We start from the raw sequence: 71,755 nt of genomic DNA on the forward strand, positions 1-71,755 counted from the left end.
ATAAGGATTGAGGAGGGGGCCAAATTTCAGGACAAAGGTATGCAACCTTTATTCACCAAAATCATAGCAGAGAACTTCCCCAACTTCAAAAGGGAAAATACTCACATTATTGAAGGTTTCAGGACTCCAAACAGGCAAGATCCTAGAAGGAACTCATGTAGAAATATCATAGTAAAGACACTAGACCTGAATACCAAGTAATTGATCTTAAATGCTGCAAAAACAAAGAAGGAGCTATATTATAATGGGAAGAAAATTCGAATTACAGCAGATCTCTCCATGCAAACCCTAAATACAAGAAAAGCTTGTAAAAACATCATTGATGTCCTGAAGACCAACAACTGCCAACCCAGACTGATATATCCTGCAAAACTAGCATTTACATTTGAGGAAGAAACAAGAATATTTCACTCCAAAGAGAAGCTTTATGAATACATGCACACTAAACCAGCGTTACAAAGAATACTTATTAATTGAGAACAAATTATAGAACATCAAGAACCCCCATCAAGAAGCAAACATCTATAATTCACTAAACAGAAAAGGGGAAAAAAAGATAGAAAGAAACCTAGAAGTAAAAATAAATAACGACAATGGACACTGACCACTTTTCCATAATCTCCCTAAATGTGAACGGGCTGAACAATCCAATCAAAAGACACAGAGCAGCAGACTGAATTAAGAAACACCACCCATCCATATGTTGCCTCCAAGAGACCCACCTCACTGCCAAAGACAGAAACAAATTCCAAGAGAAAGGATGGAAACGAATTTTCCACTCCAATGCACCATGTAAAAAAGCAGGAGGAGCCATCTTAATCTCCGACAAAATTAACTTCTCAGTAAAATCAGTACATAAAGATAGATACAATCCATGCCCATAATATTACAGTTATAAACATCTACTCCCCCAACACAGGAGCACCCAAATTCGTCAAACAAACTCTTTTAGAATTACAGAACAAGATAAACTCAAACACAATCATTGTGGGAGACCTCAATACACCACTCTCAACAAATGACAGGTCAACTCAACAAAAGTTAAGCAAAGACACCATCGACTTAAATGACACCATAGCCCACCTGGGCTTAACAGATATACAGAGTCTTCCACCCAACGGCAAACTTTTTACATTTTTCTCAGCAGCACATGGAACACACTCCAAAATAGATCATATAATAGTTCATACAGAAAACTTAAGCAGCTACAAAAGGTCTGATATAATCCCATGCATCCTATCAGACCACAGTGGAGTCAGACTAATTCTGAACAATGCAGTCAAAGTCAAAAAACATTCAATCACATGGAAACTGAACAACACACTTCTGAATAACTCCTGGATAACAGATCAGATCAGAGATGAAATTAAAAACTTCGTTGAATGTAATGACAATCAAGAAACATCACAAAGGACCTTATGGGACACAGCAAAGGCAGTTCTAAGGGGTTAATTTATCGCCCTAGGAGCGCATATTAAAAAGACAGAAGAAGAGCACGTAAATAACCGAAAAAAAACCTGAAACACCTAGAGGAGCAAGAAAAAGTTAATTCTAAAACAACTAGAAGGACAGAAATAACAAAAATAAAATCAGAAATATCAGAGATTGAAATAAGATCTACTATACACAAAATTGATAAATCAAAAAGTTGGTTCTTTGAAAGAGTCACCAAAATAGATAGACCCTTGGCAAGATTAATCAAAAACAGGAAAGGGGAGACTCAAATAAACAAGATTAGAGACCCCACGGGAACAATCACAACTGATTCCCAAGAAATCCAGTCCATAATGAATAGGTACTACCCGGGCCTATATTCAAAGAAACAAGAAAATCTAGTAGAAATGGATAATTTCTTAAATAAATATAGGTTACCCACACTGAACAACGATGAGGTAAACAAATTGAACAGACCAATTTCTTACAATGAAATTGTGGAAGCAATCAGGGAAATGCCAACCAAAAAGAGCCCAGGTCCAGATGGATTCACTGAGGAATTCTACAAGACGTTTAAAGATGAAATAACACCTATACTCTTGAAACTCTTCTGAGAAATAGAAACAGAAGGAGCAATACCAAACTCATTTCATGAAGCTAATATTACTCTCATCCCCAAACCAGGGAAAGACCCAACAAAAAAAGAAAACTACAGACCTATCTCTCTAATGAACACAGACGCAAAACTCCTCAATAAAATATTAGCCAACAGAATCCAGAAACAAATTTTAAAAATCATACACTATGATCAAGTAGGCTTCATCCCACAGCTGCAAGGCTGGTTTAACATTCGCAAATCAATCAATGTAATACATCATATCAATAGAGTTAAGGATAAGAATCATATGATACTTTTTCTGGATGCGGAGAAGGCATTTGACAAAATGCAACATCCATTCATGTTGAAAGCACTAGAAAAAATAGGAATAAGAGGTACATTCCTCAAAATAGTGAAAGCCATATATGAAAAACCTACAGCCAGTATTATACTAAATGGTGAAAGATTGGAACCATTCACCTTTAAATCAGGAACTAGACAGGGATGCCCACTCTCTCCACTTCTCTTCAATATAGTGCTGGAACCCTTAGCCAGAGCAATAAGGCAAGAAAAGGACATCAAAGGGATCCACATAGGGAAAGAAGAAATTAAACTATCCCTATTCGCAGATGACATGATCCTCTACTTGAGTGACCCAACAAACTCCACTCCCAAACTTCTAGAATTAATAAACTATTTAGCAAGGTGACAGAATACAAAATTAACCTTCAGAACTCAGTAGCCTTCTTGTACACCAACAATACATAAACAGAAGGCCAAATCAAGAAAAAGATCCCATTCGCAATAGCCCCCAAAAGAAAAAAAATACTTAGGAATATATTTAACCAAGATGTAAAGGAATTAGTCAATGAAAACTACAAAAGCCTAACAAAAGAAATTAAAGAGGACACTAGGAAATGGAAAGACATCCCATGCTCATGGCTAGGGAGAATCAACATAGTGAAAATGGCTATACTGCCAAAATTGATATACAAATTCTATGCAATCCCCATCAGAATCCCAAAGACATTCTTTACGGAAATTGAAGATGTAATCCAAAGATTCATATGGAACAAGAAAAGACCTAGGATAGCCAAAACAATTCTAGGCAAAAAGAGCAATGCTGGTGGTATTACAATACCAGACTTCAAACTCTACTATAGAGCCATAAAAACAAAAACTGCTTGGTACTGGCAAAAAAAAACACACCAGAAGTTCAGTGGAACAGAATAGAAGACCCAGAAATAGAACCACATACCTATAGGCAACTTGTATTTGACAAAGGAGCCAAAGATATACAGTGGAACAAACACAATCTATTCAATCATTGGTGCTGGCAAAACTGGGCAGCCCCATGCAGAAAACTAAAAATTGACCCTAGCCTTTCACCATGCACAAGCATTAACTCAAAGTGGATCAAAGACCTCAACGTCAGACCAGAAACCGTGAAACTGCTGCATGATAAAGTAGGAGAGACACTGGATCTCACAGGCACAGGAAAAAGATTCCTGAACAGAATCCCAGGGTCACAACCAATTGGAGAGAGACTCAATAAATGGGACTACCTAAAAATAAAAAGTTTCTGTACAGATAAAAACATAGTTACAAAAGTAGGGAGACAGCCAACCAACTGGGAAAAGATATTCACCAACAATACATCTGACAAATGCTTAATATCTAGTATCTACAGGGAACTCAAGAAACGAATCCCCCCAAAACCCAATAAACCATTCACTAAATGGGCAAGGGAACTAAAGAGAGACCTATCAGAAGAAGAGATTAAAATGGCAGAAGAGCATATGAGAAAATGTTCATCACCTATGGTCATAAAGGAAATGCAAATAAAAACAACCCTAAGATACCACCTTACCCCATCAAGAATGGCCAAGATTTTGAACTCAGACAATGACAGTTGCTGGTGGGGTTGTGGAGAAAAAGGAACCCTACTGCACTGCTGGTGGGAATGCAGACTAGTTCAGCCACTCTGGAAAGCATGTGGAGGTTTCTTAAAGAACTGAAAATAGACCTTCCCTACGATCCCACCATACCACTTCTGGGCATCTACCCTGAACAACATGACCCAGGATATTATAAAGACACCTGCTCAGCTATGTTCATCTCTGCACTATTCTTAATAGTCAGGCGATGGAAACAATCCAGATGCCCTGCTGCAGAGGAATGGATTCAGAAAATGTGGTGTATATACACAATGGAATTCTACATAGCCAACAGACAAGATAAAATAATGGCATTCGCAGGGAAGTGGGTGAATCTAGAGTGAATCATGTTGAGTGAGACAAGTCAAGACCTAAGGAACAAAAGGCGCATGGTATCCTTAATATGCGGCTATTAAATCCAAAGAGTACAAGAGGGAGGACTCAATAACTGCATACCCAAAGCTATGGACATGGTAATGGAAACACAAACATAACTATATAGACATAAAAACCTATGACTCTGTAGACATAATGTTTTATTTCATAAACTGATATGCTTCTATGACATACAAACCCTTAGCCTAATTTTGATTAAGTTCTAAATACTAAGTCCCAGAGATTGTAATTAGAGATTCCCTCATTGAACATTTGTTTGTTAAACTTGTCATTTAAAATATAATGTAAACATAAGCCATATAATGAATGATTGTTGTTCTTAAGGTACTATGTTATCTCTCATCTCTTTTGCTGTCCTTTGGTTATCTCATATTGTTACACTATCTCACTTTGTTACCTGATATTTCGGATATATTTGTATTTGTTTATCTGAAATTGATAGGGAAGGGGGGAAAACAAGATGAGGGGTGGCGATGGGGGGGAGGGAAATGGGGACCAAGACATGTGAAAGGGTATCAATGTATGGGAATTAATGTACCATCTATCTGGCAAATATCATGTAACCCTTCTATTAATTACAATAAAAAATACATGGAAAAAATTTAAAAATTATACACTATGATCAAGTAGGCTTCATCCCACAGATGCAAGGCTGGTTTAACATTCGCAAATCAATCAATGTAATACGTTTCTACTAGGTTTTCTTGTTTCTTTGAATATAGCCCCTGGTACTACTTATTCATTATGGACTGAATTTCATGGATATCAGTTGTGATTGTTCCCGTGGGGTCTCTAATCTTGTTTATTTGAGTCTCCCCTCTCCTTTTTTTGATTAATCTTGCCAGGAGTCTGTCTATTTTGTTGACTCTTTCAGATAACCAACTTTTTTATTTATTAATTTTGTGTATGGTAGATCTTATTTCAATCTCTGATATTTCTGATTTTATTTTTGTTATTTCTGTCCTTCTAGTTGTTTTAGAATTAACTTTTTCTTGCTCCCCTAATTTCTTTTTTAGGTTATTTACATGCTCTTCTTCTGTCTGTTTAATATTTGCTCCTAGTGTGATAAATTTGCCCCTTAGAACTGCCTTTGCTGTGTCCCATAAGGTCCTTTGTGATGTTTCTTGATTGTCATTACATTCAAGGAAGTTTTTAATTTCATTTCTGATCTGATCTGTTACCCAGGAATTATTCAGAAGTGTGTTTTTCAGCTTCCAAGTGTTTGAATGTTTTTTGACTTTTACTGCATTGTTCAGAATTAGTCTGACTCCACTGTGGTCAGATAGAATGCATGGGATTATATCAGTCCTCTTGTATCTGTTTAAGTTTTCTGTATGAACTATTATATGATCTGTTTTGGAGTGTGTTCCATGTGCTACTGTATAAAGTTTCACTGTTGGATGGAAGACTGTGTATATCTGTTAAGCCCATGGCTATGGTGTCATTTAAGTCGATGCTGTCTTTGCTTAATTTTTGTTGAGTTGACTTGTCATTTGTTGAGAGTGGTGTATTGAGGTCTCCCACTATAACTGTGTTTGAGTCTATTTTGTTCTGTAATTCTAAGAGAGTTTGCTTGACATATTTGGGCGCTTCCATGTAGGGGGAATAAATGTTTATAACTGTAATATTGTGGGTATGGATTGTACCCTTTACTAATACATAGTGGCTGTCTTTATTTTTACTCATTTTACTGAGAAGTTAATTTTGTTGGGGATTAAGATTGCTAGTCCTGCTTTTTCGTACGGTGCATTGGAGTGGAAAATTCGTTTCCATCCTTTCTCTTGGAATTTGTTTCTGTCTTTGGCAGTGAGGTGGGTCTCTTGGAGGCAACATATGGATGAATCTTGTTTCTTAATCCAGTCTGCTGTTCTGTGTCTTTTGATTGGATTGTTCAGCCCATTCATATTTAGGGAGATTATGGAGAAGTGGTCAGTGTCCATTGTCATTATTTATTTTACTTCTAAGTTTCTTTCTCTCTCTTATTTCCCCTTTTGTGTTTAATGATTTATAGGTAATTGCTTCTTGATTGGGGTTCTTGCTATTCTGCAACTTGTTCTTGATTAGTTAATATTGTTTGTAACACTGGTTTAGTGTGCACGTATTCATATAGCTTCTCTTTGGAGTGAAATATTCTTGTTTCTTCCTCAAATGTAAATGCTACTTTTGCTGGGTTGGCAGTTGTTGGTCTTCAGGACATCAATGATGTTTTATAAGCTTTTCTTGTGTTTACGGTTTGCATGGATAGGTCGGCTGTTATTCTAATTTTTTCCATTGTAGTATAGCTCTTTCTTTGTTTTTGCAGCATTTAAGATCAGCTCCTTGGTATTCGGGTCTAGTGTTTTTACTATGATGTGTCTAGATGAGTTCCTTCTAGGATCTTGCCTGTTTGGAGTCCTGAAACCTTCAATAATGTGAGTATTTTCCCTTTTGAGGTTGGGGAAGTCTCTGCTATGATTTTGGTGAATAAGGGTTGCACTCCTTTGTTCTGGTACTCTGCCCCCTCAGCAATCCCTATTATACGAAGATTAGATTTCTTGGCTGTGTCTGCCAGGTCCTAGAGTTCTCTTTGGTGAATTCTGACTGCTTTCTCCAGACTGATGATTCTCTGTTCTACCTCTTGTGTTCTATTTTCCATTCCTGATGTCCTGTTCTCCATCTCAGTCTATCTGTTGCTTAATGCACCCATTTTTTTGCTTGAATTGTGGACACTGAGCTGCTCATGTCTGCTGAGAGGGTATTAATCTTTACTTCCAATTCTCTTTTGAATTTGAGGAGCTCCTTGGTAATTTCCTGTAATTGTTTTTGTAACTCTGCTTTAATCTCTTAAGTTACGACCACAACCATCTCCTTGAATAGAGTCATATTTCGTGTCTCTTCAGGTGTCATTTCTTGGGATGGTGACATCACTCTTGTCCCTTCATGCTTGTTTCCTTTTGGGCTTTGTGTGGGACTTTTATTATTTATGTATGTCACAATTCATTATTGAACTTTCTGAGGCATCAAGGACTGTTGTAGTTTCGCTCTGTGGTCAGTAGGTGGTAGTCTTGCTCTGGGACTGGTGGTTCTGGGAATCTGTGTATATGTGTTCTCAACCAAATTAGTTCCGCCTCTGACTAGGTCAGAGTTCAGCTTTTACAGTTGTTTGGCCTTTTCCAAGAGGCTGTGTGCACAGCTAGCTCTCAGCCCAACCCAGTGGCCCCACAGTGGGCCAGCCATAGGATGGAGTTGCGCATTTCACTCTCAGCTAGCCTAGCAGATGGCTAGTTTTCCCGCCCTTTTCCCAGGGACGGGGCCCAGCCGAGGGCCTGGGGTTTGGGAATTTCTGGGAGCTCTCAGCTAAACCAGTCAAACTAGATTCTGCCCTGTTCCCAGGGGCTGGGCCCTGAGGGTGGAGCCACACCTTTCTGGCTCTCAGGGGTGGAGCTCAGCCCCTGCTGTGTTTCAGCCGCTTTGGCTGAGAGTCTTTCTGTGACTCCATGGGGGCCCTTGGTGCTGTGTTTCTGGAGACTCTCAGCAGGCGGTCGCCCCACTTAGGTTTGGGTCAGTCAGATGCTGGCTCGCAGACTCCCACGTACCCCCACCTGCTGTTGGGAGTCAGAGTCTCAGTGCCCCTCAGTCTCCAGATTCAGTGGCCTGGGAGAGGGGCTGTTGGGGAAGGGACAGGATTCTGAGTTCCTTGCCCCCCTGCACTTGCCAGTCTTTCTTGGGCAGGGTGGAGGGGTCTGGGTTAAGTTCTATAGCTCACCATCCGCTCTGCTTTCCCAATGGGTTTGGGGAACCCGCTGGGCTACTTACTTGTCGAGGTTTGGCTGTGAGGTGCTCCACAGTGTTGGAGGGTCTTTTGCCTCCCCTCTGGTCTCTGCTGCCATCTGTGCTGTCCACGCCCTGTCTGTGTGGGTTCCTGTGTCTGGATGTGCTGCTTGCTGGTGTTCCTGGAGTTCGGGGCTTCCCAGCCTGGCACCCTCTGCCAAGGCTTTCATGGCTTGGAGCCGGGGTCCTCGCGTTTCAGATTCTTTGAGAACGTTGGATATGATCTTTATCTGGATTTCTTTTCTGGTTTGTGTACTTCTCCACTGCTTCTTGAATTTGTTGTTGTGGATTTCTTAAGGTAGTTGGCTCCTGGAATTCCCTGATTCTCTTTTTGTGGGAGAGAGCTAGGCTGGGTCCCTATTGTCTCAGCACTATCTTCTGCTTCCCTGATTATTGACTTTTTTTTTTTTTGCCAGTCCTGGGCTTAAGCTCAGGGCCTGAGCACTGTCCTTGGACTTTCTCTAGGCTAGAGCTCTACCACTTGAGCCTTTTTGGCTCAACATTTTTGGCTTTTTTCTATGTATGTGGTACTGAGGAATCAAACCCAGGTCTTTGTGCATGCTAGGCAAGCACGCTACCACTAGGCCAAACTCCCAGCCCCTGATTATTGACTTTTTTAGTCAGTCTTTCCTCATATAATCTAGAATGATGACTGGCATATTGATTTTGTTTTGTTTCTTCTCCTCTAAGCAAATTTCTTGTGATCTGGAAATCGATTTCTCATGGACCTTTGTGACTTTGCTCCAGTCCAAACCCTAGTCCTAAAACAATGGCTCAGAGAGATACTGACAAGATCATTCTATTAGGAGTAGGGACAAAGCTACCAGCATACACTAATTTCTGCTACATCTCACAGAGACCTCTCCCACTAGTTTTAGACTCACAAGTTTAATTAAAACAAAGTCTCAGAAATTTAATTTTGAAATTTCTTTCTAATGTTTAAGTTTTTATTTCTTTTTACATACTCCCTTGAGGTAGTAGGAATACAAATATATTTTTCAACAAAACAACAAAAAATCACCACGCTCAAGAAATATAGCACCAATATCATACTATGTAGTGAATATCCCATGTTCAAATTGTCTTATTTGTCATAATAATGTCCTTTAGAAAAATTACTGAAGTTTTGAAGGAATGACAAGATGGTGGATTAGAAATCTCCCCTATTTTGCTTCTGTGAAAACAGAGTCAAAAACATCTCCAGGAGATTTATCCTGACATGTGCTTACTACCAAGCAGGACTGAGATCTCTAAGTCCAGATCCTGTAAGTGACATGATTTCTACCACCTCCTTCTCCCAAAGGAATATGAATTGATGCGCATGAGCTGAACGCACTGAAACCACCAAACAGAAGGCCTTTGTCCTTCAGTTCTCATTGACTCTCTGTCACAATCAAGAGACACACCAATGCTTGGACACTTGTTTCTGCAGAATACACAAACAAGTGATCTTGTGGAACAAATGAGATACTGCCCAGCACACAGGCTGGAAAAGACCCTGTAAGCAGCGGGGACTCCTAGTACACAAAAAAAGGGAAGCTTCTCCAGGGAAAGAAGCTGCAAATCAGCCAAACTACCATTCCACAAGAGGCTCCAACCTTCTTTACCTGTATCTGAGAGGGGCTAAGGATCAGGGATAATGCCATGAGTTCATAGTATGAAGAAATTAGTGTCCTTCAAAAATTTTAAAGTATCTGTGAACAGCCCCTAGAAATAGGAAGACTGTTGAACAAAGCTGACAAATATAAGATCAATGTACAAAATACCACAGAATTGCTATACATTAGAAATAACCAAGTAGTATATGTACTTGAATTTTTTCTTTCTTTTTTAAATTTTTCTTGTCAGGGTAATGTATAGAAGGGTTGCAGTTACAGTCATCAGGTAATGGGTACCTTACTTCTCAAACCTTGATAACCCTTCTCATGTTTTTGCTCCCATTACCCTTGCCCATCCCCTTCCAATCTTCTTTTCCTCCTTCCCTTCCCTATTTCAAATAAACAAATAAACGTACATACATTATACCAGGTAACAAAGTCAGATACAGTAACCACATGAGATTAACCATAAGGGGAAAGAAAAAAGAGAAAAGAAATAACATAGTACATTAAGAACGACAGTCACAAAGATCAACCTCTTGTTCCATATCCTAGAGTTCACTTCATTTAGTCTCATCCTATATGACCTTATGTGCATAGCTTTTGAGCTGTTGTAATCCTCTGCTAGGAGAGTCCTAGATGTGTACTAATTACTACAATTGAGGGAAACCATGGAGCCTATGTTCCTTTGGGTCTAGCTTACTTCACTTAATATGATTTTTTCTAAGTCTTTCCATTTCCTTACAAATGGGGTAATGTCATTCTTTCTGATGGCGGCATAGAATTCCATCTTGTTGATCCATTTGTCTACTGAGGGGCATCTGGGTTGGTTCCATATCTTTGCAATGGTAAATAATGCTGCAATGAACATCGTTGTGCTAGTAAGTTTAGTATGTCCTTGTTTCTGGACATTGGGTAAATGCCAAGTAGTGGGATTACTGGGACATAGAAGGAGCTCTATATTTAGTCTTTTGAGGAATTATCATACTGCTTTCCCAAGTGGTTGAATGAGTTTACATTCCCACCAACAGTGTAGTAGTGATCCCTCCTGGCCACATCCCCACCAGCATCTGTTGTTATTAGATTTCTTGATAATGGCCATTCTAACTGGAGTGAGGTGGAATCTCAAAGTTGTTTTGATTTGTATTTCTTTTATGGCCAGAGATGTTGAGCATTTCTTCATATGTCTACAGGCCATTTTAAGTCTTTTTTTTAAAAGATTTTATTAACACTGATTTTTTTTTGCCAGTCCTGGGCTTGAGCTCAGGGCCTGAGCACTGTCCTTGGACTTTCTCAAGGTTAGAGCTCTACCACTTGAGCCTCAGCACCATTTCCGGCTTTTTTCTATGTATATGGTACCAAGGAATTGAACCTGGGCCTCTGTGCATGCTAGGCAAGCACTCTACCACTAGGCCAAACTCCAGGCCCTGTCCTTGGACTTTTTCAAGGCTAGAACTCTACCACTTGAGCCACCTCACCACTTCTGGCTTTTTCTATGTATGTGGTGGTACTGAGGAATCAAATCATGGTCTTCATGCATGCTAGGCAAGCACTCTACCACTAGGCCAAACTCCCAGCCCTTAACACTGATTTTTATATCATATTTCAAATGTCATGTTTAACAAGTATTCAAGAAGAGAATCTCTATATGCAATCACTGGCACATAAATTTTAAAACATCATAGGCGAGCCGGGAATTTGGTCTAGTGGTAGAGTGCTTGCCTAGCATGAACGAAGTCCTGGGTTTGATTTCTTGGTACCACATACATAGAAAAAAGGCAGTAGTGGTGCTGAGACTCAAGTGGTAGAGCTCTAGCCTTGAGAAAGTCCAAGGACAGTGCTCAGGCCCTGAGCTCAAGCCCAAGACTGGCAAATAAAAAAATAACACAAAAAAACCTGAAAATAGACCTTCCCTACAATCCCGCCATACCACTCCTAGACATCTACCCTGAGCATCATAACCCAGGATATGATAAGGACACCTGCTCGGCCATGTACTTGAATTTTTTAACACAATAAAAATGAAAAAGGAAGATATTTGGTGATATATCTTTAAATTTTTGTATGGGGCCTTTATTAAAATAAATTTCAGCAAAGGTAACAGATAAGACTTAGTGGATAAAACTGTCATAGCTGGATGGAAATAAGAGGCTTTTGTATTACACTGTAGTTATTTCTTTTTTCCTACTGGTTCATTTCCTTTTGTCACTGTTTTTTATTTCTATACTCTTTGTCATATATGTAAGTTTATCTGTTTTGGGGAATCACAGAAACAGTGAGACAAATGGCGAAACAATTCAGCAATGATAATCACTAGACACTGTGTTGGAAATGAACTTTACAACTTTAAGAGAAGGGATCAGGAAGGGGAAAAATGAGATAAAATGAGAGAGGAACACTGTTTAAAGAGAAATATACTCATTGCCTGACTTATGTAACTATAACCCCTTTAGGTCATCTTTACAATAAAATTTAAATTAAAAAAAACTGTTGTAGCCAGGTAGTGGTGGCTCACACCTATAATCCAGGCTATTTAGGAGTAGAAATCTGCGGATTGTTGTTGAGAGCTAGCCCAGGCAGAGAAATCTAGGAAACTCTTATCTCCAATAAATCAGCAAAACGCTGGAAGTGGAAGTAAAGTCAAGTTGTTAGCTCCAGCTATGAATGAAAAGCCAAACAAGAACAAGGAGCCCTGAGTTCAAATCTAAGTACTGGGGAAAAAAATTGTAGCCTTGCATAGTGGTTGGTATCTGTACTCCTTAACACTCAAGAGGCAGAGATTGAAAGGATCTCAGTACCAGAGCAGCCAGGGCCAAAAGATCATGAGATCTCAAATCAACCAACAAATGTCTTGGTACAGTAGCATCCACCTATCATACATATTATACAAAAAGATCAAATAGGGGGCCAGGAGTTTGGCCTAGTGGTAGAGTGCTTGCCTACCATGCACGAAGACCTGGGTTCGATTCCTCGGTACTACATACTTAGAAAAAGCCGGAAGTGGTGCTAAGGCTCAAGTGGTAGAGCTCTAGCCTTGAGAAAAGTCCAAGGACAGTGCTCAGTCCTTGAGCTTAAGCCCAGGACTGGCAAAAAAAAAAAGATTAAATAGGAAAATTGCAGCCTAGGCCTAAGAAAAAAGACTGAGACCCTGTCTGAGAAATAAAGGAAAGGAAAACAGAGAAGAGAGCATGGCTCAGATGGCATTACACCTACTTGGTAAGTAAACTCCAGTACTGCAAAAAAAAAAAGAACTTATTGAACACATGAATAATCTCCTCCTTTCCCCCCCCCCATGGCTGCAGAGTTTGTGAATTCATGGATTGATTAGCATTTACACTACACACTATTCTATTCATACAATTATGTCTCAGCAGTGGAGTATTCCCTGATAATTCATCTTAAATATATTCTCAGTTTTTTGGTCTGTAACTTGCACACTCAGACCATATAGAAACTATTAAAAAGTAGTGATCATTCCAGAAATTGCTTTTTAATGTTCTTTTCTATGAAAGAGAACAAAGGTGAAGATGACAGCTTGGTAGCTTATGAACAAGTAAAAAGGTAAAAGGTTAACATTAAAGGAATAACAATTTTTGGCATTTATAATTCTAGTCCATACAATTCATGCACTCAAATCTCTTAACTGTAAAAATCTCTGTGTTCCATGTACTTTCTTAAAATCCAGCTGGTTACTTCCTGTGTTTACCATTTGCTCTGTCATTGGCTTACCCACATTCTGCTATTTCTACAGTACCGCGAAGGCTGGATAGTCACCTAACTATAACTGTATATGATCTGGGGAACCATCTGTTCTTACAACATGTGCATGCGTGCACACACACACACACACACACACAGAGAGAGAAATTACAGGTATTAACTATTGAGCAGTTTGAAGTAGATTGTCATCAGGTTCCATTAAGCATGCTTAGGTCCAATAAACAGTATCAGATGTTCCCATGGTCCTTGGATGTCAATACCTTAAATTCCACCTTTTCTTAAGAATTTCAAAGAAAATCATAAGATAGTATACATATCTATACATCATGATAATGTCTTTCATAAGGCATTAATTACTGAGGCTCCATCCATTTCACACATCGTTCTGATCCTCACTCTATCATCTGAAACTCTGGAGGCGTTTTCTCAACATTCTTCGCATGGCCGCCTTCACCTCCTTGTTCTTCAGGCTGTAGATGAGGGGATTCAGCATGGGAGTGATCACGCTGTACTGCAAGGAGAAGATTAACTCTTGAGTGGATCCTGAATTTGGCATGAGATAGCGGAGTAATCCTGAGCCATAGAAGAAGCTCACTGCTGTGAGGTGGGATGAGCAGGTAGAGAAGGCCTTGCTTCTACCTGAGGTGGATCTGATGCCCAGGATGGTGAGCAAAATGCGAATATAAGAAAAAACTATTAGGAGAAAATTTCCAATGAAGTGCAGAAGGCTGGAGCAGAGGAGGGTAGTAAAACTCGCAGACACATCGGAGCAAGACAAAGGATAGAGAGAAGGCAGCTCGCAGATGAAGTGGTGGATATTTTGATCCTCACAGAAGTCTAAATTAAAAGCTACAAGGATGTTGATGAGGGCATCCAAAAAAGCCAAGCCCCACGAGCCCCACACCAGCCCAATACACAGTTTCCTGTTCATCACCTGGCCATAGAGTAGAGGGGAACTGATGGCAATATAGCGGTCATAAGCCATCACAGCAAGTAGGCAGGATTCAGTGCCACCAGTGGCAAACACAAAGAAGACCTGAGCCAAGCAGCCCCCCACTGAGATGGTCTTCTTCTCAGATAAGAGGTTTTCCAAGAGCTTAGGAACGGTAACAGAAGAGTGACAGAGATCCAGAAAGGACAACTGTCCCAGGAAGAAATACATAGGGGTACAGAGGTGGGAATCAGTCCTGACCACCAGCAGCATCATCAGGTTCCCCAGCATGGTCAGGAGATAAATGGCCAGGAATAGCACGAAGAGCAGAGCCTCGATGAAAAGGTCATCTGACAGCCCGAGGAGGACAAACTCAGAGACAGCACTGTGGTTCCTCATCGCTTTCGGTGGTTTCTTCGGAACATAAGAAACATGTTGGATGAGATCTCTTCTTATGCCTACCAAATACCTAAGTGTCCTCTCATTGCCCAAGTCTTATGTCTACCCAAAGGTTCACATGTAGAAATGATAAACTCCTATAAGTCTCTAGGTTTTCTAAACCCTGTGATAATATTTTTTTTTCTTTTTGTCGGTGATGGGGCTTGAACTCTGGGGCCTGGACACTGTCCCTGAGCTCTTCAGCTTAGGGATACTGCCTTACCCTTTGAACCACAGCCTTACTTCCCCTTTTCTAGTGATTAAATGGAGATAAAAGTCTGGTGGTCTTTAGTATCCAGGCTGGCTTTAACCTCAATCCTCAGATCTCAGCCTCCTGAGCTAGGATTACAGGTGTGAGCCACTGCACTCTTTTGCAAAGCCTCGACTCTAGTCCAATCCCTAACTTGCTTTATCATCCTTCCTTAGAGTCTGTTGTTTTACTGTTAAAGCTTCTGGAGAATGTTTGCAAACTACTGATTACAATCTAGTACATTGGGTGACATTGTAAGAAGAAAGAGAAATTTGCAGAAATTGTGTTTTAGAAATTGAGTGTCTAGTGGTTCTGTGGCTCAAGTGGTAGAGCACTAGCTTTGAGCTGAAGAGCTCAGGGGACAGCACCCAGGCTCAGAGTTCAAGCCCCATGAACAACAACAACAACAACAAAAATTGAGTGTCAGAGCCCAGTGGGGTTTCAGAGCATTAAAATACTGTGCAGATCTGGGCATCAGAGGATCACAATTATGATCACAGTTACTCGAGAAACTGAGATCTAATGATTTCAGTTCAAAGCCAGCCCAGGCACAAAAGTCTGTGAGACTACACTTCAATTAACCAGCAAAATACAGGAAGTAAAGCTATAGCTCAAGTGGTAGAGCTCCAGCCTTGAGGAAAAAAAAAAGCTATGGGACAGCACCCAGACCCTAAGTTTAAGCCTTATTCACACACACACAACACACACTATCTAGAGACTAGAGGTCAGTCTCAAGTGTTAGATCACTTGTCTAGCAAGCTCAAGACCCTGACTTCAAACCCTAGTACTTCCAAAAAGATGCATTATCTATAAATGAAAGTTAATGTGCTGATGAATGAATAAGTGAATGACTGAGGAGGAAAATAGTTTAGGACTTCCCTGCTCACAGAGAACATCCATGCTTAGGAACTAGTAAAGGGTTTTAGACATCCAGGTTATGTAGTAAGACAGGATGTAACAAATACAATGCAATATTTTTACCTGGAAAGGTTTGTTTCCAAGTAGTATCTTTTGCACTATTATGTACTTCCAGTTATCTTAGAGTTTTCATTATAGGATATACTTAATTAAATATATGGCTCCTCTCTAACCTTTGTGTGTTTACAGCTGTTTGTAAATCTCAAATTTCTCCAACTCTATCAATGATGCCTTCATCTCTCTCTATTCCTTATGTATTGCTATCATTAGCTCCAAAAATTTTCAAGTTCTTCTTGCATAATTTTCAAGTTCTTCAGCATAAGGAATAAAGAATAAGGCAAGGCATATGAGGTCACTCTTGTCTCAGTTTTCCAAAATGGGAAACAGAAGCTAGAAGTAACTAACTTGAAGTGCTGTGAAGAATCACAAGCTTGAGCATATTTGCTCCAGAGTGGCAAGAAGGAAATCCAAATGTTTGTATGTTCACAAAACACAAAAAAAAAAAAGGTCTTGAGGGACAGACTAAAATACCGTAAGTAAAAGATATGAAAACTACATCAGAGAGGAGGAGAGGACTCAGAGGGAAAAAGAACTGACAGGGGAAAGTCCAAAAGCATTAGAAACTAGGGAAACCTTCAGAGGACCCGGAAAGCATTATTACCATGCTCTACCTTTTCCTGGTGCAGAATAGGTCCTGTTTCTCTGAGGTAGTGGTTGGGCCTCTTAACTCAGGAGAAAGTCACATGAAAGAGAATACATACCATACCTTTCCAATCTTAAGAGCTGACCTGAACTTTTCTATTTAAAACCTTTTGTGCATAAAGAGATACATGCAACCCTATTCCTGAAAAGCTCCTACAAAGAAAGACTTTGGCAAGCTTTCTGAACTTTGACAGCATTTTTGCTCTTATCTTGCAAAGACTCCTTTGTAGTTGTAACCACAAAGAAAAGGAAAACATCAACTTCTTAACAAGTATCAATAGTAACTTCTTTCCCCTAGCAGTAATTACACAATAATCTTTCTGTAATTGTTAATATAGTGCTAAGAGCACCATTCTAACAAACAAATGTAAAAGGGTTTCTGGGTTAATATGACCAGTGGGATAGGCAAGGGATGACCTGAACATCCCAAGGGGAGCTGGGTCCATCCTGAGTTCTAGAAACCAACAAGGGCTTATTAGGTAAACATGGCTAGTACGTGCTTCCTCTGGGAATTTCCATTGAAGTGAATGGGCTCTTTATTAATATTTTATGTTTAATATATTTAATGTCTAGACACTAGAGATATAACTATTATATTATTAAATTGATTATATATGTAAGACATAATTATACTATTATACATGGTGTTATATGATCAATGATAATTTACAGTTATTGATGTATTTTTAGCTTTTTGTTCAACTTTTGTGAATCTAGCACTGAAAATTTTCATAACTAAAATTAAGATTTTAAGCTGGGTGCAGTGGCTCACGCTTGTAATCCTAGCTACTCAGGAGGCTGAGATCTGAGGATCAAAGTTCAAAGCCAGCCTGGACACTAAAGAATGTGAAACTTTTATCTTTAATTAATCACTAGAAAATGGGAAGTGGGGCTGTGGCTCAAGGAGTAGGGCAGTAGCCTTGAGCTGAGGAGCTCAGGGACAGTGCCCAAACCCAGAGTTCATGTCTCATGATCCCCCCCCCCCCAAAAAAAAAGGTTTCAAAAGATTCCTTTTGCCAAGATCACTCAAAACTACTTATTTTTATTTTTATTTATTTATTTATTTTGCCAGTCCTGGGGCTTAAACTCTAGGTCTGCATACTGTCCTTGGGCTTTTTCCTCAAAGCTAGCATTCTACCACTTGAGCCACAGCATCACTTCTGGCTTTTTCTAAGTATGTGGTACTGAGGACTTGAACCCAGGTCTTTGTGCATGCTAGGCAAGCACTCTACCACTAGGCCAAACTCCCGGCCCCAAAACTATTTTTAAAAAGTTTTGATGATTCATGTTGAGTGAGACAAGTCAAGACCAAAGGAACAAAAGGCACATGGTATCCTTAATATGTGGCTATTAGATCCAAACAGTACAAGAGCGAGGACTCAAAAGTTGCATACCCAATGCTATGGACATGGTACTGGAAATATAAACACAACTACATAGACATAAAAATTTATGACTCTATGGACATAATGTTTTATTACATAAATTATTATGTATCTATGACATACAAACCCTCAGCCTAATTTTGATTATGTTCTAAAATCTAAGTGCCAGTGATGGTATATAGAGATTCCCTTCTTGAATACCTGTTTGTTAAACACATCACTTGAAATATGATATAAAAATCAATGTTAATAAATTCTTTAATAAAAAAAAGTTTTAAGCCGGGAATTTGGCCTAGTGGTAGAGTGCTTGCCTAGCGTGCACGAACACCCGAGTTCAATTCCTTGGTACCACATACATAGAAAAAAGCCAGAAATGGTGCTGAGGCTCAAGTGGTAGAGCTCTAGCCTTGAGAAAAAGAACCCAAGGACAGTGCTCAGACCCTGAGTCCAAGACCAGGACTGGCAAAAAAAAAAAGTTTTAATGATTCAAAAGGTAGAAAAAATAATTTCAAAGTGTGAACATTGAAAGCTTCTTTTCCTTCTTTTTTCTTTTTTTCATATATTTTATTGTAATTAATAGAGGGTTGCATTATATTCACCAGATAGAAGGTACAATACTTCACATATATTGATACCCTTTCTCATGTCTTGGTCTCCATTTCCCTTCCCCCACCCCTGCCCCTCATCTTGTTTTCCCCCCTTCCCTATCTAATTTCAAATAATCAAATACGCATATATACAATATATCAGATAACAAGATGAAATACTGTAACAATATGATAGCCAAGAGACAGCAAAAGAGATGAGAGATAACATAGTACATTAAGGACAACAATCACTCATTATATGGCTTTTGTTTCAATATCCTGGAGGTCCTTTCATTTAGTGTCATACTATATGGCCTTATGTATCAAGGCTTTGTTCTATTGTAAATCTCTGCTAGGAGAGCCCAAGGTTTCTACTGATTATGATAAATGAGGGAAACCATTGAGCCTATGTTCCTTTGAGTCTGGCTTACTTCACTTAATATGATTTTTTCTTAGTCTTTCCATTTCCTTACAAATGGGGCAATGTCGTTCTTTCTGACAGCAGCACAGAATTCCACTGTGTACAAATACCACATCTTGTTGATCCACTCATCAACTGAGGGGCATCTGGGTTGTTTCCATATCTTTGCTATGGTAAATAGTGCTGCAGTGAACACCTTGTTTCTGGACGATGAGGTAAATGCCAAGTAGTGGAATCGCTGGGTCATAGGGGAGTTCTATGTTTAGTCTTTTGAGGAACTGCAGACTGCTTTCCATAGTGGTTGCATGAGTTTTCACTCCCACCAACAGTGTAGTAGTCTTTTTTTTTTTCTGCAAGCAACAGGGCTTAAACTTAAGGCACTTGTTCACAGTGCTACTCTACTACTTGAGCCATGTTTCTAGCCTAGATTTGTCCTAGTTAATTGTAAATGTAATTTCAGAAATGTTTCTGGCCAAATTGGCTTCAATCTGCACTCTTCTAGAACTTATAGCATCCTAAGTAGCTAGAATTTCAGGCCTTAGTGAAAGCGTCCTTTTAAACTTTCATTTAGTGTAAGGCTTCTGGTGATGGACTGATTTCACCTTCATTTTCTCCACAAGTTTTTTGTTGTTATTTTTTTAGATAGGGTCTTGTTTTATGCCTGGGTCAGCCTGGATTGTGATTCTTTTATCCCTATGTCACTGACATGCCAGGTGTGTGCCACTGTTCCCAATCATGGGTTGAGATGGAGTCTTGCAAACTTTCTTTTCCTCTAGAACCTGGTCTCAACCTGAAATTCCTTGATCTCCACCTTCTAAGTAGTGAGGATTACAGTCTTAAGCCTCTGCACCTACTTCACCTTCATTCTTCCTTTAATCTTCACTATTTCATTTTTGTCATTAATTGCTATTTCATTGTACATAATTAACATTTCTCTTGAGAATGTAATTGGCAGTCTAATTTTCTGCAATTTGTATTATGATGGGGACTTGAACTCTGGGCCTGGGCCTTATTAATCAGTGCTTCGGTTCAAGACTACTGCCCTACCCCTTAAGCCACAGCACCACTTCCTAGATTTCTTTTTACTTACTACACTTTTGTAAAGCTTGATTCAGATTATTTTTCAAAAATATGAAATCTCTTTGAAGTCTTCCTAATACCATTCTCTAATCCCTCTCTCCCTCTGTCACACCCTAAACATAACCACTATCCCAAAGCCAGAATGTAACCTTCTAGAGAGATCAGAATGTTCTCCCTAAAAATAACCACACCCTATTCCATGAATCCTGTGAATGTTCTTTGGATGAAAAGATGATATGAAGATTACAGGCCTTGCCAAGTGCAAGTGGCTCATGCCTATTATCATAGCTACTCAGGAGGCTGAGATCTGAGGATCACAGTTCAAAACCAGCCCAGGCACAAAAGCCTGTGAGACTCTTATCTCCAATTAATCACCAGAAAACTGGAAGTGGTGCTGTGGCTCAAAGTGGTAGAGAGCTAGACTTGAGCTTTTAGGGACAGAGCCCAGGCCCAGAGTTCAAGCCCCACTACTGACCAAAAAAAAAAAAAAAAAAAGGATTATAGGCCTTAGTCCAGGCACTAGTGGCTCACACTTGTAATCTTAGCTACCCAAGAAGTTTAGGCTTAGATCTGAAGATGGTGGTTGAAAAGTATGTGAGGCTCTTATATCCAATTAACTGCCAGAAAACCAGAAAGAGCTCTGTGGCTCAAAGTGGCACAGCACTAACCTTGAGGGAAAAAGCTCAGAGATAATGACTAGGCCCTGGAGTTCAGGCCCCCAGGACCAAACAAAACAAAAATAAAAACAAAAACAAAGCAAAAAAACCCACTGGGAAGCTAATTGAAAGGACCTCCAGGATAGTGAAACAAAAGCCATATAATGAATGATTGTTGTCCTTAATGTACTATGTTGTCTCTCATCTCCTTTGCTGTCCCTTGGTTATCTCATATTGGTATAGTATCTCACTTTGTTATCTGATATATTGAATTTATTTGTATTTGGATATTTGAAATTTGATAGGGAAGGGGGGAAAACCAAGACGGGTGGGGGGTGTGGGGGGGGAGGGAAACAGGTACCAAGACATGTGAAAGGGTATCAATGTATGTGAATTAATGCACCTTCTATCTGGCAAATATCATGTAACCCTTTTACTAATTACAATTAAAAAAAAGAAAAAAAAACCCAGTGGACTTCCTAAGATAGCAAAGGAAAGTATATTATCACCATGAAGAGAATCAGTCTGCAAACCATCCTTAATACTATGCTGAATATTTGGATCCAATCCTATTGTTAAAATCTTCCCTGACTCGCTGTTTTCTAGACATTCTGTTGATAACTCTTAAATCATATACTAAGGATAATGTACAGTTATTTGCCTCCCTTTTTAGTATGTTATTGATTTATTATGTCCTCAGTAAAAAGTGAATCTTCCATAGACTGAAAGTAAGTGGAATGTGGTCAACATAAGCATGATCTGGAGCGAGAGAACATCGTGGCGACATACTAGAACTCGAAAGAATAGGCAAAAAGAACAAAAGCAGCATTTACTTGGGCCTTACCCTTAACATTTCACTTCCTACACACAAAATGAAAGAAAATACAGAACTGAAATCATTAGCACCAGCTAGGAAGTTATTAGAAAGGCAGCAAATTCTCAGGTTCCACCTGTAACCTACTGAATCAGGAACTCTGGGTTGGAAGCCAGTGATCAGGTTTTAGCAACATAATTCAAGATTTGGAGACTTTTAACAGCTTAAAGGGTGGTGCTGCTGCTTCAGGTTTAAAGAATTCATTGGAAGCTGAATTTCCAGGGCCTCTGTACAAGTTACTTTAGCAGACAGGCATTTGGCTCACTGGAGCCTGCCTCTTGGTATAAGCAGGTATGCATTAATGCCCTGAAGACTATGAGACCTTCCAGACTATTATCTCCTCTGACTTTGGCCCCTGCTTCTGTTTGACATCCTATAATATGTTATGATACTGAAATATTGTCTTGGAGAGAAATAGTTGTGGTCCCACTGAGCATTATTAGCCAAAGGACAGGAAGACTACAGAGTTAGACTCTGGCCAGGTATCTTGGGGTCTTATTACTGCAAATCTGTACTTGTTACTCTAGGCCCCAGCAGCTTTTGCCTCCTTTGGCAAATCCTGGAGGCTTAGTGTAGGGAAGTGTAGGGAAGTGTGTGGAGCCCAAGATCCATTGCTTGGAGCAAAAAGAGCCTGAGTTTCATCCTCCCCCATTTAAAGACTTCCAAAGAAATTGGTCAGATGCTTACCTTCTCTTTAGCTCCCTCTTAGGAAAAAGTATTTAAAATGGAGAGAAAAGGGGAGATGCTCTGGGGACTTCCCTGGTAAGATTGGGAAACCTATGATAGATCATACCTGACCTGCACAATAGTCTCACTCTGCCCTTTGCCTTGCTCTGAAACCACTCAGAATCTCACTGGCAAGGTATTCTAGACTTAGAGAATAAGTGTTGGCTTATTAGAATAGTCAAAGCTCTGAGCTACACACATGAAAATATTTGTGGACATACATCAGATTTTTATTATTAGGGCAAGACTGGCTCTTCCTTACCTCAGTGTTCACATACCACTTTCTACCATGGTTTGTTATAGCAGCTAGCACTTCGTTGACCCTCCCTCTATCCTTAATTAGTGTAACTCACCAAAAGCATTACTGGTGAACTCGAAAACAGCCTCCCAGGAATAGGAACTCTTTATTTTTGCCAGCCCTGGGCCTTGAACTCAGGGCCTGAACACTGTCCTTGGGCTTTCTCAAGGCTAGAGCCCTACCACTTGAGCCACAGCACCACTTTCAGCTTTTTTCTGTGAATGTGGTACCAAAGAATTGAACCTGTGTCTTTGTGCATGGTAGGCAAGCACTCTACCACTAGGCCAAACTCCTGGTCCAAGGAATAGGGAATTCTCCAGTTACTTGGAGTCTCATTTTCAATTCTGGTGCTAGTACAAGAGATATAACAGGCTGCTACATTTAACTTATGTTAACATCAACCTTATGATTATTGGTCTGTACTGTCTTCTCTCCAATGTGCTCCACCCTCAACAGAGGACGTCACAGTTGTTTTGTGGTTTTGTTTTTGTTTTCATAAGATCCCACCACTCACTCTGATAATTCACTTATTTTAGAAAGACTGAAATAATTCAGCAGGTGTGAGTATTCATGTATCTCTAGCCTTCCCTGAAACATATACTTTACTTCTGTTTTCAAAGATTTTAAGCAATCTGATACAACTTTACCAAGTAGATATGAAACATTTTCCCAAAAAATCCCATTCCTTTAAATAAATAAATAAAATATATCTTATGAGAATTAAAAGAAACATGTGTGGCCCAGCAGTAGAGTGCTTGCCTAGCATACATGAAGCTCTGGGTTCTATTCCTCAGTACCTCATACACAGAAAAAGCTGTGACTCAAATGGTAGTATGCTAGCCTTGAAAAAAGCCAAGAACAGTGCTTAGGCCCTGAATTCAAGCCCCAGGACTAGCAAAAAAGGAAAAAAATCAAGGTAAAGATGACTTCTTTTGGGTTCAATCTGGGTTAGCAATGTGTAGAGAGCAGTAAGGTGGAATTTCCAGAATGCTGAGTGCTGCTGGCTCATACCTGTAATCTTAGTTCCTCAGGAAGCTGAGATCTGAGGATCATAGTTCAAAGCCAGCCCAGGCAGGGAAGTCCACGGGACTCTTATCTCCAATGAACACCAGAACACTGAAAGTAGAGTTGTGGCTCAAAGAGGTAGAGCTCTAGCCTTGAGAAGAGCTCAGGAATAGCATCTATGCCCTGTGTTCAAGCTCTATGAACAACAATAACAACAAGAATCTCCAGAAATTAAATTGAAAATTTCACATTTTTTCCCTTTATTTCACCATTATCACAGGGATTAAATGGAGCCTGAGATGATGTGACAATAGGAGGGCCAAATGGCCCCAGGCCTATGACATCACAGCTGAGGTCACAGAGAACTGAGAAGACTGATGACATGGGAAGTAGGAGACTGCTATGTGATGAAGTTCAAACAGGCAGGCTAAGAGGGGAGGGGTAGGGCAAGGCAAAGTGCGACGTGGGTAGCAAGGCTAGGTGAGTGTCCGGGCATAACTATCTTAGTGCTTACTGGGATTTGGAGACAGAGAAGATGCGATGAGGGGGAAAAGGGGATGGAGAAATCTTTAAAGAAGTTGTTTCCTTTTGTTTGTTTTGTTTTTTGGTGCCAGTCCTAGGGCTTGAACTCAGGTCCTGGGAACTGCCCCTGGGTGTTTTTGCTCGGGGGTAGCATTCTACCACTTGAGCCACAGTTCCACTTCTGTCTCTGGTGGTTAACTGGAGATGTGAGTCTCATGGACTCTCCTTCCCCAGTTGGCTTTCCAACTGAAATCCTCAGATTGCAGCCTCCTAAGAGCTAGGATTGCAGGTATGAACCACTGGCACCCAGCTAGGATTTTATTTCTTATCTAGGTCAATGTTTTGGCCTTTCAACCCCATGTGTTTGAAATAACACCAATTTTGGGATTTCCACCCCTTTCTACAAATCACTTGAATGCCAGCACTAACTGACCTCTAGCCCATAGTTCTACCCTCAGTAGAGGGTAGACCATTAAGATGCTGGCTAACAGGTGGAATGGGGTGAAGGACTTCCCTGTTTTGAAATTACTATATACTACTTCCTATCTTTTTTTTCCCACCAAAGGAGCCTCTGGCTATCTCCTGATGTACAATCTTAGAAAAGTTTACTGCACTTGTTGAGGATACCTTTCCTAAGGCAAAATGTCCGTGCCTTTCACCTTTATTTTTTTCTTTAGACATATGCACCTAAGTACTACACACACACACACACACACACACACACACACACACACACACACACACACGCTGACAATAAGACACTTTCTAAACTATGAGACCAAGACAGAACTTCCTGTCCAGTAGGAAAGTGCTTCTCTTCTCACCATATATCTACCTTCTATTCATTTCTTTCTCCCCAGGGCCTGGAGCCACCACCATCTTGGGTTCCAGAATCCTTGGTTTCTATATAAGAGAAAATGGCAAAGCATGCCTATGAAGATCAAGAACAAAAGGCAGGAATGATACCCAGTGAGCACACAAGGTAAAGTGCAACTAATGGGGATCCTTAAGACTTCTTAGACTGGGGCCGGGAGTTTAGCCTAGTGGTAAAGTTCTTGCCTAGCATGCACAAAGACCCAGGTTCCATTCCTTGGTACCACATACATAGAAAAAAGCCAGAAGTGGTGCTGTGGCTCAAATGGTAGAGTGCTAGCCTTGAGAAAACCCAAGGACAGTGCTCAGTCCCTGAGTTCAAGCCCAGGACTGGAAAAACAAAAACAAAAACTTCTTAGATTGGACATCCTCTATGGATCATCTTGTTGCCAGAAATCTGGGCTGCTATACTCAGTGCCAATTCACAAATAAGCACCTTGTCAAAATGAAATAAAGCTTTTTAAACTCTTTCTTTTGTGGGTCATGGGGCTTGAACACTGGGCCTAGGTGTTGTCCCTGAGCTCTTAAGCTAAAGGCTGTCACTCTACCATTTGAGCCATAGCGCCACTTCCAGCTTTTTAAATTTTGTCAGGCAAAATGATGGCTTGCATAACTTATTATCTCAGAAAGAAGCATGGGCTCAGTGTAAAAACTTTTTTTGTCAGTATGGGGCTTGAACTCAGCCTGAATGCTGTCCTTGATCTCTTTTTACTCAAGTCTAGAGCTCTACCACTTTGAGCCATAGCATCATTTCCAGTTTTCTGGTGATTAGCTGGAGATAAGAGTCTCACACACTTTCCTGCCCAGGCTGGCTTTGATCCACAATCCTCAGATCTCAATCTCCTGAGTATCTAGGATTACAGGCATGAGCCACCAGCATCTGGTAATAAAACTTTTCTTTTTAATTATGTATTTTTGTGGAGTACTGGAGATTGAACACAGGACCTCAAACTTACTAAGCAGGCATTTTAACGTTTGAGCCACCTTCCATCCAGGCTTATAAAAACTTTTGAATGGTTACAAATGTATTAACTGGAATGTTGTATGATTTCAAAGGAAAATTCAAATAATGCAATTCCTTAGACCGGCAAAGTCAAAACCCAATAATAATCACCCAAAATAGGGTATTTGCAAGGGAAGATGGGGTACATTAAAGAGAGAAATGAATGAAGAGGAGAAAGTGGAGAATACTGTCAAGAATTCAATGTATATATAGCAAAATTCAAAAAAGTAAGGGAAAGGGTGGGTCTGGGGCAGAAAGGTACTACCACTGATCAAGGTACACTGGTACTCATAAACTGCTTTGTTAAATGGCAACGCCTTTGTACAACTATTTAAAGATAATTAACATAAATGAATAAAAAGAATTCTTGATGGGGACAGTGGCTCATGCCTGTAATCCTAGCTACTCAGGAGGCTGACAACTGAGGATCACGGTTCAAAGCCATCCCGAGCTCTAAAGACCCTAAAGACAGAGAGACTCTTATCTCCAATTAACCACTAGAAAAAAAAAATGGAAGTGGCGCTGTAGTTCCAGGGGTAGGGCAGTAGCCTTGAAGAGCTCTGAAGAGCTCAGAGACAATGCCCAGGCCCAGAGTCCAAGCCCCACAACCGACAGAAAAAAAAAAAGAATTCTTGCTATGAGTTTCAGGATGATGTTAGAATAACCTTCGTGCTCTTCATCAGATGTCTATCATCCTTTCTTTCTAGCACATCCACAGACAAGACAATGAGACCGCAGGTAAAGACTCTTGGCTCCTAGAGAGGTAGGAGGAGGAAATGAGGCAACCAGGAGGCAGAACAGCCTCTTCACAGGGTTCATATCTCAGAAGGCTTAGGTTTTTGAGGTTTGGGGCATTCAACTGGCCAGGTAGGTCATTGTACACCAAAACCAAGATGCCGGGGCCAAGCGGCAGCAAACCAGGGTTTGCAGATTGGGGTTCCTGAAATAGGGGGCAAGGACTAGGAAGAAATAGAAGAGAGACAGACACACCGGGTCCGGGATGTCCGCAGTCCAGGTAAAGACTGCCGCATTTATTTTTCACTCCCCCTTCTTCCCTCCTCCTGACCCCGGGAACCTCCAGGTGTTACATTCATATGGTAAATCTCAGGTCATTTACATAGACTAGGGCCAGAAAACAATAAGACAATAAAGCCATTGTCTGATGCAAGTCAAGGTACAGTTTGATTCCACTCTGGCTCCCAACACCAAGAAATGATTTTAATGTTGCTTCTACACCAAATGTCTCCAAGGGCAGATAGGTTATACAGTATGAATAAAGCAGACAAGTATGTAGGTCTGTTTGTACCTGTTGCTCATCTGCTAGATCGAGACAATAGGAAGGAGAAATGTGCTTAAAATGACTCCACAAAGCTTAGAGAGACCTTGGATTATCTGAAAAATGGCTGATTTTTCAGGCCCATCTCAGTCCCAAGAAATATTTTCTTTTCTGTCCCATAGTTCCATAATGTTTCAAATCAGATTCTTGGAGAGTTATAGTAATGTGCCCAAAATTTGTTTCTTATTTCAACAGGAAAGAGAAATCATAATTGCAGAAACCCTGTGGAACCAGGTAAGTATAAAGGAGTAACTTTTGACAACATGAAAGGTAGGAAAAGAGAGAATTCCTTTATCCTATAGCCACAGTCCCTCAGCATTCACAATCCATAGCCTAATGGCTAGGATATTGGGTAACTTAATTTTCTATATAAAAAAATCCATTTGTAAGAAAGTAATAGTCTACACTTGTTCATTTTTCTGCTTTTTTTTTTATTACATCAGGTGGTGGCAGCTTTTAAGGCTATACAAAAGGAGGTAAGCTTAAATGGCGATCCGCTAGATTTCCTGGTCTCATCGTTTGTGCTTGATCTCATTTTCTTCGATGCACAGGAGTCCAAGATTTTAAGTTATACCTTCAAAGTGTAGCACTAACTTGTCTCTCCAGGCAGCTAAGTTAAGATCTTTAACAGTTGTCCAGAGAAAGTATGATAAGATAGAAAATTCTATCATAAACTCAGCAAAAGTACTCCATGTGGTTATATAAAATGCTGATGTGATTGTTGAAAGAGGCCCCAAGTGACAGGACAAACTTCACTATTAAGTTCATAGGTCCATTAATTGCAGGGAGGTACAAACTTCTACACAAATAGAATTCTCACTGGGTGCAGTGGCTCACACCTGTAATCCTAGCTACTTAAGAGGCTGAGATCTGAGGATCACAGTTCAAAGTCAGCCCAGGCACTAAAGTCTGTGAGACTCTTATCTCCAATTAAGCACTAGAAAACTGGAAGTAGTGCTGAGGCTCCAGGGATAGGGTGGTAGCCTTGAGCTGAAGAGCTCAGGGACAGCACCCAGACCCAGAGTTCAAGCCCCACGACTAACAACAACAACAAAAAAAAACCAATTCCCTTCTCTTCTCCTTTTCCATGCAATATATTCATTTCTTAAGATGTTACCAAGCCACTCTCACCACCTCTCTGTCTCTCCTCGCTTTCTTTTACTCTCAATCTCACTCTCACTCACAATCTTGTTCTCACTTTTGCTCTCACTGTGTATGTGCGTGTGCATGATGTGCATCTTAAATGTAGCCCAACAGATAAAATGCACCTAAGTGTTTATTAATATACTACATATATAAGCGTTATATAAGTATAAGAAAACATATAACAGGAAAAATATAAATATAGAATGAGAGAGGAAGCATGAAACTTCTGTACAGATTTTTTAACCTTGCATTCCTCTATATAATTTCATTAAAATTAGAATCTAAATATAATATGATCCTCCTGTAATCTCAGGAACAGTAGCTCTCACTTCCTAACTGGAGGAAGGGGGGATGATGGGCAAATGAAGTGAAATGGCATTGAAATAAACTTATTTTATTTTATTACCATCCAAACTGCTTTTCTTTCTTAGAACTAAGTCCATTTCAATGGTCCAAGTAGACATATCACTATATTCTATTGTAATGTGTGTGACGTAGTCTCATGAAAGTTAAGTCTTTGCTTCTACTTGAATGTGAGCAAAAGAGAACACTGGAAAGTAAATCAGAAACTTTATATTCTCTTCCAACTTTGACCTCTGAGGTCAGAGTAAAAGACCTAAAGTTTCTACCTAGAACTTTAGTCTCTTGGGTACCATACTCTCCTCTAGACAGAACTTGAGCTAGTAGGAGAAGCCTTGTCCATAACAGCTGGACTTGCCTTTGCTGACTTTCATCCTCTCAGGAACTGAAGTTAATAGTCCATCACCTATCCCCCTGTTGAAGTCTGTGTGAAGTTAATTAGAAAACCTCCTCCCCGGGGTGTGGTGGGGGGGAGGGAAATGGGTACCAAGACATGTGAAAGGGTATCAATGTATGTGAATTAATGCACCTTCTATCTGGCAAATATCATGTAACCCTTTTACTAATTACAATAAAAAAAAATAAGAAAAAAGAAAAAGAAAACCCCCTCCCCATTAGGACAACAACAAAAAATCCTAATCACAGAAATGTTTCAAGAGAAATTTTTGTACTTAAATAATTAACTAAGAATTGTCAGGGCCGGGAGCGTGGCCTAGGGGCAGAGTCCTTGCCTAGTATCCACGAAGCTGGGTTTGATTCCTTGGTACCATGTACCAGAAAAAGCCAGAAGTGGTGCTATGGCTCAAGTGGTAGAGTGCTAGTCTTGAGAAAGCCAAGGACAGTACCCAGGCCCTGAGGTCAAGCCCCAGGACAGGCCAAAAAACAACAAACAAACAATTAAGTCAAGCAAGATTGAACAGAAAGAGGTAACATTATGATGCACTTTTTTCTGATTAGGTAAAACTAAGACCTACACTAGAGTATTCTAATACAGAAAAACCACCTTATTGGTTCAAGTGAACTTATAGGACCCAAAGTGTTTCTTTATCATCAGCTACTTATTCAGAAGGGTGTAAAGAGGACTCTTTAAAATACTTCTACAAATACTTCAATGTATTTGAACACTGAAGACTCATGAGGGCTAAAAGGGGTAGAAAAGTCACAGCAGACAAGCCAGAAACAGAGACAAGTTTATTGTATGAGTACTTGTATCTCTAATTGTATTATAATTGTAGGTCGCCTACCACTAAAGAGGCTAGCCATGTTGAAAAATGTAAAGACAATATAATTTCCATTTCCACTAATAGAGAATTTAGATTCATTAGCAACCAAAGTCCCTATTTCCCAAGTTGTAGTTAACATCTGAACAAGTCAGCTAATCCAATGAAAGTCAAAAGACCAACCCCTAAGTTTCTGATTCTGAATTCTCATTCCCTTTCAGCTGCAGGAAGATGCACGGATTCGAGGTAAAAAAAAAAAAAAAGAAGAAGAAGAAGAAATATCTCAAAGTTTGGGTATAAAAAAGGACAGAATTTAGGGCCGGGAGTTTGGCCTAGTGGTTAAAGTGCTTGCCTAGCATGCATGAAGACCCGGGTTCGATTCCTCGGTACCACATACATAGAAAAAAAAAAGCCGGAAGTGGTGCTGAGGCTCAAGTGGTAGAGCTCTAGCCTTGAGAAAGTCCAAGGACAGTGCTCAGGCCCTGTGCTCAAGCCCAGGACTGGCAAAAAAAAAAAAAAAGGAGAATTTCAAATCTTCAAATGTTCTACTTGGCGTATAGCTGGAGTTCAGGTCCTCTGATCATTTCCCTCTTGAGAACTTGTTTGGAAGTTCTACCAGCGAACTCAGCTTCTCATATCCCCTTGACCAAAGAATGGTCCTCCTCCATGAGAAAAGGTCATCTTCTTTGAACAAGTGGGCAACTCTGGAAGAGACACACATGAAACAGTAGGGATGCTGGAAGTGGGCACTGGCCTGGCTAATCTAATGAGCTGAATTCTACCCTGGGGATCACAAATATCATGCCCAGATAGCCCTTCTATCAACTGTCTCTTTAAAGCCTCCATGAACATGTTAGTTTCTCTTCTGCCCAGCCCAGTTACCTATTCTGCCCATCACTGTAACAACCTATAACAACCAAAATTTCTTCTCACAGTCGGGAGGGTAGAAACGTAAGGTCAAGATGCTAACAAATGTGGTGTCTAGTGAAGGTCCACGCCTGCCTCATATCATTTCATTATTCTACATTATTTCTACGTAGTGAAAGGAACAAGGAAGCTCCCTTCTCTAAGATTACTAACCCATGCATGAGGGCAAAATCCTTTGACCTTGTCACCTCTCAAAGGGCTCATTTCCAAACACCTAATCAAAATTCTCTGACTCACTGCAGATTAGGTTATAATGTAAGAATGTGCAACAGGTACAGACATTTAGTCTAGAATACCTTATTAGGGACAAAAGAATTCCTTTCACCCTTGGAATAGTTGTTAGGACATGAGGACACGATCAGGCCTCAATCAGATAGGTAGGGTTCATTTCAGCAGCAAAGAGGGGAGTAGCTTAATATTTCTGCAGTAAGGACTTAGCAGAGACAGGATAGCAGGGAGGTCAATGTGAATGATTTAGCCTTGGTGGTCAAGTTATAGTTCTCAAGAGCTGATAGGCAAACACCTAAAATATCCAGGAGCCTAGAGTTGGAACATCATAGGTATATTTAGAGTCCCTTCCTCCACTCAACCCAAGAACCTATCAAGTAGGGCTTTTCAAGCTTTTTTACATATATAAATCATCTCTGTATTTGTGTAAAAATTTTTTTCCTTACTAGGTCTAAGGTAGGCTTGAGATTCTGAGATGATTTATATACTAGGCTCAAAGCTGCTTATTCATAAATCACACTTTCATTAACAAGGATATATAACTAAAATAGAATACCTCTATATCATAATTAAACAAGATTTAACACAAGGACCTCCAGTGTCTGTTGAAGGATTGAGGAGAATGAGCCATAGGCACAAAAGGTAGAAAGAAAAGGAAATCTATAATTAGTACAAACCTTGGACTCTCCTAGCAGAGGATTACAATAGCTCAAAATCTAGATACATAGGCCATATAGGATATGAGGCTAAATGAAAGGACCTCCAGGATATGGAAACAAGAGCTATATAATGTGATTGTTCTTAATGTACTATGTTATTTCTCATATCTTTTGTTGTTCCTTGGTTATTCTCATATTATTACAGAATCTTACCATGTTATCTAGTATATTGTATATGTGTTTATTTGAAATAGGAAAGGGAAGGGGAAAAACAAGATGAGGAGAGGGGGGACAGAAACATGAGAAGGTGTATCAATGTGTATGAAGTAATGCACCTTCTATCTGGTAAATATAACTAACCCGTCTATTAATTACAATTAAAATGCAAATTTATAAAAGAAAAGGAAATTTAGGGGCCAGGAATTTGGCCTAGTGGTAGAGTGTTTGCCTAGCATGCATGAAGACCAGGATTTGAGTCCTCAGTACCACCACATACATAGAAAAAGCTAGAGGGGCCGGGAGTTTGGCCTAGTGGTTAAAGTGCTTGCCTAGCATGCATGAAAACCCGGGTTCGATTCCTCGGTTCCACATATAGAAAAAAGCCTAAAGTGGTGCTGAGGCTCAAGTGGTAGAGCTCTAGCCTTGAGAAAGTCCAAGGACAGTGCCCAGGCCCTGAGCTCAAGCCCAGGACTGGCAAAAAAAAGAAAAAGCCAGAAGTGATGAGGTGGCTCAAGTGGTAGTGTTCTAGCCTTGAAAAAGTCCAAGGACAGGGCTCAGGCCCTGAGTTCAATCCCCAGGACTGGTGGGAAAAAAATGTGCAACTAAGAAGCAAAATAAATGCCTTCCAAGAAAGAAAGAAAGAAAGAAAGAAAGAAAGAAAGAAAGAAAGAAAGAAAGAAAGAAAGAAAGAAAGAAAGAAAGAAAGAAAGAAAGAAAGAAAGAAAGAAAGAAAGAAAGAAAGAAAGGAAGGAAGGAAGGAAGGAAGGAAGGAAGGAAAGAAGGAAGGAAAGAAAGAAAGAAAGAAAAAGACAGACAGACAGGAAGGAAGGAAGGAAGGAAGGAAGGAAGGAAGGAAGGAAGGAAGGAAGGAAGGAAGGAAGGAAGGAAGGAAGGAAGGAAGGAAGGAAGAAAGGAGGGCCAGGAGTTTGGCCTAGTGGTAGAGTGCTTGCCTAGCATGCACAAAGACCCGGGTTCTATTCCTTGGTACCACATACTTAGGAAAAGCCAGAAGTGGTGCAGAGCCTCAAGTGGTAGAGTTCTAGCCTTGAGAAAAATCCAAGGACAGTCCTCTGGCCCTGAGCTTAAGCCCAGGACTGGTAAAAAAAAAAAGAAAGAAAGAAAGGAAGGAAGGAAGGAAGGAAGGAAGGAAGGAAGGAAGGAAGGAAGGAAGGAAGAAAGAAAGAAAGGAGGGAGAGAGGGAGGGAGGGAGGGAGGGAGGGAGGGAAAAGAAAAGAAAGGAAAAGGAAATCTAAGGAAGATTCTGGGGATTGTGGTTAAAACCACTCTATGCTTTTCTAGCACCCCTCCCTCTGAGAAACAGAGCTAATAAAAGTACATCTTAGGAATGTTTAAATATAAACAGACATTCCAGAGAATATAATATGAAAAGGTACTTGACTATCACCACATCACAATAAGGAAATATGGCCTGGAAGAATACATTGTGAGATACTTTCCATAGATGTTAACCCCTAAGGTCAGAAGCTAAAGGGTCATCCTTCTCCTTAGAGGATGTTTTCCTTTATCCAGGGCCCTTAGAACACTATACAGGTTGTTAAAATGTGGATTGAGGGTTTAACTGCTACTGTCAACTGTTCTGTGTCCTGAGAAGTGAAGGTGGAAGTTGAAATCCAGGTGAGGAGAATGTCTCATTACATCCACTTTTGTATATAAAAGAAGGAGGATTAAGAAGTAAGAAAACAGAGTGTTTCCAGCACCAAAGCCTTGATACTGAGGCATTTGACTAACATAAATAACTAGAAAGGGCTGACTAGAGTTCTAGTAGCCATGAACAAGGATGGTTCATACATATATGGTGCCATGTCCTGCAAATACCTCTCTGACAGATTCTCAGTGTTTCTATAAGTATGGCTTCTCCCACTTTAAATGCATATACTCCAAACTAGGAGTGAGGGCCATTTCTAGACCCCTATAATAGAATGTCTCCTTGCTTTGTTCACCTCAGGGATGAGCAACTGTTTTATGATACCCAGGTCATCTGCATCTCTCAAGACTGGGTAAGTGGCCCTAATTGGTAATCTACAAGAATATGGCATCTACCTGGATATTTTTGTGATGTCTAGGAATATAACTCTGAGCCCTGGACTGTCAGAAGCCTCAAATTTCAATACGGGCTTGCTCTCAGGGCCTGAGCACTGTCCTTGGGCTTTCCTCAAGGTTAGAGCTCTACCACCTGAGCCACAGCACCACTTCCAGCTTTTTCTATGAATGTGGTACTGAGGAATCAAACCTGGGTCTTCATGCATACTAGGCAAGCACTCTACCACTAGGCCAAATTCCCAGCCCAGAACTCTTTTTTAAACAAACACCTAATATTAATAAGTTAGTACACTTGAAGGCATTTTTTTGATCACCAGTCCCTCAGGATTACCCACAAACCCCACTCACACAAAGTGAATCCACACTATCTTTGCATGAAAATCTGAGTGAGCACTGGTGGTAGGTTCATGAATGGAAGCATAGTTGTAAATATATCAAATGAGTTCTTATAGCCACAACCATTTTTAATTAAAGTGACTGAACGATGAAGGGAATCCAGCGAGGCCTTGAGGGCAGGCTAGACCTATTGACTCTGTGTATAAAATCAAAGACATCACACAACTAAAAGAACCAAAAGAACTACAGAGTCAGGGCTTTCTCTCCAACAAAATCTCCATCAGAGATACCCAGAGTACACTCTAATTTTGAGAAATTATCTTCATTCAGTCGACAGGTAGGAAAGCAACATTGTGAATAATGGGTAAAGAATTATTAAGGTATAAAGAAAATTTGAGAACCAAATGCTCCAACTTTGGGAGATACTGATTTCCACAAAACAAGATAAGAAGAAAAGATTGAGCAAGCATACTAGAATTTAAAATTATACATTCAGAATGACTTCCAATAGTACAAATGAGAAAATGGAATAGTTTAAAAAGGCTTCAATGCCATGGTTCTGAGCAATTTAAACATATGTACTTTTGCAAAATCAGACGTACCTCAACTATAGTCCTACCTGAACCAGGAAATGGAAAAAGTGAACTCCATATCCCAATCTGAACAAAAGTTGTTCCTATCTATACAGTTGGCTTTTCTAAGCGAAAACCAAAAGGAACCCATGCCTTTATGGAAATAGATCATTATGTTTTGCCTTGCTCAGTGCTGAACTCTGAAAAACAAAAGATATATTTATGCATACATTCTAGATTTATTTATTGTCTGCCTTTACTATCAAGAATTCTTTTTATTGATCAAAAGCCCTTTAAATCTATAATTTTAGTTAATATTCCTCTGAGGAAAGCCAGAGGAGTTTTTCTGAAGAAAATATAGGCTCTAACACATTATGACATGTAATCACTATTGCCCAATAAGAGCTTTTTTCTTATCAGTAAATTACAGAGATCCATACTCATTCCTTTTGGAATATGATGACAAAATCACTAAGAACAGTGGGTTCTGAGGTTGGGAGCACAAAAGGTGAGATGTCTTTCCCTCATGTATCTACAACTACCTCTAATTTTCTCGAAGCATCCACCGTCCAGATTTTTCTACAACTCCAAAATGAGATCACAGCTCAGCTCTGGAGAATAACCATCAGAGTAACCATCTCCTACCACCTGAAGGTGCAACTCTCCAGCAAGTCACCTGACAATCCTGCACCTTAACCCTCATCAAGAAAGAAAGACTCCAGTGACCCTGGCAGGAATTTATCTAGATGACCTTGTCCCCCAAGGTCCACCCTATTCTGCTATGGTAAATAATTCCCAAGCCTCACATGCATTCAAACATGGTAGAGCAAAACCCTAGTAAGAAAGTAAAAAGGACAATGGAATTGAGAAAGGTGGACAGGTAAGGACAAGCAGAGTTCTTTTAGTCTCAATGATTAAGACAGTATTTTAGGTATGGCTACTTCTGTATAGGAAAAAAAATGTTCAAGAATTAGGTAGAGGGGATCACTAACTCTGGTCCCCTGTCCATTTCCCATGGGCAGCTTCATCTTTCTTTTTGCTTAAAAAAAGAATCAAGGAGAGACATTTATGGAATAAAGAAATGGAAAGATGAGCAGGGCACTGGTGGCTCATGCCTGTAGTCCTTAGAGATGAGATCTGAGGATAACAATTCAAAGCCAGCCTGCACAAACAAAGCTGATTTTTATTTCCAATTGACCAAAGAGTGGAGGTGTAATTCAAGTGATAGAATACCAGCTTTGAGTAAAAAAAAAATCTAAGGAACAGCATAAGCTCTTGATTTCAAGCCCTAATACCAGCACAAATTCTAGAAAGTAGATTTTTTTTCCTTTAAAAATACTAAAAGATATGATGCTTATAATTTCCTTTTTGTTCTCATGCTGGTACTGTGGCTTGAACTTATGGCCTCCTGCTCTTCCTTGGCTTTTTTATTCAGGGTTGGCACTCTATACTTGAGCCACATTTCCATTTCCTAACTTTATGCTTGCATAATATTTCATATGTGAGTACTGGTACTGGGGCTTGAACTCAGGGCCAGGGAACTATCTCAGCGTTTTCACTTAAAGTTGGCACTCTACCACTTGATCCACAGCTCCCATGATTTCTTATGGAAAGTATTCCAGAAATGTACATCACTTTGGAGGCTTTATTTAACATCGAGTCAAACACACTAACTCCTTTGTCCAGATTCTCTTTAAGAAAATACTTTAGTGTAGGGGCCGGGAGTTTGGCCTAGTGGTTAAAGTGTGTGCCTAGCATGCATGAATACCCGGGTTCGATTCCTCGGTACCACATACATAGAAAAAAAGCCGGAAGTGGTGCTGAGGCTCAAGTGGTAGAGCTCTAGCCTTGAGAAAGTCCAAGGACAGTGCTCAGGCCCTGAGCTCAAGCCCAGGACTGGCAAAAAAAAAAAAAATACTTTAGTGTAATACTTGAAAGATAATGCTTAAGTGATGAGCCATTTCCTCAACCCTTTTAACTCTCCTACAACCTAGAACTCATATGACATCTTAACCCACATGAGGAAGATATTTCAGATGCTCATCCCTCGATGGCCAAGCTTTAGGACTGTTCAACTAGAGCTCATTTGGTCTTCCTTTCAAGATGAAGTTTGATTATAGGTAGTGAAGAAAAATTATAGGTAGTTAATATTATAGGTAGTTTAAAAAATTCCTTTCAAGATGAAGTTTAAGTATAGGTTATTAAGAAAAGTGGTGGAGCTGAGAGTTTGGTCTAGTGGTAGAGTGCTTGCCTAGCATGTACTTAGACCTGGGTTTGATTCCTTGGTACCACATACACAGAAAAAAGCTGAAAGTGGTGCTGTAGCTCAAGTGTTAGAGCTCTAACCTTGAGGAAAGCCCAAGGACAGTGCTCAGGCTTTAAGTTCAAACCCCAGGACTGGCAAAAAGAAAATTGGTGTCCTAGCATATTCCATGTATTTTCTAAAATGTTCCATTTTCAAAATCCTGTTTCTCACTCAACTAATCAAAACACACAAAATATTCCAACAATTGGGCAAAAAATTACATCTGTATGGAAATTTGGTAAAGGGAATAAATACAGTGTGCATTGTGGAAATATCACAATGAAACTTACATTACCAATGTATGTTAACATAAAAATTAAAAATTACATCTTTTTAAGAGAATGCATACATTCATGAAACTTCTATCATCACTCAAGCCTCAATTTGGTTCAGAGGCAAAACATTCTTTTCCTCTTTAATACAAATGAAGAGCAAGTATAGAATTAAAAAAAAAGATTCTGCAGGTAGACATTGCTTAAAGAGAATATTGCCAGGGCTGGGAGTTTGGCCTAGTGGTAGAGTGCTTGCCTAGCATGCACTAGGACCCAGGTTCAACATATATAGAAAAAAGTCAAAAGTGGTGCTGTGGCTCAAGTGGTGGAGCTCTAGCCTTGAGAAAGTCCAAGGACAGTGCTCAGGCCCTGAGCTCAAGCCTGGGACTGGCAAAAAAAAAAAAAGAGAGAATATTGCCTACAGCTACATCAAAGAGATTTTCTATCTGTTGAATGCCTTGTTATGGGGATGTGAGTATAGAAGCATCATAAGTGACAAAACTACCTTGCAAAGAAGAGAATAAAGTCATTATGTTTCCACATCCATCTGACACATAGGGGCTCACTTCCGTTGCCTACAAAAGAGGAAAATAGTAAGCAGACATCATTACTGAGCCAAGAAATGCCACCTGGGAACCTGGAAATCAACTGAGACTCAAGAACATGCCAATTGTCAAAGAATCACCAAATACACATGTAAGGAAATAAACTGGATGTTTAAAAATCTTCTCCTGTGGTTCTTACTGGGTTGTGAAATGCTGTGATAGAATTGAATGAGACAACAAGACAGGGTAATAGGAGAAGACTTTGATTATAATATTTAAGAAACTGCTCCTATAAAATAATAGATATAACTCAAAAATTGTGAAGGTTCCTTTGATTTCTAATGTACTTTTGCCTGAATGATTTCAGTATACCATTGTTTATGAAAAGGGCATCAATTTCAGAAGTATTTCCTGCAGAAAAAGAACTCTTTAGGATATTTGTGAAAGATGTATATAAATATACACATATTACATACAGGGAAGAAAGAGCTTTAATTTGCTAAAAAAAAATCTAAAAGGAATATGACAAATAACTATGCAACATAGAATATAATCTGAGGAGAAAAAAAATTCTCACACCACTAGCAAAACAATAAACCATATGCATTATAGCAATAAAGTAAAATTTTTAAACTTCTTCTCTCATAGATGAAATATAAATGAGTATAACCACTATGGAGATCGGTACAAAGGTTTCTAAAAAAAGATAAAAGAATTATAGAATTACCAAGTGAAGCTGGGCATAGTGGCTCACCAAATGATCCATTGCTATCTGCTATCACTCTTAGGCTCTTTTTTTTTTTTTTTTGGTTAGTCGTGGGGCTTCAACTCTGGGCTGGGTGCTGTCCCTGAGCTCTTCAGCTCAAGGATAGTGCTCTACCACATTGAGCCACAGTGCCACTTCCGGGTTTCTGGTGGTTAACTGAAGAGTTTCACAGTCTTCCATGCCCAGGCTTCTTTGAACGTCAATCCTCAGATCTCAGCCTCCTGAGTAGCTAGGATTATACGTGTGAGCCACCGCACACCAGGCTACTTGTAGGTCATTTATCTGAAAAAAAAAATGTAAGTCAGGACACAGTATGGGTACTTCATGTTCATTGTAGCCAATGGCCATTCACAATAGCCAAGCTATGGCAAAAGACCTGATGTCTTGAGCCAGGAGTTTGGCCTAGTGATAGAGTGCTTGCCTAGCATGCATGAAGACCCAGGTTCAATTCCTCAGTACCACATACATAGAAAAAAGCCAGAAGTGGTGCTGAGGCGCAAGTGGTAGAGCTCTAGCCTTGAGAAAGTCCAAGGAAGCCCATGACTGGCAAAAAAAAGAAGAAAAAGACCTGATGTGTTTCAACTAGTAAATAATGATCTGTCATTTGTAGCAAAATGGATAGAATTGAAAATTGTTAAGTAAACCATGTACAGAAGGGCAGAAGTTATATTTTCTTTCATATATGGATGTTGAATCTAGAAAGATAAACATATATGTAAACAGAACCATATCTCTCTCACATATGTATGATATGTGTGTTGTGTCATAATATAAAACATGTCAAAATAGTCTTTCCTGATTCTACATATTACAAACCACTCATTTGGAAAGAGTATCTTAATAACTTCTATAGACACATAGAAGGACATAAGAAAAACCAAATGTATATATTCCATTGCTAAAGTCCTTTCAATAAGGTGAATGGGCTTTATATGTATATAGATATATATAGATATATATACACACACACACACACACACACACACACACACACACACACACACACACACGATGAATACATGTTAGCCCTAAGAAGCAAGAAATTCTGACACTTGCCAGATGTCTGTGGCTCATGCCTGTAATCCTGGCTTAGAAGGCTAAGATCTGAGGATCATAGTTCAAAGCCAGTCAGGGAAGGAAAATCTACGGGACTCTTACCTCCAATTAACCACCAAAAAGCCAAAAGTGAAGCTATGGTTCAAGTGGTAGAGTGTTAGCCTTAAATAAGAAAGCTCTGTAGCAGTTCCTAGGCTCTGTATTCAAGCCCAAAGACCTGAACATACACAAGAGAAATTCTGTCATTGTGACAGCATGGACCTAGAGGTCATTTTTAAGGTATAAATAAGCCAGGCATGGAAAAATAAATACTCAATGCTCTCAATTATATGTGGAATCTAAACAAAAGTAAAATTGGTTAGAGAGTTAAATGGTGGTTACCAAACTGCTGATGCGGAAGGGTGGATGAGGAGAGAGAGAGATTTTAGATAATAGATACAAAGTCTCAGGAAGAAGGAATAGCTTCTGCAGATAACACCACATGGTGATTCAAGTTACTCATAATGTATAGTATATAACAAAACAGGTAAAAGAATGGATTTTAATTGTTCTCACCACAAAGATGAGTTGTAACTGAGGTGATGTTTGATTTAATCTGTGTATAAATACTAAAACATTATATCCAAAAAAACTATAAAGTTACAAATAAAAGACATTAAGCTACAATCAAAAAGTCCTGGGTTTGATTCCTCAGTCCCACATACACAGCAAAAAGCCAGAAGTGGCCTGTGGCGAAAGTGGTAAAGGACTAGCCTTGAGAAAACCCAGATCCTGATTTCAAGCCCCAGGACTGGCAAAAAAAATAAAAAATAAAAAGGAGGTATTTCATCTGCTATTACAGAGCTATAACCGGTCAGATAAGACTATGAATTATATATCAAGTTAGGTAACACACAAGAAATATATAAATCCCTCTACCTGCTAAGAATGAAATACTGAAGGAGAAAAACAGAAAATACAGACTACTAAGGTGGAAGAATGGATGAGGAAAAGTATGGAAATTAACAGTAATTTTTTAAAATATATACAAAGTCCAGGCTTGGGACAGGCTATGGGGTAGTAAAGTGCCTGTGTCTAGAAGTATACAGCCCTGAGTTCAAACCACCAAAGCAAACACACACACACACACACAAGCAGCCAGGTACTTGAGGCTCATACCTGTAATCCTAGCTACTCTTGAGACTACATTTGAGGATTGAGATTCAAAGCCAGTTGAAGCAGGAAAATCCGTGAGACTCTTACCTTCAATTAGCCATTTTAAGTATGGCTTCAGTGGTTGAATGTCATCCTTGAGTGAAAAAACTAAGGAACAGCACTCAGGCTCTAATCCCTACATGTATGTGGGCTCACAGACACAGAGAAAATACTGGCAAACTGCAAATTGAACTCAGCAGCACAATAAAAGGATTACACATCATGATCAAATGGGCATTTCTCCCTTAGATGTGAAGACTGTCCGATATATGTGAATCAATGTTACATACTACATTAAGAGACTGAAATCATAGGATCTCAATAGATGAAGAAGAGGTGTTAGGCAAAACCTGATATTTCTCCTTCCTTCTTTTTTTTTTTTTTTTTGCCAGTCCTGGGTCTTGAGCTCAGGGCCTGAGCACTGTCCTTGGACTTTCTCAAGGCTGGAACTCTACCACTTGAGCCACAGCACCACCTCCGGCTCTTCTATGCCTGTGGTGCCGAGGAATCGAACCCGGGTCTTTGTGCATGCTAGACAAGCACTCTACCACTAGGCCAAACTCGCGGCCCTTGACATCCTTTCGTGTCAAATAGTCTCCAAAACTTGAGCTTAGGTGTAAAATACACAAGTATGCAAATTATACTTAATCTTATGGAACATCAAGAACTCCCCAAGAGCACACGCACACGCACACGCACACACACACACACGCACACGCACGCACGCACGCTCGCACGCACACTAGGGAGCAAGAAGACCAAAGCTGGAACCAGCAACCCTTTTCTTCCAGTTACGTGTAGCCTTTCTATTGCTACACGTTCTTAAATAACGCAGTGCCAACGGTCATCGCAGCCATGCACACGGACTTCAAAATGAAGGAGAGAGTACCTCAGCACCGAGGGAAGTCCCTGGGATGCCGGGAAGCCGCGGGCAGTCGCGAGCGCAGCCCGCAGCCGTTAGGCCCGGTCGCCATCTTCCCCCGGTCGCCATCTTCCCCACTTCCCCTCCGGGGCGCCATTGCACAGGGAGCCGCCACAGCCGCTCCTCCAGGTCCGGCCGTCTGCCATTTTGAAAGGCTTTTCTATCCCGGTGCTTCCTCTTCCTCCTTGCCCGGCTCGCAAGCGTGCATCCCCGCCGGGCCTCTCCCCTCCGCCCGCTTTCGCCATGTACTGCCGCCTGGGCGCCATCTTGCCACCGTCCCTGGGCCAGGCCCGGCCTGTCGCCGTCACCTCTCTGGCTGTCACCTCGACCACCATCCTGAGCAAGAGCGCCGGGCCGACCGTGACCGGCTTCCAGCAGCCGGGACGACCCCTGTGCCATGCCAGCAGCACCATGGAGGCCGACCCGGAAGACAACCCCAACTTCATCAAGATGGTGGAAGGCTTCTTCAACCGCGGCGCCTGCATGCTGGAAGACCGGCTGGTGGAGGAAATCCGGACCCGCGAGAGCGAGGAGGAGAAGCGGCACCAGGTGCGCGGCATCCTGAAGGTCATCAAGCCCTGCAACCACGTGCTGAGCCTCGCCTTCCCCATCCGGCGCGACAACGGGTCCTGGGAGGTGATCGAGGCCTACCGGGCGCAGCACAGTCAGCACCGCACCCCCTGCAAGGGCGGCATTCGCTACAGCCTGGATGTGAGTGTGCATGAGGTCAAGGCCTTGGCTTCCCTGATGACCTACAAGTGTGCCGTGGTCGACGTCCCCTTTGGGGGCGCGAAAGCCGGGGTGAAGATCAACCCCAAGAACTATTCGGACAACGAGCTGGAAAAGATCACCAGGAGGTTCGCCATGGAACTCGCCAAGAAAGGCTTCATCGGGCCCAGCGTGGACGTGCCTTCTCCAGACATGGGCACGAGCGAGCGGGAGATGGCCTGGATCGCCGACACCTACGCCACCACCATAGGCCATTTCGATATTAACGCCCGCGCCTGCGTCACTGGGAAACCCATTAGTCAGGGTGGGATTCGTGGCCGCATCTCCGCTACGGGTCGTGGAGTTTACTATGGAATCGAAAACTTCCTCAATGAAGTGGCCTACATGAGTACTATAGGACTGTCACCTGGGCTCAAAGACAAAACGTTTGTTGTTCAGGGATTTGGTAATGTGGGCCGGTACGCCATGAAATATTTGCACGGCTCTGGGGCTAAATGTGTGGGTGTTGGTGAATATAATGGGAGCATATGGAATTCCGACGGCATTGATCCAAGGGATCTGGAAGAGTTCAAATCGCAGCACGGAACAATCCTAGGTTTCCCCCAGGCAAAAATCTATGAGGGAAACATTTTGGAAGCAGACTGTGATATTTTGGTCCCAGCTGCCATGGAAAAGCAGCTGACCAAATCGATTGCGTCCAGAGTCAAAGCCAAGATTGTAGCTGAAGCCGCCAATGGACCAACAACCCCAGAAGCTGATAAAGTCCTTCTGAAGAGGAACATTCTGGTTATTCCTGATCTTTATTTGAATGCTGGTGGGGTGACCGTATCTTATTTTGAGTGGCTGAAAAATATAAGTCATGTCAGCTATGGCCGGTTGACCTTCAAATATGAAAGAGATGCTAACTACCAGTTGCTCATGTCTGTTCAGGAAAGTTTAGAAAAGAAGTTTGGAAGGCATCCTGGAACTATTCCTGTTGTGCCCACAGCAAGGCTCCAAAGCAGAATAAAAGGTGCATCTGAGAAAGACATCGTGTATTCTGGTTTAGCTCACACTATGGAAAAATCTGCCAAGCAAATTATAAACACAGCCGCTACATATAACCTAGGTTTAGACTTAAGAACGGCAGCCTACATCAATGCCATTGTGAAAGTCTTCAAGGTTTACCAAGAAGCTGGTTTGACCTTCAAATAGATTGTCATTTGGGTTTGTTTTGTTTTGTTTTGTTTTTTTATTACTTCCCCAATATTTTCTTCAATCAGTCCCATCACCAGTATCTTCTACAAACCCTCCAAAAGTTTATTTGTAACTGCAGAAATCTCTTCTGTTGGGATGTCATTCTCAACAGTCAATCTGAGACAGCCTTGGAATAAGAAAGAAATGAGAGATCATTGAATACGATCTTATTTCTTACCACATTTATTAACGTACATGGTTAATCTATTAACTCGAGTAGTTAATAAATGTGAAAGTAGAGATTGCCTGTATCAGATGGCCATTTCAACTATTTTGCTTTTAAATAGAAAGTGTCCTTCACCTGGTCTTATTCCCTTACATTATAGCTTTACCCAAGAATACAGTTGTTTGCATAATTTTTTTCTGGAAAAATCTGGAATGTGCTATAACTTTGACTTAAGAAGTAGATATGTGGAATTTTCAAGAGATGTCCTAGATTGACTTTGCCACTTTATTGTTTTAGAATAAAGTAAATGTTGCTGCAATAAAGCTACTTTTGATCATCAAGTCTAGTCTTTGACTCAACAGTTAATGAAAAACTCTAGTATTTAGAGTTGTGCATCCCAGTACTGGCTCTTGAACTCAGAACCTACATTACCTACTTAGCATTTTTGCTCAAAGCTGGCACTCTACACTTGAGCCACACCTTCACTTGTGTCTTTTTTCTGGTTGACTGGAGATAAATGTCTCAGATTTGTCCTCCTGGATGGCTTTGAATCTTTATCCTCAGATCTCAGACTTCTGAGTAGCTACAAGGATGAGCCACCAGTGCCCAGCCAAATGCTGGTATTTTTCGGACATAATGCTCTGTCACATATAAGTCATTAGTTATCTATTATTGTCCAGCAGAAAAAAAAAGATTAATAAGTTATCTTCATAACTAGAGATAATTTGTTAAGACTGGATTTGTAAAACAGAATTCTGATATGTCCAAATCATGTGGGAAGTTCCTTAATCTTGTCAACTGATTCTTTTGTGTGTGGGGGGGGGTCATTGGGCTTAAACTCTGGGCCTGGGCTTTGTCCCTGAGCTCTTCAACTCAAGGCTACCGTCCTACTCCTTGAACCACAGCCCCACTTCCCCTTTTCTAGTGATTAATTGGAGATAAGATGTTGGGGACCGACTGTGGGGTCAATGACCTTGGACCTGACCTTGGACCTACACAACTGTATACACAAGGAAGTAACTCTTATCAGGATAACTTTAAGCAATGTCAATCAGCAATTATCAGGATAACTTTAAGCAATGTCAATCAGTTCTTATCTGGATAACTTTAAGCAATGTTAATCAGTTCTTATCAGGATGACTTTAAGCAATGTTAATCCTTTCTCATTTATCCTATATGTGACTTGTTTACTATTTTGTATGAATGTAGCCTCTGGCAGTTCCCTAGTTTTAAGAAGAGTATTTAAGGTCGGAACTTAAAATAAACAAGGACAGTCTTAGGCGGCAGTCTGGAGCTCACAGCCTGCTTGGACTGCTGACTTGCAATCTTTAGCCCAGTGCTTCCCTTTACCACAGCGTGGACATGTGCCAGGTGATTTTTCTCTCTTTAACCTGGCCTGGCGTGGGCATTGTGTCATCCAATGTCCTATTTGTCCACAAGAGAAGCAACTCCCCGGGGGACTAGCAACCCAAGAATGCCGCTGACCTCTATATTTTAGAAATTCAGTAATAGTCTTTCCTTGAGGAGCGGCGGCTAAAGTAGGGCCTTGTACATGGGAGGGTCCAATATCAGCACACAGTGAAATAAAGTCCGTGATTCCTCCCTTATTCCTATGGGGTCTGATAGCCGCCTGACAGGTGGCGTTGGCATTTTCATAGGCTATGTGTCTAACTATAATCTTCCTTGCATTCTCATCTTGTACTAGGCGGTCTGCAGTCTCCATTAATCGAGACAAAACTTCTAGATAAGGTTCATTCGGTCCCTGTTTAACTTCTACTAAATTTTTTGTACGATTGGAATTACGTAACCTTTTCCAAGCCTCTTTCGCTGCAGCATTTATTTGTAAATAGGCTTCCTTTGCATAACCCAATTGATCTTCAGTGTTTTTATAGGTTCCCTCTCCTAACAACTGATCAAAAGTGTAAGGCAGGTTCTTAGACCTATTTGTTTCAATTTTAGCCCGACACTGTGCAGTGAACTCTGTCTCCTATAATAAGTACTCTTCCCCCACTAAGGCATGCTCTGGCAAGCCGCTTCCAGTCATTTGGGCATACAATACCAGGACACGCGGCCTCCAATATTACTTGAGTAAAAGGGGCAGTTGGCCCATATTGGGAGCAGGCACTCTTTAAATCCTGCAATAGTTTAACAGTAACAGGTTGATGGTATACTTGTTCATCATGATCAACTAAACTAGGGAAGCATAGAGGCCCTGAAATATCTTCCCTCTCTCTAGCAGCCTGAGCCAGGTTTAATTGCGATGCACTGTGCCTGGTTGTAATGCCTGTTAAAAGGGACTTGTTGCTAGGGCCTTTAGGCTTGCCTAAAGGTTGAAAAAGGGATTGGGGCCGTAAGGCTGCAGCCGGAGGCGGTGGGTGTGAGGGGTAAGGTTTAGAATCAGACACCATAGTGGCCTGAGGGTCATATTTCTTTCCTACTTCTGGGGGGGCTCTCTGCTCTATCCCCATTTTAGATAGTAGATGTAGGATTTCTTCTAACCTCTTTTCTATCGTAGCCATCCGGCCCTCCATTGACTCATCATAACTTTCCTCCTTGATATTCAAATTTGAATTCTGATACTCAATATCGACTGGTTGTTGTTCTCTTTTCAAGATCTCACTTAGACTCTCTTGGGCTGCGGCATATGGCTCAGCCTCAGGTTTTTCAGAAGGGTCCTTTAATTCATAAATTTCCCTTAATTCAAGATTAAGTTCAGCATTCTCATGTTGAGGATCTATGCATTCACTTACTAAATTCCATACAGTAATAGCCTCTACTGAGGTCTTTTCGGGGCCATATACATTATAATAATCTTGAATTCCTTTTCCTATCTGCGGCCAGGTTTTTAGGAATTCCTCCTCTATAGACCTCGGGCATGTCTCCTTGACAAACTGTAGGAAGCTCTGAAGCACCCCTTTTTCCACCCACGTTCCGTGGGCTTCAAGTAGGCCTGATAAGATCGGTACATATAAACTATGGCTATGAGTTTGACCCATTATTTTTACTCCTGACTATACACTCTCTTAATAGTCCTACGACGTGTTACTCACCACGGGGGGGGGGGGGAGGGCATTCACCTTCGTCCCAGATTTTCAGGGTCCCTGTTCAGGTGCCAGTTGCCGGGGCCAGTCGGCAGCAAACCAGGGTGCGCAGATTGAGATTCCTGAAATAGGGGCAAGGACTAGGAAAAATTAAAAGAGACAAACAGATGGAGTTCGGGAGGACTACAGCCCAAGTCAGCAGTCCAAGCAGGCTGTGAGCTCCAGACTGCCGCCTAAGACTGTCCTGTTTATTTTAAGTTCCGACCTTAAATACTCTTCTTAAAACTAGGGAACTGCCAGAGGCTACATTCATACAAAATAGTAAACAAGTCACATATAGGATAAATGAGAAAGGATTAACATTGCTTAAAGTCATCCTGATAAGAACTGATTGACATTGCTTAAAGTTATCCTGATAAGAGTTACTTCCTTGTGTATACAGTTGTGTAGGTCCAAGGTCAGGTCCAAGGTCATTGACCCCACAGTCGGTCCCCAACAATAAGAGTCTCATGTTCTTTGTGCCCTGGCTGGCTTTGAACCACAATCCTCAGATCTCAGCCTCCTGAGTAGCGTGGATTACAGATGTTAGCAGCCTGGTTCTAATTCTTAATTTCTTTTGGAACTAAAAAATTATATTGATAAATTGAACAACAATTCAAGTAGAACAATTAAAAAAAAAAAAACAGGGAGCGGAAGATGGCGCCGAGGCAATAGGGACACTGCCTAGCTCTCTTCCACAAAAAGAGAGAACCAGGGAGTCCCACGAGCCAATTACCTTAAGAAATCCACAACAACAAACTCAAGAAGTAACAGAGAAGGACTCAAACCAGAAAAGAAATCCAGATAAAGCTCACATCCAACTTTCTCAAAGAATTCGGAATGCGAGGACCCCTCCCCCACCCCTGGCTGCCAGCTCCAAGCCAGGAAAGCAGCAGCGAAGGGCGCTGGGCCGTGCAGTCCCAACCGCTGCAGCAACCAGCACAGGACCCGGCCAGCGGCAGAAGCCAGACGCAGAAACCAGCACAGACCAGCAAGCAGCAGAACCCAGATACGGACCACAAGCGGCGGCGGCGATCCGAGGGGAGTGAACGATCCTCCAACATCGTGGCACATCCACAGCCAAATGCAGAGGAGTGAGTAGCTCAGCGGGTAGCCCAGCGGGTCCGCAAACCCATCGGGAAGCAGAGCTGGTGCCAAGCTATAGAACTTAACTCAGACCCCTCCACCCCGCCCAAGAAAGACTGGCAGGCAAGGGGGGGGCAAGAAATTTAGAATCCTGTCCCTTCCCTCAACAGCCCCCTCCCACAGGCCATTGACTGGAGACTGACAGGCGGGCGGGGGCTAAAACCCAACACACCACCAAAGGGGGCGGAGGTGTCCCTGCTACCACCCACCCAACAGGTTCCTTTCCCTGGCCTTTGACCTGAGACTGACAGGCGGGTGGGCGCTAAGATCCGGCACCCCACCAAAGGGGGCAGAGGTGTCCCAGCTTGCCTGTCCAACAGGTTCCTCTCCAGGCCACTGGGTCTGGAGAGTGGGGGGCGCTGAGACCCTGCCTTCCAACAGTGGGTGCGGTCTGCGGGAGTCTAGGAACCAGCATCTGTCCCACTCAAATCTTGAGCCGGGCACCCTTCAGCTGGGAATCCCCAGCAAGACAGCACCAAGCAGCCCCCCACAGTCACAGACTCTTGGCCAAAGCAGCGGAAACACAGCAGGGAACTGAAGGGCAGACCAGTAGCCGAGCTCGCCTTCTGAGAATCAGAAAGGCGCGACTCCACCCTTGGAGCCCAGGTCCTCAACTGGGCCCCGCCTCTAGGAACAGATCAGACACCAGCTGGTCCAGCTGAGAGCCCCTGGAAACTCCCAAACCCCAGACCCTTGGCCTGGGGCCCGCCCGTGGAAACAGCACAGGAAAACCAACCATCATCCGCCGAGCGCACTGAGACTGAAGCACACAGACCCATCCCACAGCCCACTGTGAAGCCACTGGTTGGGCTGAGAGCTAGTCGTGCAGCAGCATACAGCCTCTGGGAACAGGCCGAACACTTGCAAAAACTGCAAACTCTGACCTAGTCAGCAGAGGAATCAATTTGGCCGAGAACCAAAGTTATTCACAGATTCTCAGAACCACCGGTCCCAATCGAAATAAAGACCGCGACCTACCGACCACAGAGCGAACTACAACAGATCTTGATGCCGAGGAGAGCGCAAAGTCCCCCACAAAGCCCAAAGGGAAACAAGAGCAAAGGGATGAAAGAGATGTCACCATCCCAAGAAATGACACCTGAAGAGGCACGAAATATGACTCAAATCAAGGAGCTGATTTTGGAAATGAATGCTGAATTCCAAAAACAAAAGCAAGAAATTTCCAATGAACTCTTCGAATTCAAAAGAGAAGTGAAAGAAAAGTTCAATATCCTCTCAGCAGACATAATCATCTCAGTGTCCACACTTTAAGCAAAAATGGAGGCATTAAGCAGCAGATTGACTGAGATGGAGAATAGAATATCAGGAACGGAAGATAAAACACAAGAGCTGGAACAGAGAATTGCCACCTTGGAAAAATCAGTCAGAATCCACCAGACAGAGCTCCAGGAACTGGCAGATGCAGCAAAGAAGTCTAATCTTCCTATAATAAGGATTGAGGAGGGCGCAGAATTTCAGGACAAAGGAATGCAACCCTTATTCACTAAAATCATAGCAGAGAACTTCCCCAACCTCAAAAGGGAAAATACTCACATTATTGAAGGTTTCAGGACTCCAAACAGGCAAGATCCTAGAAGGAACTCGTCTAGACACATCATAGTACAGACAATAGACCTGAATACCAAGGAATTGATCTTAAATGCTGCCAAAACAAAGACCTATACTACAATGGGAAGAAAATACGAATTACAGCAGATCTCTCCATGCAAACCCTAAATGCAAGAAAAGCTTAGAAAAACATCATTGATGTCCTGAAGACCAACAACTGCCAACCCAGACTGATATATCCTGCAAAAGTAGCATTTACATTTGAGGGAGAAACAAGAATATTTCACTCCAAAGAGAAGCTTTATGAATACGTGCACACTAAACCAGCATTACAAAGAATACTTATTAATCGAGAACAAATTGTAGAACATCAAGAACCCCCATCAAGAAGAAAACATCTATAATTCACTAAACACAAAAGGGGAAAAAAGAGAGAGAAAGAAACCTAGAAGTAAAAATAAATAACAACAATGGACACTGACCACTTTTCCATAATCTCCCTAAATGTGAATGGGCTGAACAATCCAATCAAAAGACACAGAGCAGCAGACTGGATTAAGAAACACCACCCAGCCATATGTTGCCTCCAAGAGACCCACCTCACTGCCAAAGACAGAAACAAATTCCAAGTGAAAGAATGGAAATGAATTTTCCACTCCAATGCACTAGGCAAAAAAGCAGGAGTAGCCATCTTAATCTCTGATAAAATTAACTTCTCAGTAAAATCAGTACATAAAGATAGAGACGGCCATTATATATTAGTAAAGGGTACAATCCATGCCCATAATATTACAGTTATAAACACTTACTCCCCCAACACGGGAACACCCAAATTTGTCAAACAAAACTCTCTTAGAATTACAGAACAAGATAGATTCAAACACAATCACAGTGGGAGATCTCAATACACCACTCTCAACAAATGACAGGTCAACTCAACAAAAATTAAGCAAAGACATCATCGACTTAAATGACACCATAGTCCAGCTGGGCTTAACAGATATACAGAGTCTTCCACCCAATGGTGAAACTTTTTACATTTTTCTCAGCAGTACATGGAACACACTCCAAAATAGATCGTATAATAATTCATACAGAAAACTTAAGCAGATACAAGAGTACTGATGTAGTCCTGTGCGCTCTATCAGACCACAGTGGAGTCAGACTAATTTTGAACAATGGAGTCAAGGTCAAAAAACATTCAATCACATGGAAACTGAACAACACACTTCTGAATAACTCCTGGGTTACAGATCAGATCAGAAATGAAATTAAAAACTTCCTTGAATGTAATGACAATCAAGAAACATCACAAAGGACCTTATGGGACACAGTAAAGGCAGGTCTAAGAGGCAAATTTATCACACTAGGAGCACATATTAAAAAGACAGAAGAAGAGCATGGAAATAACCTAAAAAAAAACCTGAAACACCTAGAGGAGCAAGAAAAAGTTAATTCTAAAACAACTAGAAGGCAGGAATAACAAAAATAAAATTAGAAATATCAGAGATTGAAATAAGATCTACTATACACAAAATTGATAAATCAAAAAGTTGGTTCTTTGAAAGAGTCAAAAAATTGACAGACCCCTGGCAAGATTAATCAAAAAAAGGAAAAGGGAGACTCAAATAAACAAGATTAGAGACCCCAGGGGAACAATCACAACTGATTCCCAAGAAATCCAGTCCATAATGAATAGGTACTACCCGGGCCTATATTCAAAGAAACAAGAAAATCTAGTAGAAATGGATGATTTCTTAAATAAATATAGGCTACCCACGATGAGGTAAACAAATTAAACAGACCAATCTCTTACGACAAAATTGTGGAAGCAATCAGGGAAATGCCAACCAAAAAGAGCCCAGGTCCAGATGGATTCACTGAGGAATTCTACAAGATGTTTAAAGATGAAATAACACCTATACTCTTGAAACTCTTCCGAGAAATAGAAACAGAAGGAGCAATACCAAACTCATTTTATGAAGCTAATATTACTCTCATCCCCAAACCAGAGAAAGACCCAACAAAAAAAGAAAACTACAGACCTATCTCTCTAATGAACACAGACACAAAACTTCTCAATAAAATATTAGCCAACAGAATCCAGAAACAAATTTTAAAAATCATACACTATGATCAAGTGGGCTTCATCCCACAGCTGCAAGGCTGGTTTAACATTCGCAAATCAATCAATGTAATACATCATATCAATAGAGTTAAGGATAAGAATCACATGATAATTTCTCTGGATGCAGAGAAGGCATTTGACAAAATACAACATCCATTCATGTTGAAAGCACTAGAAAAAATAGGAATAAGAGGTACATTCCTCAAAATAGTGAAAGCCATATATGAAAAACCTACAGCCAGTATTATACTAAATGGTGAAAGACTGGAACCATTCACCTTTAAATCAGGAACTAGACAGGGATGCCCACTCTCTCCACTTCTCTTCAATATAGTGCTGGAACCCTTAGCCAGAGCAATAAGGCAAGAAAAGGACATCAAAGGGATCCACATAGGGAAAGAAGAAATTAAACTATCCCTATTCGCAGATGACATGATCCTCTACTTGAGTGACCCAACAAACTCCACTCCCAAACTTCTAGAATTAATAAACTATTTAGCAAGGTGGCAGAATACAAAATTAACCTTCAGAACTCAGTAGCCTTCTTGTACACCAACAATACACAAACAGAAGGCCAAATCAAAAAAATGATCCCATTCGCAATAGCCCCCAAAAGAAAAAAATACTTAGGAATATATTTAACCAAAGATGTAAAGGAATTAATCAATGAAAGCTACAAAAGCCTAACAAAAGAAATTAAAGAGGACACTAGGAAAAGGAAAGACATCCCATGCTCATGGCCAGGGAGAACCAACATAGTGAAAATGGCTATACTGCCAAAATTGATATACAAATTCAATGCAATCCTCATCAAAATCCCAACGACATTCTTTACGGAAATAGAAGATATAATCCAAAGATATGAATCTAAAGATTCATATGGAGCAAGAATAGACCTAGAATAGCCAAAACAATTCTAGGCAAAAAGAGCAATGCTGGTGGAATTACAATACCAGACTTCAAACTCTATTATAGAGCCATAATAACAAAAACCACTTGGTATTGGCACAAATATAGACCAGAAGATCAGTGGAACAGAATAGAAGACCCAGAAATAGAACCACATACCTATAGGCAACTTGTATTTGACAAAGGAGCCAAAGATATACAGTGGAACAAACACAGTCTATTCAATCATTGGTGCTGGCAAAACTGGGCAGCCACATGCAGAAAACTAAAAATTGACCCTAGCCTTTCACCATGCACAAGCATTAACTCAAAGTGGATCAAAGACCTCAACGTCAGACCGGAAACCGTGAAACAGCTACATGATAAAGTAGGAGAGACATTGGAACTCATAGGCACAGGCAAAAGATTCCTGAACAGAATCCCAGGGTCACAACAGATTGGAGAGAGACTCGATAAATGGGACTACCTAAAAATAAAAAGTTTCTGCACAGATAAAAACATAGTCGCAAAAGTAGAGAGACAGCCAACCAACTGGGAAAAGATATTCACCAATACGTCTGACAAATGCTTAATATCCAGTATCTACAGGGAACTCAAGAAACTAATCCCCCCCAAACCCAATAAACCATTCAGTAAATGGGCAAGGGAACTAAAGAGAGACTTATCAGAAGAAGAGATTAAAATGGCAGAAGAGCATATGAGAAAATGTTCATCACCTATGGTCATAAAGGAAATGCAAATAAAAACAACCCTAAGATGCCACCTTACTCCAACAAGAATGGCCAAGATTTTGAGCTCAGACAATGACAGTTGCTGGTGAGGTTGTGGAGAAAAAGGAACCCTACTGCACTGCTGGTGGGAATGCAGACTAGTTCAGCCACTCTGGAAAGCATGTGGAGGTTTCTTAAAGAACTGAAAATAGACCTTCCCTACGATCCCGCCATACCACTTCTGGGCATCTATCCTGAACATCATGACCCAGGATATTATAAGGACACCTGCTCAGCTATGTTCATCTCTGCACTATTCACAATAGCCAGGCGATGGAAACAATCCAGATGCCCTATTGCAGACGAATGGATACAGAAAATGTGGTGTATATACACAATGGAATTCTACATAGCCAACGGACAAGATAAAATAATGGCATTCACAGGGAAGTGGATGAATCTAGAGTGAATCATGTTGAGTGAGACAAGTCAAGACCTAAGGAGCAAAAGGCGCATGGTATCCTTAATATGTGGCGCCGATGGAACTGGAGCGCTGGGTGCAGGAGGAGCTGCACTGGGTGCTGGGGCTGAGCCAGCGACACATGGCGTGGTTCCACATCGCCAAGGCGCAGGGCTTCGCCTCCGCGGAGGAGTTCCTGCAGCGCCTGGAAGACGCACTGGACCTGAGCGCGCCCACGCGGGACTTTGCCATCCAGCTGTGGCACGAGGTACCAGGGAAGCCGGTGGTAGAAAAGCCAACTAGGGTCGCAGAGCGAGAGTCTCAAGCCCTGCTAGAGAAGAACAGATCTTACAAGTTATTGGAAGAGAGTGAAGAGAGCAGTGAGGAAACTGGGAATCAGAGTAAGAGCAACCTCCAGAAAAAGTGTAAAAAACGGAAACATCTCAGGAAGAAGCGCTGTGATGAGGAGGAGGAAGAAGAGGAAGATATTTCTAAAAAAAGGAAAAGGAATACAGGGGAGCATGAAGAACGAAGAAAGCAGAATCAGAGGACACGTGGGAGCGGAGAGAAGCTGGAGGACTTGGAAGCAGAGCTGGCTGATGAGGAGTTCGCCATGAACGCCGGCAGCTCAAATACAAGCGGCGAGTGCGGGATCTGGCCCCCGAATACCGGGCAGCCGGTGAGCAAGAGAAGCTGGAGGCCACCGACGGCTACCACATGCCCATGGAGACCAGGGGACAGCCGGCTCGAGCTGTGGACCTAGTGCAAGAGGAATCGAGCGCTCCTGGGGAAGCGCAGCGGCGATGGGAGGAGGCCCGGCTAGGGACAGCATCACTGAAATTTGGGGCCCGAGATGCTGCCTCCCAAGAGCGGAAATATCAGCTAGTGCTGGAGGAGGAGGAGACCATCGAGTTTGCCTGTGCCATTCAGCTTCAGGGTGATGAGGAGCCTTCAGCTCGCCCTCCATCAGGAAAGGCCCAGCAGAAGGAGGCCATCCAGGCTGTCTGTTGCAGCCTCCCTGTGTTGCCATTCCAAGAGGAGCTCTTGGCTGCCATCGCTAATCACCAAGTCCTCATCATTGAAGGGGAGACCGGCTCAGGGAAGACCGCCCAGATCCCTCAGTACCTGTTTGAGGAGGGCTACACAAAGAATGGTATGAAAATTGCCTGCACCCAGCCCCAGAGAGTGGCAGCCATGAGCGTGGCCGCCAGCGTGGCCCGGGAGATGGGTGTAAAACTTGGGAATGAGGTTGGTTACAGCATCCGCTTTGAGGACTGCACGTCGAGGAGAACGGTCCTCCACTACGTGACAGACGGGATGCTTCTCTGAGAATTCCTCTCTGAACCCGACCTGGCCAGCTACAGCGTGGTGATGGTGGATGAGGCTCATGAACGGTCCCTGCACACAGACATTCTCTTTGGGCTGATCAAGGATGTGGCTCGTTTCCAGCCTGAACTCAAGTCCTGGTAGCTTCTGCCACACTGGACACTGCTCGGTTTTCTGCCTTCTTTGATGATGCCCCTGTTTTTCGAATCCCTGGCTGCAGGTTTCCAGTTGACCTCTTCTATACCAAGGCTCCAGTGGCTGACTACCTGGAAGCCTGTGTTTTGTCTGCGCTGCAGATCCATGTGACACAGTCCCCTAGGGACATCCTGGTGTTCCTGACCGGACAGGAGGAAATTGAGGCTGCTTGCGAGATGCTCCAGGTTCGCTGCCGCCGACTGGGCTCCAAAATCTGGGAGCTCCTGGTGCTGCCCATGTGTGCCAACCTGCCCTCTAACATGCAGGCCCGAATCTTCCAGCCCACACCTCCTGGGGCCCAAAAGGTGGTTGTGGCCACCAACATTGCAGAGACTTCACTCACCATCGAGGACATCATTTATGTCGTGGATCCCGGGTTCTGTAAGCAGAAGAGCTACAATCCCCGCCCAGGCATGGAGTCGCTCACTGTCACCCCCTGCAGCAAGGTCTCAGCCAGTCAGCGTGCTGGGCAGCAGGTTGAGTGGCTGCAGGGAAGTGCTTCTGCCTGTACCCAGCCTGGGCCTATCACTATGAGCTGGAAGAGACCACAGTGCCTGAGATCCAGAGGACCAACCTGGGCAATGTTGTGCTGCTGCTTAAGAGCTTAGGGATCCATGATCTGGTGCACTTTGACTTCCTGGACCCTCCACCATATGAGACCATGTTGCTGGCTTTGGAACAACTGTACGCTCTAGGAGCCCTCAATCACCTTGGAGAGCTCACCACGACTGGTCGAAAGATGGCAGAGCTGCCTGTGGACCCCATGCTATCTAAAAAGATCTTGGCCTCTGAGAAGTACAGCTGTTCAGAGGAGATCCTGACAGTGGCTGCCATGCTTTCTGTCAACAACTCCATCTTCTACCGGCCTAAGGACAAGGTTGTCCATGCTGACAATGCCCGTGTCAACTTCTTCCTCCCTGGTGGAGACCACCTGGTTCTGCTAAACGTGTATACACAGTGGGCTGAGAGTGGCTACTCCTCCCAGTGGTGCTATGAGAACTTTGTACAGCTCAGATCCATGCGCCGAGCCCGGGATGTGCAGGAACAGCTGGAAGGGCTCTTGGAGCGTGTGGAAGTTGGGCTGAGCTCCTGCCAGGGGGACTACATCTGGGTCCGCAAGGCCATCACTTCTGGTTGTTTTTACCACATAGCACAGCTGACACCAACTGGCTACCGAACAGTGAAGAAAAGGCGTGAAGTGGTCATTCCTCCCAACTCCTCCCTCTTTAAAGAGCAGCAGCCCGCTGGTTGCTTTACCATGAAGTTGTCTTGACCAGCAAGGCGTTCATGAGACAGGTGTTGGAGATTGAGAGCAGTTGGCTTTTGGAAGTAGCTCCCCACTTCTACAAGCCCAAGGAGGTCGAAGATTCCCACACAAAGAAAATGCCCCCCAAAATAGGCAAGACATGCGAAGAACTGAGCTAGAGAAAAGGACAAATGGGAAGGAACACAAACAGATCTTGATACCAGCACCTTTTCTTTCTGTACATTGTTTAATTTTCTGTATATTGTTTAATACCTGTTAAATAAAATTATTTTTGAATGAAAAAAAACACCTTGATGACCAGGAGTTTGGCTTACTGATAGAGTGCTTGCCTACTATGCACAAAGATTAGGGTTCCATTCCTAGGTACCACATACATAGAAAAGACCGGAAATGGTGCTATGGCTCCCGTGGTAGAGCTCTAGCCTTGAGAAAGTCTAAGGACAGTGCTCAGGCCTTGAGTTCAAGCCAGGACTGGTAAAACAAAACAAAACACACCTTGATTTTCTTATCTGGAGTTTTGCTGATATCACTATAAACAGTTGGAATGTTCCAAGCTCTGCTCAATTGTGTATATCCCTCTTCTTTTAAAGACCTCACATTCTACACACAGCTCAGTTAATAAAGTAGGCTTAAATGACATATTGGATCAAATGTTTCTTTTGAGAATTTTTGCCCAGGGCCTTTTGAACACTACTTCAAATGAGGTAGTTTTGTAATGTTACTTATATAATTGTGAAGTTTTCTCTCAAAAAAAATGATAGCTTTTCAGAAATTTCTAACTAGTAATTTGCAACTTCACTTCTTACATTGATAAAATCAATTTTTCTCTGTGTGTGGGGGGTGGGGTTGTTTTGGTACTGCTACTGGGGATTGAACTTAAGGCCTAAGCACTGTCCCTTAGTTTTCTGTTCAAAGCTGATGAGCCACAGCTCCACTTCTGGCTTTTTGATGGTTCATTGGAGATAAGACACACTTTCTTGCCCAGCTCTCACTTCCCTGAGTAGCAAGGGTTTCAGGCATGGGCCATCTGCATCCAGCTAAATGTTCCATTTTTTAAAAAGGTAAAATTGTAAGACCGAAAATGACTGAGGGCATTCAGTATCAGTGTGTTTGCACAACAGAAGTACTAAAGGGATTTCCCAAGAAGGAAACATGGAAATTCACGAATGAATTAAGAGCAATACCATTCTTGGGCATTTACCCAAATGGCCATAAACAATGCCACACTAAAGCCTCCAGCACAACCAACAACAACTACAAGGGAAGGAAGGAAGGGAGGAAGGAAGGAAGGAAGGAAGGAAGGAAGGAAGGAAGGAAGGAAGAAAGGAGGGAGAGAGGGAGGGAGGGAAGGAAGGAAGGAAGGAAGGAGGGAGGGAGGGAGGGAGGGAGGGAGGGAGGGAGGGAGGGAGGGAGGGGGAGGGGAGGGGAGGGGTGGGGAGGGGAGGGGAGAGGAGAGGAGAAGAAAATACCTAAAGAGCATTTCAGCCCCAATCCCCATCACCCTAATAACAGTTTTCTTCTAGGCGTTAAATAATAGTTTTAAATTCAGAAACTTCAAATACTCCCCAGTGCTTCTGTTTATCCTTCTAGTTAATGGAGAAGTATATAATTAGTAAGTCCAGAGGTTGGCTTCAGTCCGAGACTTCAGAAAATAATGGCCCAGCTTCCCCTGGGTGTCAAAAACAACTAACTGCTTGAGCACATGTAGCCTCCTGATTGGTTGACTTAGAGAGTTCTTTCTCCCTGAAACTTCTTAAAATCCTACTCAAAGCATCTCTAAGGAAATAAGAGACTATCATTTATTGCATCTGAGGCCATATGATGAAGTTTTAAAGAAATAGATCAGGTCAGAATATGACCATTGTTTTTGTTTGTTTGTCTGTCTGTTTGTTTTTCAGAGAAATTGACCTTGTTTTCCTTTATAGTGTCCTGCATTACAGAATTATATCCTTGTAGGTCTTACTCCAGGATTAGTGTGTGTGTGTGTGTGTGTGTGTGTGTGTGTGTGTGCCAGTCCTGAGGCTTGAACTGAAGGCTCAGCTGTGTCTAGCTTTTTTGTTCAAGCCTTACACTTGAGCTGCACTTAAACTTCCAGCTTCCTGCTGGTTAATCAGAGATAAGAATCTCATGAACATTTCTGCCAGGATGGGCTTTGAACTGCAGTCCTCAGATCTCAGCCCCCTGAGTGGATGGGATTATGGGCATGATTCACTAGCACCTCAATCACACTAGGATTATTTACTCCAAAACAATCAAACCATCTTCTCCATGGTAACACTCCCGTGACAAAGGTCCTCTTGTAGGGAGATTTTCCCTGTAATGTAGCTCCTTGTATGAGAGAGCCAGAGTATGAGAGATGACTCCAGGAAAATCTAGAATCATGGTATAATATCTGTCCAGATAACTGATATTCCTCCTCTGTTTTTCTTTCTTGATAGTACTGTGTGTGTGTGTGTGTGTGTGTGTGTGTGTGTGTGTGTGTGTGTGTGTGTTGGTACTGAGGTTAAATTGTCCCTTACCTCTATTTTCACTCAAGGCAGACACTCTACTGTTTGATCTACTCCTCCACTTTCAAGTTTTTGGGTGCTTAATTGAAGATGAGTCTCACAGACTTTCTTGCCCCAACTGGCTTTGAACCACAAGCCTCAGATCTCATCTTCCTGAGTATATATAAGCATAGCCACAAATACTGGCTTTACATCTTTCATCCTCCCCTATGCACTCATCCCCTCCCATGCCCCCCACTCCCCAACTTCAGGATTCATCCCATAACTGCTGGGCCCCGAAGCTCTTATTCTACTCATCATTTTCTCTAAGCTGGTGATGGAAACTTCTCGATGCTTGGCAGATCAGATATAGATATAGATATATAATATATATATTCCAGCTTCTTGGGATATCAGAAAGGTCTCTGTCTTCTTCCTGAATAACAATGGGGAATACATCTGTTGATGCTTCAGGGTTCTAAAAGACTACAGAAAGCTGAGACCTAAAGGAGATGAGAATATCATAGGTAGATAAAATACCTAATATTAAAACCTATGATTCTGCCACTATTTACCAGCAATCCCCCTTCCCTGGCTGTATAAAAGGACTGGAATTGTTCAGAACTAGTGGCTCACACCTGTACTCCTAACTACTCAGGAGGCTGAGATCTGAAGGTCAAAGTGCAAAGCAGCCTGGGGAAAGAAAGTCCATAAGACTCTTATTTCCAATCAACCACTGAAAAAGCCATAAGTGGAGTTGTGGCTCAAGTGGTAGAAGGCTAGCTTTAAGCAAAAAAAAAGCTTAGGGACAGAGTCTAGACCCTGAGTTCAAGTCCCAGAGTCTGTGCTCCCTCGCTCCCTCGAGGGCTCTCTCTCTCTCTCCCTCCCTCCCTCCCTCCCTCCCTCCCTGCCTCCCTCCCTCCCTCTCTCTCTCTCTCTCTCTCTCTCTCTCTCTCTCTCTCTCTCTCTCTCTCTCTCTGTCTCTCTGTCTCTGTCTCTCTCTCTGTCTCTCTCTGTCTCTCTCTCTCTCTCTCACACACACACACACACACATACACACACACGGAAAGGGAAGGGAGGGGAGGGGAGGGGACTCGAGGGGAGGGGAGGGGACTAGAGGGGAGAGAAGAGGAGAGGAGAAGGGTTGGAACTGGGCAAAGGAAGAGGATATTTATTTCATAAGAATTTAGTGTGTGTGGCTGAGAGTTTGGACTAGTAGTAGAATGGTTGCTTAGCATTCATGAAGACCCGGGTTCAATTCCTCATACCACAAAAACAACAGCAAAAGAATTTAGTGTGTGCCAAGAAGTTATTTCCTTCTCCTAAATTCAAATTCCTCCTGCTGCACCGCACACACACACACACACACACACACACACACACACACTTGTATATATGTATGTATACATACATATATATACATATTTTTTTTTTGGCCAGGCACTGATGGCTCGTATTTGTAATCCTAGCTACGCAGGAGACTGACATCTGAAGATGAAGGTTTAAAGCCAGTCTGGACAGGGAGGTCTAAGAGACTCTTTGCTCCAGTTAATTCCCCAAAAGCCAAAAGTGGAACTATGGCTCAAGTGGTAGAATGCTCACCTTGAATGAAAAGGCCAAGCAAGAGAACAAAACCCTGAGTTCAACCCATAGTACCAGCACACAAAAAAAAGAAAAAAGGAAGGAAGGAAGGAAAGAGGGAGAGAGAGGAAGAGAGAAGGGAGGAAGGAAGAAGAAAGGAAGAGGAAGGAATATAAAAGCTACATTATGAGGAGGGATACAGAAGAGTAATAGAAGGGGAGAATTTGTTCAAATCATATTATATTTATGTACAGAAGTATCCCAATAGAACTCCTTTATACAATTAATACATGCCAATAAAAACAGAAAAGAAATGCTGAGCTGTCCTTCAGTAAAACTGCATGTTCCCCAACAACCTCTGTTCAGACATTCCTTATGAATAGGCTTGGCAGTCTTCAGTAGACTTGTTTTCACAAATGATATAGAACGCTTACCTCCTTGAAGAAAACAGATTTATCATCTCACTTGGCTTGTGTGGAATCTGAACACAACACTTTCAACAGTATTTACAAATTTATCCATATAGAATCTTCCAAAATAATTGCTACAAAAGTATATGGTCAGCCATAGTTCATAGAAGGACGATGTAACACAGTGATAGTGTTTTGCCTGGCATGTTTAAGGTTCTGGGTTCAATCCTTAGCCCTACAAGTGAACAAAAAAAACTTAGCCGAAATGCTTCACAGACATTCTGAGAATAATCAAAAATAGTGAGAAAGTGCTCTACATCCAAGAAAATATTAAAATTGTATTTCTGATTAGTAAGAACCTTTGGATTGTCTTAAACAGGAAGTCTGAAGAGAGGGAAAAAAGAGTTGGAGCCACCATGCAGATATGTAATTTCATATTCTTTGACACTGATGAGAATTTGGGTTTCTAATATAAGCAATACTGTTTAATTTTTGTTATGTGTGTGTGGGTCCTGGTGCTTGACCTCAGAGCCTGACGGTGTCCTTGAGATTTTTCTACTCAAGGCTAACGCTCTACCACTTGAACCACAGCTCTGCTTCCAGCTTTTAGGTGATTAATTGGGGATAAGAGTCTCATAGACTTTCCTGCCTGGACTGGCTTCAAACTTAGTTTCTCAGATCTCAGCCTCCTGAGTAGCTAGGGTTGGAGATATATGCCACCGGAACCCATCTAATATTTTATTTTTAAAGCAGAAAAAGCAAATTTATTCTAAAGTAAAAGGATGAGGCCAGGAGCATGGCTTAGTGATAGAGTGCTTGCACAGCATGCATGAAACTCTGGGTTCAATTCCTTGGTACCATATACATAGAAAAAGCCAGAAGTGTTACTGTGGCTCAAGTAGTAGAGTACTAGACTTGAGGAAAAGCCCAAGGACAGTGCTCAGGTCCTGAGTTCAAAACCCTAGGACTGGCAAAAAATAAAGTAAAAGGATGATACAGTATAGACTCTATAGAGAAAGGGGCCCCAAATCTGGGAGTTTCTACAATACTGGTTATGTAGTCATTTATACACAATGATAATAGAATTGTCTGAAATACATGAAGACCTTGGGGAGTGTTGCTAATGTGAACGTATAAAACTCAGCTATATTAGGAGCAACTTTGAGTTGTCACTTCTCAAGTTCTGACCGAACAAGGAAAAATGCAGACCAGTCAAGGTGGTGCCGTAAAGAATGAGGAAAATTGGGATGAGTGCTGGTGACCCACGCCTGTCATCCTAGCTACTCAAGTAGGTTGAGAATCTGAGGGTAGTGGTTCAAAGCCAGCTAGGCACAAAAGTCCATGAGCTTCTTATCTCCAATAAACCACTAAAAAAACTGGAAGTGGAGCTGTGGCTCAAAGTGGTAGAATGCTAACCTTGAGCGAAAGAGCTCAGGGACAGCACCCAGGCCCTGAGTTCAAGCCCCACAACTGACCCCTCCACTCCCCACCCCTCCAAAAAAAAAAAGAAGAAGAAGGAAAACCATAAATAACCTCAGCTCTCTTCCTGTTTTATCCCAAGGAAATATCATCCACGAATGGCCCGGAAGAACCACAGCTCCATCACCCAGTTTATTTTCACGGGGCTGTCTGCCGACCCCCACATCGAGGCTCTGCTCTTTGTGCTCTTCCTGGCCATTTATCTCCTGACCACGACGGGGAACCTGCTGCTGCTGCTGGTGATCAAGGCCGACTCCCACCTCCACACCCCCATGTACTTCTTCCTCAGCAATCTCTCTTTTATAGACCTCTGCTTCTCCTCCGTCTCTTTGCCCAAGCTCCTGGAAGACCTCCTGTCTGATGAGAAAACCATCTCGGTAGAGGGCTGCCTGACTCAAGTCTTCTTCGTGTTTTTCTCTTCGGGGACTGAAGCCTGCCTGCTCTCGGTGATGGCCTACGACCGCTATGCGGCCATCTGTCACCCCCTGCGTTACAGCCAGGTGATGAGCAGGGCGCTGTGCGCGCGGCTGGTGCTGGTGTCGTGGGCCGTGGCCTCCCTCAACGCGCTCCTCATCCTGCGCCTGGCTGTCAGTCTGGACTTCTGCCAGGCCCGCACCATCCAGCACTACACCTGTGAGCTGCCCGCTCTCTTCCCTCTGTCCTGTTCGGATATCTCCATGGCTGTTCACATCCTGCTGGGGGCCAGTTTAATGCATGGGCTTGGCACCTTTATCCCAATCTTTCTCTCCTATGCTCGTATTGTCTCCACCATCTTAAGAATCAGCACCACCACAGGCCGGAGCAAAGCCTTCTCCACCTGCTCCTCGCACCTCGTGGCGGTCACCTTGTTCTTCGGTTCGGGTTTTCTCTGCTATCTTATGCCCTCCTCGGGGGGCTCGGTGAATTTGCTCTTGTCTCTGCAGTACAGCGCCATCACACCCATGTTGAACCCTCTCATCTACAGCCTAAAAAACACCGAGGTGAAGGCAGCCGTGGGCAGAGCAGTGAGGAGGTATCTGTGTTTCGGTTAGTGAGCCGAGACAGTGTGTGTGTGTGTGTGTGTGTGTGTGTGTGTGTGTGTGTGTGTGCGCGCTGATCCTAGGACTTGAATCCAGGACCTGGGCGCTGTCCTTGCACTTTTTCCTCAAGGCTAATAACTCTACCACTTGAGCCACAGCTCCACTTCCAGCTCATTTGGGTGCTTAACTGGGGGTAAGAGTTTCATGGACTTTCCTGCCCAAGCAGTCCAACAATTTTTCTTTCTCACCCAAAAATGAAAATAAAACCGTAATCCTCCTTCAGCTTCACTGGCTTCAACTAGCCCCTCTCTCTATCCTTACAGTCAGCCTCACAAAAACAATGGAAATAAATAGGAGTCAGGTGAAAGTGGCTCCCACCCGCCATCCTAGCAACTCAGGAGGCTGAGATCTGATGGTGAGGGCTCAAAGCCAACGTGGGTAGGAAAGTCTGTGAGTCTCTTATCTCTGATTCACTGCCAGAATGGTGGAAATGGAGCTGTGACTCATGCGATAGAGCACAAGTCTTGATGAGAAAAAAAAAAAAGAGGAAGAAATCAGCTACAAAACCCAGGCCCTGAGTTCCAGGCCCAGGACTCATGAAATAAAGTATATAGCTGTACTCACTTATTCTAAACTGTTGATTCACTGTCCAGACATTGTCAGGTTACAAAGATTAGATATACCCAGTGTCTTCACACAGTGTCTAATGTGAACAACAGATGGATAAAAAGATAACTATATCATGACAATGGAACCTCAATTTCCTTTCTTTTTGTTTGTTTATTTATTTATTTATTTTGTTGTTGAGATGATGTATAGAGGGGTTACAGTTACAATTGTCAGGTAGTGGGTACATTACTTCTTAAACATTGATGCCCTTTCCCATGCCTTTCTTTCACTTTCCCTCCTCCCACCCTCTCCCAATCATCTTGTTTTTCACCTTTCCTATTTCAAATAAACAAGCAAATGTATATACACTATACCAAATACCAAAGTCAGATACAGTAACAACAGGGGATAAACAAAAGAGGGAAAAAAAGAGAAAAGAACTTCACATAGTACATTAAAAACAACAACCAATGATAAGGACACCTGCTCAGCTATGTTTATCTCTGCACTATTCACAATAGCCAGGCCATGGAAACAGTCCAGATGCCCTACTGCAAATGAATGGATACAGAAAATGTGGTATATATATATATATATATATATATATATATATATATACAATGGAATTCTACATAGCCAACAAACAAGATAAAATAATGGCATTTGCAGGGAAGTGGAATCTAGAGAGAATCATGTTGAGTGAGACAAGTCAAGACCAAAGGAATAAAAGGCTCATGGTATCCTTAATATGTGGTTATTAGATCCAAACAGTACAAGAGCAAGGACTCAAAAGTTGCATACCCAATGCTATGGACATGATATTGGAAATATAAACACAACTACATAGACATAAAAACCTATGGCTCTATAGACATAGTGTTTCATTACATAGATTAATATGTATCTATGATATACAAACCCTTAGCCTAATTTTGATTATGCTCTAAAATCTAAGTGCCAGTGATTGTATATAGAGATTCCCTTCTTGAATACTTGTTTGCTAAACATGTCGTTTGAAATATGATGTAAAAATCAATGTTAATAAAGTCTTTAATAATATATATATATATAAACAACCAGAAAGAAGGTAAACCAGAAAGCTCAGAGACTCCTTTATAGAAGGTGAAGTATGACAAGGAACTAATATTCATAAAGGACTGAGAAAGCTGACATTTCCCCCAAAACTGTATACTGTCTGGACAAAGAAGTGAAAAAGTGTTATGAATGGTGAAGGGGTGACATTGATCCACATGCATTGTGTTCATAAACTGCTTTGTTACATGACAACTACTTAAAAATAATAAGTTAAATAAAATATAAAACAAAGAAAAAAACAACCAGGAAGATTAAACCTCTTGTTTCCATATCCTGAAGTTCATTTTACTTAGCCTTACCCTTTATGGCCATATGCACATAGCTTTTGAGCTATTGTAATCCTCTGCTAGGAAAATCTTAGATATATGCTAATTATTACCAATGAGGAAAACCATAGAGCCTATGTTTCTTTGGGTCTGGCCTATTTCACTTAAGATGATTTTCCAAGTCTTTCAATTTCCTTACGAATGGGGACGATGTCAGTCTTTCTGCTGGCAGCATAGAATTCCATTGTGTATACATAACACATCTTCTTGATCCATTCATTCATTTACTGAGAGGCATCTGGGTTGGTTCCATAGATTATCGATGGTAAATAATGCTACAATGAGCATCGTTGTGCTAATAGCTTTAGTATGCCCTTGTTTCTGGGTATTTGCGTAAGTGCTAAAGAGTGGGATTGCTGGGTCATAGCGGAGTTCTTTTGAGGAACTGCCCTGTTGCTTTCCAGAGTGGTTGGAGTTTATACCACCAACAGTGCAGTGGCAATCCCTCTGGCCACATCCCCTCCAGCATCTGTTGTTATTAGATTTCTTGATCACTGGAGTGAGGTAGAATCTCAAAGTTGTTTTGATTTGCATTTCTTTTATAGCTAGAGGTGTCAAGCTTTTCTTCAAGTGTCTATTGGCCACTTTTAGTTCCTCTTCAGAGAAGTCTCTCTTTAAGTCTTTAGCCCACATTCTAATGGGATGGTTGCTTCTTTGAGGGTTTCTTTTTGAGAGATTCAATTGTTTGACTGTAGATATATTTTAGATATGAGGCCCTTGTCTGTCATATGGCTAGTGAAGGCCTTCTCCCACTCTGTGGGCTTTTTATTTGCCTTGCTAGCTATATCCTTTGCCATACAGAAGCTCTGCAGTTTAACACAGCCCCCTTTGCCCAGCCTTTCTTTGATTTTGGACCCTCAGTTTCTGACTCTACACAGGGCACCACAGATCTCAGAAGGTAAATGTTAATATGGCCTAAGAGGAAAACATGAGTAGCTTGAGTACCCAAAGCAATGGGTGTATGATCATAAGGCATGATGCTGCAGTGGTTCTTCTGGGTTCTTTAGGCCTTAACTTCTGTGACGTCAACATGGCATTTATTTTTGATGGAGAGGGACAGTACAGTACTGGGGTTTGGACACTATCCCTGAGCTCTTGTGCTCAAGGATAGTACTCTACCACTTGAGTCACAGCTCCATTTCTGGAGTTTTGATAGACTAGAGATATGACTCTCACAATTTTCCTGCTTCAGGATGGCTTCCAACTGTGATCCTCAGATGTCAGTCTTCTGAGTAGCTGGGATTACAGGCGTGAGCCATGAACAACCAATCCATTTGCAGTCTCTCCTGTTGTTTCCACAATTTTGTCCTTGGGAATCTTTGTATTTTACATCCTTTCCTGGCCTTAATTTATTTCCCTCCATAGGATTAATCATCACCTATATACTAATGACTCCTTAATCTATAAAGATCACAACTATCAAAAGCAATGTATGTAATGTTGAGTACATTTTTCATGCCTTCATAAAATATATTATTTATTAAAATATATACTATGAATCAAACACTGACTAAAATCTATATTCACAGTACAGCCTCCAAGTCCTTTGCTCACGAATACCTGGGACATTATGATATTCCTCATGCACAAGTAACCCATCTCATGGCATAAATTGAATTATTAATATCAGAAAAATGTATCACATAAAAAGTATGCTTTTCTGCCCAGTGTCATCTTCATAAATCATTTTATTTCCTCATGTAAAATAAATGGCCAAAAATTATAAGATTTTCAAACATAGTTTAGCCCTGGCTACATTGTGGGGGAGGACAGTAACAGGGGTTTGAACTAGGGCCTTAAGCTTGCCAGGCTAAATTTAATGCCATGAAGCCATACCTCAGCCTTGGTTTCTGCTGGTTCATTTTAGAATAAGGTCTCACTTCCCAACTGAGCATGCTCCTGAAAGCAGATCCACCTTGTCCAGGCTTCCCATTGTCTCTGTGACCACGAGTGCTCAGTCTCAGCCTCACATGCACTTTTGGCTAACAGATGCATGACACTGCACTCAGCTATGGATTGAACTCTGCCCCAGCTAGCTGTCAATTGTGAGCCTCCCAATCTTAGGCTCCCAAGTATCTAGGATTACAGAAGTGAGCCACTGGGCCCAAGGGTTTTTGTTGTTATTGCTGCTACTGTTGGTTGGGTTTTGTTTTGTGTTGTTGTTGTTGTTTGCCAGGGTTCCTGCTTGGGTCGTCATACTTTCTAGGCAGGTATTGAACCATTTGAACCAGACTTTCAACCCTTACATTACTTTTTTAATCTTACATAAAAGCATAAACAAGTATGCTTAAGCAAAACTGCTTTGGATTGACTACAGCTTGAGAAGATATATATGACCTCTTCACACCCCATTTTTATTTTCCCTGTCTCTTACTAGAACTTCAGGAATTCCTTACTGTTCAATCAGCAAGTTAGTTGGGGGGCAGGGCAGGGAGGAGAAAGAAAGAGAGAGAGAGTACTTTTTTGCCAGTCCTGGGAGTTGAACTCAGGGCCTGAGCACTGTCCTTGAGATTTCTCAAGGCTAGAGCTCTACCACTTGAACCACTGCACCACTTCTGGCTTTTTCTGTGTATTTGGTACTGAAGAATTGAACCTAGGTCTTCATGCATACTAGGCAAGCACTCTACCACTAAGCCAAACTCCTGGCAAAAGGGACTTCTTGAACTCAAGACCTTGCACTGTCTGTTGGCTTGCTTGCTCATAGCTAGAAATCCATGACTTGAGCCAAACTTCCAGCCTTGCATTTTACTGACCAACTGAAGATGGAGTCTCACAAGCCTTTTCTGCCTGGGCTTGCTTTGAACCAAAATCCTCCACATCTCAGCTGAGGTGTGAACAAGTAACACCCACCTTCAAGATGGCTTTTAACTCTCACTAAATAATATCAAGTCCTAACGGAGAAATGTTCCAGAGTCTTGTGTTCTTTCCATCTATGGTCTATTAGACATTCAGAGCCAGTCCAGGAGCTACATATTCCCAACTCTTCCAAAGCCATAGCAGATTGGTCTCTATTACAAAAAGTATGTTTGCTTCCAAGTTGAGATACATATTTGCTGCATGCTACAATTTGTATTCAGAAATCAATCAAGTCAGCCAGTTGTAGTAGTGCAGACCTATAACTGCAGCGATTCAGAGGCAGAAGCAAGAGGATCATAAGTTTGAGGGCAACTTAAAAAAAGTCTTTGAGACTCTATGTAAAAAAAAAATGGTAATAGCTGGGAGTGGTGGCTCATGCCTGTAATCCTAACTACTCAGGAGGCTGAGATCTAAGGATCAAGGTTCAAAGCCAGCCTGGGCACAAAAGGGCCTGAGACTCTTAGCTCCAATTAACCTCTAGAAAACAGGAAGTGGGGCTTGGCTTAGGGATAGGGCAGTAGCCTTGAGCTGAAGAGCTCAGGGACACTGCCCAAGTCAAGTTCAAGCCCTATAGCCAACAACAACAAAAAGAAACGATAATAGTAGTAGTAGTAGTAGTAGTAACACAAATGAGGCCAGGAGTTTGGCCTAGTGGCAGAGTGCTTGCCTGGAATGCACAAAGACCTGGGTTTGATTCCTTGGTGCCACATGTATAGAAAAAAGCTAGAAATGGTGCTGTGGCTCAAGTGCTAGAGCCCAAACCTTGAGAAAGTTCAAGGGCAGTGCTCAGGCCCTGAGTTCAAACCCCAGGACTGGCAATTAATAAGAATAATAATAAGGATTAGAGTCATGATTTCTGGGATGAAAGGAAGAAAGAACAGAAGGGGACAGAGGAGGGAAGGAAGGAAGGAAGGAAGGAAGGAAGGAAGGAAGGAAGGAAGGAAGGAAGGGAAGAAAGAAGGAAAAGAGGGAGGGAGGAAAGAAGGAAGGAAGGAAGGGAAGAAAGAAGGAAAAGAGGGAGGGAAGGAAGAATGGAGGGAGGGAAGAAGGAAGGAAGGAAGGAGATTAAAGAAAGAAAAGTCTATGCTTAATTCCTCTCATGGGATGATGCTTAAAGATAAAGCTGGGCTGTGGGTGTAGCTCAATAGTAGATTACTGTGATAGCATTCATGAGACCCTGAATAGGATTCCCAGGACCACATTCATCAATAAAATGCCTATGTAGGGGCCGGGAGTTTGGCCTAGTGGTAGAGTGCTTGCCTAGCATGCACGAAGACCCAGGTTCGATTCCTTGGTACCACATACTTAGAAAAAGCCGGAAGTGGTGCTAAGGCTCAAGGACAGTGCTCAGGCCCTGAGCTTAAGCCGAGGACTGGCAAAAAAAATGCCTATTTATAAGCTGGGCACCAGGACTCCACATTTGTAACCCTAGCTACTCAGAAGGTTGAGCTCTAAGGATCATGGTTCAAAGCCAGCCTAGGCAGAAAAAGCTACGAAACTCTTATTTCCAATTAAGCACCAGAAAACTAGAAATGATGCTGTGGCTCAAAGTGGTAGGGCATTAGACTTGCACAAGAGAGTTCATGGATAATGCCCAGGCCCCAAGTTCAAGTCCCATGACAAAAAAAAAAACCTGTTTACTCCTAAGAGGTTTTAGACAGATGATAAGAAACATACTTTTGTTGTTGTTGTTTTGGAAACTGATCTCTCTCAGTGCCTAACACTCACTCCTTATTGAAGAACTGGTGAACAGAAATATTGTATTGAATTCTGTATCACTTGAAATTAATTCAGAGTAACATATCCTCTGTTTGTAATGCAAACACCATTACAATGTTGATAACTCAAAACTAAGCCTGATCAAGATTTTGAACGCAGACAATGACAGATGCTGGCAGAGTTTTGGCAATAAAAGAACCCTACTGCACTGCTGGTGGGATTGTAAACTAGTTCAGCCACTCTGGAAAGCAGTGTGGAGGTTTCTTAAAGAACTGAAAATAGACTTTTCCTATGATCCCGCCATACCACTTCTGGGCATCTATCCTGAACATCATGACCCAAGATATGATAAGGACACCTGCTCAGCTATGTTCATCTCTGCACTATTCACAATAGCCAGGCCATGGAAACAATCCAGATGCCCTACTGCAGATGAATGGATATTGAAAATGTGATATATATATATATATATATATATATATACACAATGGCATTCTACATAACCAACTGACGAGATAAAATAATGGCATTTGCAGGGAAGTGGATGAATCTAGAGCAAATCATGTTGAGTGAGACAAGTCAAGACCAAAGGAATAAAAGGCACATGGTGTCCTTAATATGTGCCTATTAGATCTAAACAGTACAAGAGCGAGGACTCAAAAGTTGCATACTCAGCACTATGGACATGGTATTAGAAATATAAACACAACTACATAGACATAAAAATCTATAGACATAATGTTTTTTTACATAGATTATTATTTATCTATGACATACAAACCCTCAGCCTGATTTTGATTATGTTCTAAAATCTAAGTACCAGTGATTGTATATAGAGATTCCCTTCTTGAATACCCGTTTGTTAAACACTTCATTTGAAATATGTTGTAAAAATCAATGTTAATAAATTCTTTAATTTTAAAAAAAAACTAGGACTGATGACAGAGCCTATAATTCCAGCACTTGAA

General features: G+C 41.7%; 4 protein-coding genes and 1 pseudogene across 8 annotated transcripts; 4 read left to right on the forward strand and 1 right to left on the reverse strand.

The window, feature by feature from the left end:
• Positions 1–13,711: 13,711 nt before the first annotated feature.
• Positions 13,712–14,823, reverse strand: LOC150066760 (olfactory receptor 8S1-like). Its single transcript, XM_090355617.1, has one exon. It carries the CDS (start codon positions 14,821–14,823, stop codon positions 13,894–13,896), a length of 930 nt encoding a protein of 309 aa, XP_090211743.1. The 3' UTR covers positions 13,712–13,893.
• Positions 14,824–24,136: 9,313 nt separating this feature from the next.
• Lyldt1 (lysosomal-lipid droplet tether 1) lies at positions 24,137–38,527 on the forward strand. 5 transcript variants are annotated; one of them, XR_016533653.1, is made up of 9 exons: positions 24,137–24,244; positions 25,147–25,268; positions 26,870–26,900; positions 27,694–27,732; positions 27,942–27,974; positions 30,446–30,470; positions 34,224–34,275; positions 35,786–36,106; positions 38,362–38,527. XR_016533653.1 is itself a non-coding variant. In XM_090324940.1 (8 exons), exons 2-8 carry the CDS (start codon positions 25,204–25,206, stop codon positions 38,453–38,455), a joined length of 339 nt encoding a protein of 112 aa, XP_090181066.1. In that variant the 5' UTR covers positions 24,137–24,244; positions 25,147–25,203; the 3' UTR covers positions 38,456–38,527. The 5 variants fall into 5 exon arrangements, 3 of the variants coding, with proteins under 3 accessions (XP_090181066.1, XP_090181089.1, XP_090181080.1); XR_016533652.1 differs by having other exon boundaries at positions 35,786–36,010; XM_090324940.1 differs by lacking the exon at positions 35,786–36,106.
• Positions 38,528–42,424: 3,897 nt separating this feature from the next.
• On the forward strand, positions 42,425–44,758 carry LOC150066762 (glutamate dehydrogenase, mitochondrial-like). Its single transcript, XM_090324976.1, has one exon. It carries the CDS (start codon positions 42,530–42,532, stop codon positions 44,207–44,209), a length of 1,680 nt encoding a protein of 559 aa, XP_090181102.1. The 5' UTR covers positions 42,425–42,529; the 3' UTR covers positions 44,210–44,758.
• A 9,740-nt stretch (positions 44,759–54,498) lies between these two features.
• LOC150066763 (pre-mRNA-splicing factor ATP-dependent RNA helicase DHX16 pseudogene) lies at positions 54,499–57,365 on the forward strand (annotated as a pseudogene).
• Positions 57,366–63,261: 5,896 nt separating this feature from the next.
• On the forward strand, positions 63,262–64,194 carry LOC150066764 (olfactory receptor 8S1-like). The gene has a single exon (XM_090353245.1). The coding sequence runs from the start codon at positions 63,262–63,264 to the stop codon at positions 64,192–64,194; it is 933 nt and encodes a 310-aa protein (XP_090209371.1).
• Positions 64,195–71,755: the final 7,561 nt, after the last annotated feature.

The sequence above is a fragment of the Megascapheus bottae genome, chromosome 2 (genome assembly GCF_031878675.1).
Source record: "Megascapheus bottae isolate mThoBot1 chromosome 2, mThoBot2.hap1, whole genome shotgun sequence".
Taxonomy (NCBI): Eukaryota; Metazoa; Chordata; class Mammalia; order Rodentia; family Geomyidae; genus Megascapheus; species Megascapheus bottae.

Bases quoted from the DNA above. Each gene is read 5' to 3' on its own strand.
- LOC150066760 (XM_090355617.1), bottom strand. From the start codon at position 14,823: ATGAGGAACCACAGTGCTGTCTCTGAGTTTGTCCTCCTCGGGCTGTCA.
- LOC150066762 (XM_090324976.1), top strand. From the start codon at position 42,530: ATGTACTGCCGCCTGGGCGCCATCTTGCCACCGTCCCTGGGCCAGGCC.
- LOC150066764 (XM_090353245.1), top strand. From the start codon at position 63,262: ATGGCCCGGAAGAACCACAGCTCCATCACCCAGTTTATTTTCACGGGG.
- Lyldt1 (XM_090324940.1), top strand. From the start codon at position 25,204: ATGGCAAAGCATGCCTATGAAGATCAAGAACAAAAGGCAGGAATGATA. The intron at 27,733-27,941 runs GTAAGTATAAAG...TTATTACATCAG, and splicing joins CAGAAACCCTGTGGAACCAG to GTGGTGGCAGCTTTTAAGGC. The intron at 34,276-38,361 runs GTAAGTGGCCCT...TCTGACACATAG, and splicing joins TCTGCATCTCTCAAGACTGG to GGGCTCACTTCCGTTGCCTA.